This window comes from Arachis hypogaea, chromosome 8 (genome assembly GCF_003086295.3).
Source record: "Arachis hypogaea cultivar Tifrunner chromosome 8, arahy.Tifrunner.gnm2.J5K5, whole genome shotgun sequence".
Lineage (NCBI taxonomy): Eukaryota > Viridiplantae > Streptophyta > Magnoliopsida > Fabales > Fabaceae > Arachis > Arachis hypogaea.
The window spans coordinates 33,630,029-33,702,117 of record NC_092043.1 but is presented as its reverse complement, the minus strand read 5'-3'; the positions used below and the strand labels follow the sequence as shown (position 1 = coordinate 33,702,117).

Here is a 72,089-nt window from a genome sequence, read left to right as displayed (position 1 = left end):
CATTCTTCCGGCGGCTCATTCTCCAGCAGTGAGGCCCCTCCAGTAGGCGCAACGGCGGTCAAAATGGCGCAGGACGAGCCGGATAAGGTTGAAGAAGGCATAGTGAATGGGGGACGAAATAGTGGTTACTTGATGTCCAAGAAAGAGGCCAAGTTGAGCATGGTATTGCTAGGGCTCAGAATTGCTACATTTGTGTTCTGTTTGGTGTCATTTTCAGTGTTAGCTAATGATACCAATAAAGGGCCATTTTCTCGCTCATTCTATGCATATACGGAATTCAAGTATGTTGCTCTTCCCTCCTCCTTCCTTCCTATTGTGTCATGAACAAGTTTCAGTATTCTATTTTTCTAATTTTATTTTACTCAATTTGATATAAAATTTTGTACGGGGATGTTGTTACATTCTTTTGTTACTATTATGCGTGCATTGTTTAATTACTTTTTAATTATTATGCTAAATGAACACAAAAATTTAGTCACTCTTATAGAAATACTATAAGGAGAGGGGCGGGGCCGTCAATAATTTTAGTCAAATTCGTGGTTAAAAAAAATTGACGAACTCCCAAACTTTTTTTTTTTTAAATATTACTTCCCAACTCTTTCAAAAAAAATTTAGTCCTAAACTTCATGAGTTATTGGTATACCAATTATTTTAATTGAACAATTTAGTCATTTGTATTCGATAATTTTTGTTTATATCTAACTTAAATAATGTGATCATATGAATTTTGACTTGAATTTAATTTTGTTTTTATTTTTTCTTAATTCTTGTAACATATACTTTTTTATTTAACTAAACTCATATAAGCAATTATTTATTATTATTATTATTATTATTATTATTATTATTATTATTATTATTATTATTAAAAACTAAATAAACACATATACCACTTTAGTTTAAATTAAAAAGAGGTATTTAATAAAAAAATATAAACATGCATGTTAGTTTTTGTGATAGAAAGATATGAAAAAAGAGATATTTATTGAGAAAATAATGGGAGAGGAAAAATATATATTTATTAAAAATATAAAATTTATGGAAAGTAGAGAGATAATTAACAAAATATTGAACATAAGTTGTATGAATACAAAAAAAAATTATCATCATTTCAATAATTATGATAAAAAATATTAAAAAAATAAAATAAATAAATTTATACAAAAAGACTTGGATATAACATTACATTATGGAAAAGTATAGGATACTAATATATTATCTGTCAATTTATTGCCAACAATAATTAATTATTATATTTTAAACACATATATAAAGAGACACATGCAAAAAATATATCTATAAAGATACTTTTATTAAACACAACTATAAAAAAGATATTTTTATTAGACACATTTAAAAAGACACTTTTATTAAATATGGTTATAAATAAGAATTGGTAGAAGTTGGCAGAAATGCTATTGGTAACGTAACGGAATCGTTACATTATTCTTATCTTTAATAGTTACATACATATTTGTTTGCAAAAATTTTGGGACAAGGCCGTCTCTCTCCTCCTTTTTATTCTTCTGGATATATTTTTTCTAAATGACCACGTATTTATATTTATAATTAACTTTTAAATATGATAATCAAATTTTAAATTTATACTTAAAACTAAATTTTATAAATAATATAATTAAATTATTTTATATTTATAATTAAAATAAAAATAAGAATGTAAAAATAGTAATTTATTTTGTGTTTATAAACATTTTAATTTAATTATATGGTTATAAAAATTTAATTATTTTATCATTGAAATTTTGAGGAATACTTTTTTATGAATTTTGATTATTTTAATATGTAAATATATACAAATGTATCGTGATTAATTTAATAATTAATTTTTTATATTTATAAATAGTTTTTTGTTAACTCTATTATGAAAACTTCAATTTTATCCTTCAGTTAGCAAATATTGTCTATTGTCACTCCTAATTTTTGAATTATATATAAAATTTAGAATTAAAAGTTAAATTTTTTCTTATATAAAAACTATTTATACATATAATAACTAATTGTTGTATTATGTGGTAAAATTTGGTTCTGGTGTGATTATTATGCAGCTGTTGCCTGGCAGCAAATGTGATCGGGTGTGCGTATACTCTGGTGCAAATATGTGAACTCGTGAAGTATTTGATCACTAAAAAACACACTGGAAACACCAAACTGATTCGTAGCATCACTTTTGCTATTGATCAAGTAAGGTAGTGTATTTATTTGGGTGTTATTAAGTAGTTAATTTTTTTCAATAATTTTATTTTTATTTTTATTTTATTTAGTAAAATTTTAAAACAAAATTAAAATATTAAAAAAATATATATTTTTTAGAAACTATAATTTATATATTTTTGAAAAGATTTTTTATTTAAAAAATATTTTTAATATAATAAATAAACAAAAAAGTATTTTTATATTATTATATTTATATATAATTATAAAAAAATATTTTTATATAAAAAATATTTAAATATAAAATTATTTTTATTTTTTTAAATTTTATAAAAAAATATTACTTGAAAAAAATCTGATCGTAATAGTGCATTCAAATAAATCTAATGCACACTATTCCCTAATACTCTTATTAGATTCTATAATTATTGTTAACTAAAGAGAAAAAAAACGATCAACATATAGTTAAATTATATTTTTTATTTATTAAGAACAATAGGTTACATAAATTAATTATCGTTAGGGTTGAAAGTGAGTTAAACAAAATCATGAGTTTGTTTAAGTTTAACTTCTTAATAGTTCGATAAATTGAATTTATGAGTTTGTGAATTAAACTTCAATCTGAATTTGAACTCATTTATTAAATAAATCGAACTTAAACTTAAATAGACTTAGTTCGTTAATTAGCTCAATTATATATAATAGATAATATACATTATAATTATAATTAATAGAGACATAAATTTTTATTTGTATAAAATTATATATTATGTTTATGTTATTTGAGTTAGCTCATCATGTGTTCGAGTTAGCTTATGACTAGATGAATCGAATTAAAATTTTATAAATTAGCTCGATTATTAATAGATCGAATCGTCAGAAATCAAATTTAAATTTGACTTTGCTTGATTGAATGTTCACTTCCAATCCTAATTATGATAACATGCATGTCATGATAAATAGCATTTTTTGTCTTAACACGATAATACAACACATGGCATGTCATATGACATTTTTCATATCCCTAATTATTATCATGGACGTAATATGACGCGCATTAGACCTCTCAAATAGAGAATAAATGAATATTATAATTCTTATTTTTAATAATATTATTTTTTTATAAATTTATGTGTATAATATTAAAAAAAATGTGTAGAGTAATATTATTATTTTTTTAATGAATTAAATTTTTTAAATAATTATTCATATATAAATATTTTAATATAAAAATATTAATTAAAATAAAATCATTAAATAATTTATATTTTTACTTAAATAACATGTCTATATTTTAACTGTTATCTTTAAGTAAAAATATTTTTATTATATGAATAGGTGCTCACCCTATTTTAAAATATCATTATTAGATGCTGGCTGAGTAAAATTATATAAGGGACAAAACAAAAATGGTTTATTTTATTTAATCTTTATTAATTATTATAATATTAATGAATATTAAATAAAATAAATTTTAGTTGATTTTTATTATCAAATATTTTTAAATTATATAATGGCTGATCTGTCTAATGAGAAAACCGAATTATGCGGTGTATTCAATGTAAGTAGTGGGAGTTGGTAGAATTTAGAAAAGTCTAGGGGCTAGTAATTTTATTGAATTTTGGCCAGCATATAACTAACAGAGAAATGTGAGTCATTAGATGAAATCTTACACCAATCTCACACCATTAGATCATCATTGATGGCTATTTGATGGCTACCAATAACAAAAGTTACTGTCCCCTAGCATTGTTCGGTAGAATTTTTATTGGTTACGTAGCGAAATTGATGTAAGTATGAATACATGCATGATCAAGTAAATGATGAAGTATTGGTTGGTTGTTGCAGGTCTTGACATATTTGTTACTGGCAGCAGCAACCTCAGCTGCCGGTGTAATCTCAGCAATCAATACATCCCGAGAGCTGCAATATCTGTTTTCTGTAGTAATTCCATCTGAATTCGTTGACATGGCTACTGCATCTGTGGTTTTGTCCTTCCTTGCTTTTAAGTCATTTGCCATGGCCACTCTTCTCTCTGGTTACATCCTTTGCAAGTTCAACTACTAACTTGCTAGCTAGTTCAGTTCATGCAACACTACTACTTATTATTAGATTGCTCCACAAATGCAAAATGTATGGATATGAGGAATTATTACACAAACTCTATATCTCTGTATAGTTGTTCATGAACATGAAGTTTGATGGTTTTCATGTTGATTAATAATAAAATTATTAGCACCTGTCCTAGATTTTCAGAAGCTAGCTAGATTGGTTTCTGAAGAGGTGGTTTTTTCGTTTCCTGAACTCTCAAGATAATGTGGGAATGAAATCAATGATATTTGTTTGTTTTAATTTTATATGTTGTTAGTTTTGAAAACCTAATTGGTCATTAAATCAGTAGAATTAAAAATTAAAAAATTTGAAAGTCCAATCAAAATTTAATTAAAGTTAAATTAGATATAGTAAAATAATATATTTATGTGCAAAATATATTTTTTAAAAAAATAATTTTTGTATATATTTTATTATTTTAAATTATTTAATTATTCAAAAATTATAATGGTTTAACCAATTATTATGTTCTTTGACTTTTCTTTTTTAGTTTTTTGATCAATTCATTACCAACTAATTTTTTACTTAAATCGAATTGATTTAGTGATCGATTTTCGATTGATCTAATTGAATTGATAGAACTATTTAGAAATGCACTAATTATTTACAAATAAACAAGCTTTAATTTTTCCATTTTGATCAAGTAAGGTTTTAATATTTTCATTTTCACCAATCTTGATGAGGGCAGCGGCAACAAGGTTAATGAGCACTTGGTCTTATTTGAGTTGCGGTATTGCTACAGTTTGATCAAACTAATATTGCCATATTTCGAGTAGGTCCAAACTTTTATGTGAGATGTAATATTATCTATGCTTGCCATGTTCTTTGTGTAATATGATACGAAGAAAAAGAAATGATGAAAGCGCAAAAAACAGGTAACTTGTGTAAAATTCACAAAATTAAATTTTATAAATTTTAATAGAGCAATGTTAGGGCCAGCAATTTTTGTGATTGTTAGCCATCAATTAGTCATCAATGATGATTTGATGGTGTGAGATTTCATCCAATGGCTCACCTTCCTCTGCTGGTTACATGCTGACCAAAATTCAACAAAACTGCTGGTCCCTAGACTTTTCTATTTTAATATTAATTTTAAAGAATTTAATTTAAAATCAGACCATTGGATTGAACAAATTAGATCGGACACATGGCCTATTATATAAAAATCAAGGTTCGGAAAATCGGATCAGTCATCAAACCGCTTTAGCTACTAGTTTACTGGTTTACTAGTTCAATCGGTCTAACCGGTAGTTCAACCGGAAAAACTGTTTTAAAATAAAATAATAAATAAATTATAAATAAACATGCTAAAATATAATTATAGTATAACATAAATATTAAAATAGTTTTCAAATTTAAAAAACTACATTAAATGTCATCAATCAAATTCATATAATCTTATTAATATGTTGATGGTGGTGGTGTCTTCTGAGGCATCAATGTCTCCTCATCCAGCCCCTCTAATTTCTTCAGCTAAAACCAGCAATTAGAAAACAAAGCCAGTAATTACAAAACACTAAACCTTCACCCAACAATTACAAACAAAGCTAGCAAAACCAACACAACCAGCAACTACAAATCAAAGCAAAACCAGCAACTACAACACAATGAAAACAGAGTAGCATTCAGCAACAACCATTACAAAACAGCAGCATAACAACAATAGTGCCATAACAAAACAGCAGCATAACAACAACAGCACCTTAAAAAGTCACTAATCAGAAATTCCAAATTTAATTAGCAATCCTATTCTTGTTTCGTGCATTTAATTACTCATAAACAAAACTCAACTCCATCTGAATTGTTAATTTAACCTTGGTCTTATGGAATCATAAATAGGAATACATTACATTGCTCTTTCTCCTAAAATTCAAGCAACAACACATGATTTCACAGTTTAAAACCTTATTCACCGGCTTCTTTTTTGATGTTGTGACTGGGAAGCAACAAATTCAGCAACAAGCAACAAATTTAACAAATCCTAGTAAAATCCATATTTATAGCAAAAAGGCAAATTTATTGATTACCAATTCAGCAACATGCAGAAATACAAGAGAAGGAAAATCTGGAAAAGAGAGAACACCAAACCAAAAGATTAACCAATAATCACAAAACACTAAACTTTCACCCAGCAATTACAAACAAAGCCAGCAATTGAGCAACAAACAGAAATTGAGCTGCAAACCAACAAACAGAAATCTGCAAACTAGCCAGTTAATTTTCAGATTATTTATTTCTCATGCTAACCAACAAACAGAAATCTGCTAACCAACAAACAGATTATTTATTTCTCATGCTAACCAACAAACAGATTTTTTGATAGTCATGCTAACCAACAAACAGAGGAAGTTCACAATTAAACTGAAATTTGAGTTCACAGAGGAAGTCGAAGTTCACATAGTATCAATTTCACAAAGGAAGTTCACAGAGGTGAAGAACAAAGAAGATGAGTAGAGGATGAGTCACTCACCTGGGGTCGACTGAGGGCTACTGGTGTTGACTGTTGAGGACCGCGCGACGATGAAGACGATGAGACCGGCTACTGCCTGCTGGTGTTGAGAAGATGAAGACGACGCAGATGGAGGGCTACTGGGCAGGGAACCAGGCGAAGAAAGAGGGTTACTTGGGCTGACGACCAGGCGACGGCAGTCGCGCTGATGACCGGTGACCGCAGCGACGAAGGAGGGCGCGGTGGCAGGTTAGGATTTGGGCGGCTAGGGTTCACTCTTCTCTGTTCTCTCACTGTGAGATGAATATGATTCAGAATCAGCTGAATCATGAGTGAATGGGTTCGGGGGAAGAAAGGGGGGGTGGGGTGCAGGGTGCTCCACTGGTTGGGTCGGGTTTAGGGTTTTTTTTTTAAAAAAAAAAACAATAAAACGGCGTCGTTTATGCAGAACCAGCTGGTCACCGGTTCGCCGGTTCTTTGGCGGTTCTTCCCAGGACGGTTTCCACAGGAGGACCGGACCGTTTGCGTCGCCGGTTCGCGGTTAAACCGGTCGAACCGGCCGGTCCGGTCCGATTTTCAGAACCTTGATAAAAACTAAGATTTTCATCTTTTTTCCCAAATACTAAGTGAAACACGTTGAGGATGAGAGTTTCAGAGGAAAAACCTAACTCAAACTCTTGTCAAATTTCAAGTCGCCATAACTTTCATTCGAAGTTTCGATCGACACATCGCTTGCAGCCACGCTATTACCGTGTCGAGCTCTACAAAATTCACCGAACAATTTGGTAGGTAAATCTCAATTTTTTACCCAGCTGCTCATTCCTTCATTTTCGAAAATCTTGAGCAAATGTATTGAGATTTTGTTGAATTTTAGTGTTTAGAATCAAACTAGTTTTGTAGACTTGCTGGGTCTTGTCCCAAATTTTCATTAGTAAGGTGAGAAACCTCTAACTCTTGTGAATTATTAATAACTATGAACCCTAAGTTGATTTTGAGTAATATTGTTGGTATTAGATATTAAATTGTGAGTCTTTGGATTAAATTGGCGGTGTTGAAAAACTTGAGTTTGAATATGGTGGTTGGGAGTTCGTGTTTGGTGAGGAGTTGAAGCGTTGGAGCTTGAGAAACGGTGAAATTGTGGTGTCTGAGCATTAGGGAGGAATAGGCGAAGGTATGGTTTTGGTTTCTTGTAAGTAATATATAATGTTACGTGAAAATTTAGGCTAGTTGACTATAGATTAAGTTGAACTAATAAATAGAATTGCTAAGGTTTAGTAAATTTTGTGTGAATTATTGAATTTGTGATAAAGGTGTGTTGAGTATTGATATTGATGAGAATTGTTGATGATGGTGGTGGTTAATAATGATAGTAACTTATGATGATGAAATTGATGAATAATGTTTGTAATTTGGATTGAAAATTGTATTGTATATTGATGAGATTATAGGTATGGATGATGAGAAATAGTTGGAAAACAGATAAATTATGATTGCGTGGTTGTTTTGGTTATAAACTTATACTATAGGATTTAGAGTTTGGAAAGCATAGAAATTGTGGTGTTTTTGGTAAAAACTTGATTTTTAATCAATTTCGATGAGTCATAATTCGGCATTCGAACCTTTAAATTTTGTCAAATTTGTTTCTAACGAATATTGGGTCCGTAAATTTTATATTGTTTGAAGAACGGATGAAAATCATTTAAAACAAAAAAGTTATGCGCGTTTGGAGTTTGGTACAAAAATATGATTTAATTTTTCTGCAACTTAGCCATTTTGATGAAAATAGGGGACATGCGTACGCGAGAAAAGAGTGAACCTATAGGAGACGTTAAGTGGTAGTGGATGGGGTTATGGAGGATGGAGTTCTAATTGAGAAAATGTGAATGTGTTGGTTATGATATGAAAGAGGGAAAAGTCTAGGGGACCAGCAACTTTTTTAAATTTTGGCCAGCATGTAACCAACAAAGAAAAGTGAGTCATCGGATGAAATCTCACATTAATCTTACACCATTAAAATCATCATTGATGGCTATTTGATAGCTACAAATCTCAAAAGTTACTGGTCTCCTAACACTCCTTTATAAAAGAGAACTATAATAATAATGATTAATTGAAAATGATGAAGTATTGTTGATATATGATTAATGATTGAGTTAATGTGGATTGTTTTAAAAAGCGCAAACACATTTCTTTGTATTATTAATATGCATGTTGTATTAATTTCTTTACAAGCTAGTGGTTGACAAGTATAAATTTCTTGTAGTTCACTGGGCGAGAACATATATTTGTGAAAGTTTATCTAGCAAAAAATAGAAAGCCCACAATGAATAGAACATGCGAGACTTATCAAAATAGAGAAACAGATGAAGTTGTTGGGTATATGTCCGGGGGTTGTAATTCGAAAACTCTGAGTGGGTGTGAAGTTGCTGATGAATGGAAAATTGGGAATAATTTCAAGCATCTAATTGCTAATGAGGAATTTTTGTTTGATGCTTTGGTGAAGAAGGTGGCCTTAAGTGAATACTATGAGCAAATTATTTTAATGGTGTGTGTGAAGGACACTGGAATTGGGATTAAATTCAAAAATAAATGTGAAGAAGCTGAACATGGAAGATCTTCCTTCTAGTTTTAGAGGGCTTAAAGCTATAGTAGTTGATGGAAAACCTGTTAGAACTGCTGTCACATGATACTATTTGACGAGACTTGGTATTTAAGCTAAAGTTGCAAATCACATTAAAAAGGCTGTTTCGTTATGTGAGAAGAATGGTTCTTTAACTTCAGGTAAGCTTCAATTTTTTTTGGTTGTTTACTATCTTTTATGTTGTGTAATTGAGTATATTTATTGAAGTTTAAACAATTGGATGTAGCAGATTATTTCAGCCTGATATTGTTTTCGTTGAGAAGGATTCATGGTTTTCGAGAGAGTATGGAATTTTCAATATCTGGCAACTAGATTGGAAACAGAATAGTTATATGTTGAAGATACCCCAAATGATCCTTCTTGCAACCAATATTAGTAATGCTGAATTTAATAAGTTTAGTTATTTATCTTGTCTTGAGTTTTTATGTTTGAGGATTATTTATTATTTTGATAAGTTTGTAAATTTATTATCTGATATTTAATATAAATTATATTTAAAAGTTTATTTGTTTTATTATCTAATATTTTGTATAAATTTTATTTCTATATTTAAAAGTTTATTTGCATTAATTGTCTACTATTTTTCAAATAGAAAAAGTAATTAAAAAAATGTGGCTATTAAAATCGACGATAAAGTTGTCCTTTTTAAATTTAAAATTGACAAAAGAAAACAAAATATAGATAACGAACTTGTCGGTATTTTAATAATTAAATCGACGGCTCTTTTGTCGATTTTAATGAATCAAATATTTACAGAAACGTTGTCGATTTTGTATAATAATATTAACGATAAAACTGTCGATTTTATTAAGCAAGTAAAATTCTCAAACTCATATTATAGACGGAAAGATTGTCGATTTTAATGAATTATTATTGATGGCCTGATAAGTCGTCGATTTTATTAGAATTTTGAAAAAAATCGACAATTTTAATAGCAACCCCATCCACCGTCAATTTTACCGTCGATTTTTAATATTATCGACAGTCTAACCATCGATTATAACGGTATTTCTTGTAGTGGGGTCAATATATATAGTTGAATAATTTAAAGGGCTTATAATTCTATAGTTATTTTATTTATTTATGGGTGAATTATTAAAATAATATTTAAAAGTTTATACTATTAATATTAATAACCTTAAAAGATATAAATGAAAAATAAACCTCTAAATGAGTCTTAAAAATGACAAAGATAAAAAATATTATATTTTTTAAGTTTCAAATAAATTTTATATTTAACAAATAATTTGTGTATTTATTTAAATTTTTGTAAGAATATTTGGATAATTATTTATAAGGTGCATACAAAAAAAATCAAAACAAAAATTTATCTCTAGATTTTTTTATTTTTAAAAAAAATTGTTGGTATTTGACATAAAATTACCAAATATTAGGGATGAAAATACCTATACTTTCTAATAATACTTGTATAAAGAAGTACTAAAATTTGATCTTTAAAATTTTTTTAAAAAGATTTAATATTTGATTATTATTACTACGTTTGAAAAATTTTCAGGTAACATTTAGTAGTTCAATTTACCCTTTATTTTGTAAAATATCGAACGTTAAAAGAATTTAATTTATGAACCAAATTTTATGAATTGAGCCTACATATTGCGGCTAGTGTGCTCCAGTCATAACAGCTTTAATTTCCGTCTCAAGTTGTTTCAAAGCAAAAGTTTAAAGTAGCTAGCTTGGTCAAAGAAATGCGACATTATTCTAAGTTCTAACATCAACCAACATTGCCCTTTTAACTTGTTCAAAACAAATGTAAGGAGTGACATCATGATAACTGATAAGCGCATTGAATTGAATTATTTCCCATTGTGTAAGGTGTGACACTATTATTGTGGCCATGCTATATAAATAGCCATACTGCCATACCATCTTCATATCACAAACATACAAATATGTCCGACGCCATCATTCAGCCTTGACTTTACTGATTCAAACCAAGAAGAAGCAGCAACGTAGGAGGGGGCGGCAACGCAAGATGGAGAGAGGGCAAAAACTCCTGAAACCCCAAAACTGCTAGAACAATAAGGGGATCTGGTTGAAAAAATTGCAAGTGGTGGGGTGTCAACAAACAGAAAAAGTCCACAGATTCAAAAGGAGAGTGGCGGATAGAGTTTCGAGAAGTTTGAAACTCCTGCGAGGATGAATGAAGATACGGCTGACATGAAAGAGAAATGCTACATCTGGGCCACACGAGTGAAGACATACGGAAATGGACTAACTAATGAGTATGACACCGTGTGCACACTCAAAGCCCAAGATAGTTACATTTTGTCAAAAATTCACCTCGCATCACTCACAGCTGAAACGTATATAGAAGTTGAGGTAATATTACAATAACCTTAATATTTTTACCAAAATTAACTGCAATGTTGATTGATGTAAATTGATTTCGGCATCTTTTTTTAGATTGTCTCTGCCATGTGCCTCATCCTAAACCAGCAAAAGATTAAAAAGTTTCAAGAGGAAATATACTGTCTCCCCCCTGATATTGTGGTAAGGCTTGCTTCAACGAATTTTGGGTGTATTTTCTGCATTTTTTCGGGTGTATTTTCTATGTTAAATTGGTTGTATTTCATGTGTTCATTTGGGTGTATTTTTTGTGTTCAATTGGGTGTAAGTTGTGTATTCATTTGGATATATTTTCTGCATTCGTTTGGGTGTATTTTCTGTATTCATTTGGTGGTTCACAATTTTTACAGAACATGGCCATTGGAAATCATCCAGACGGGGTATTCTTACATCCTAAAAACAATAAGCCATTCAGGGTGGAAGACTACCCAATGTTTATACCCTTCTTGGACCTTAAAAAATTAGCATCGCGTCATTATGTAAGTTGTCATTTCTAAAACTTCTTATTACTATTATTTACTTATGTGCCAAATAAACTAAAACAGTGTTCAATCTGGACATACTTTAGATTTTTGCATCTGTTTGCCATTCACAACATTGGTGGTTATGGTTGGCTGATACAAGAAAGCGAAAATTTTATATACTCGACCCATATCACATGAAATCTCTGTCTGATGAGAGAACGGCCCTAAATACATTCATTGTAAGTTGGTTCTGTGTTCTATATTTTAATAGTTTGGTGTATTTCTGTTTAATATAAGGTGTAAGTTTGTGCTCCTTTGGGTGTATTCATTCATTAAATTTATTCATGTATTACTGATTTGTTTTGTGTTTTAAGGGATATGTAATTTCACGAATTAGAGTATATGCTGGGGGCACCTCTGAAGACAATGGACAAGGACAAGGAAATTGAATCGCCATACATTAACATCTCAGGCCAAAAGACAAGGTATAAATCTTTCACTCTGAAAATTAAACTTTCCTATATGTAATTTGTAATTTATTTTCTTGGTTTTCAACTATGACTGTGCTGTTTACGTAATGAAGTGGCTTGAGATATTTCAGCCCGAAAACATTAAAAGGTTGAAGTATGAGTGGGACAATTGGACCCAGGTAAATGTGTTTAAAACTAAATAACTCTGTATTACTTTACTCAATTAACATGGTTGATTAAACAGAATATTCTTTTTAACTGTAGGACGAGGTGGACCACTTTAGAGTAGAATATGCTTCCCGGATTCTATTCCATGAAATGAATCAAGACAAAGCTGAAGCCATTAGGGGAAATAATGCAATAAGACTGTCCAAGCCATCCTCATTGTTATTGAGTCCATATTGTCAGATAGATTCTAATGATATTGACACTGATTAATGTAACTGTTATATAATCTTGTAACAAATTGAACACATGCTGTAAATATTTGCCAATTATGAGTAAAACTCTCTGCTGTATTCAAAATGTCTTAATTACAGATACTAGAATATGAAGAAAAACATCAAACCAAATAAACACCTATAACCTGACATTTTTTATACCCAAAGAAAGTTGAATATACACCCAAACATCTATCCACTGATGCTTTATCCCTGAACCTTGAATTCTAAACCCTAAACCCTAAAACCCTAAAATCCTAAACCCTAAAATCCTAAACCCAAAACCCAAAATCCTAAAACCTAAATCCTAAACCCTAAAACCCTAAACCCTAAAACCCTAAAAAACCTAAAACCCTTAAACGGTAGTAAAAAAAACAAATAATATTTTATAACATAAATAGTAGATTGTGAAATATATATATATATATATATATATATATATATATATATGTAAAATGTGAAATATAAGAAACTTCAGAAATACACCCAAAAGAACAGTGCTTTTACACCCATATTCTGTAACTATACACCCAAAAAGTTATCCGCTGCTGCTGGTTCCCTGAACTGATAATTCATAACACGTCCTTGATATTGGTTGGAATTTGAACGCACCACTGATGCAGCATCAAAGAGGTTTAACTGGATATAATAAACTCACATATTAGCTAAACTATTAACGAGAAAATTAAACTTAATCACCACATATTTAAAGAACATCACTTTTACCTCGTTTAAAGCTTTCGTTTTCTTCTTCTTTGAGGCATTTGCAATCTGTTTGTCCAACTTTGAACCTAGCCTATTTTTGGGACGTCCTCTTGTTCGAATCCTTGGAGGGCTTTGAAGCTCGTTAACGGATTCCAAGTTGGCGTCTTCGTGAGATAAAGAAGATGTCCCCTTCCTTTTAGCTTTCAATGATTCTATCTCAACCATGACGTTATCGTACGCACGGTGCAGAATTGCAGTAAGCTCCTCCGATTCTGATGCAAATTCGCAAATATTTCGCGAACGAAAAACCAATTCGTCAAACCTCTTGCTTCTTGGCTCCAACAATGGCTCGTCGTGGCTGCTCTTGATGTGTGTATGTCGCCTCTTTACCTTCTTGCTCCATCGTTCCAGTATAATCTCGATGAACTTGGCTAACTCGTTCAAAGCTTAACGCGCTTAGTGCGTGACGGCACAATATCCCTCTTGACTCGAATAATAAGCATTGACATTTTACCTCGGCTGCTACTGAGTTGTAAGTAACCATAAACTTGTTGAAAATTGAGCTGAAAACTTGTTCTCCAACTTTGTATACTGAATAGCCTAGAGCAGAATTTGTTAATCTAGTGATGCAACTCACCTTTCCTCTAAATTGTGCTTGGACTTTCCTAAACTTTTGATGAGTGTACACATCTTGAAACTGAGCTTCAATGGAGGATTTGGTTGCACACGGTATGACCGTATGAAAATCTGCAGCATCTGATTCTCTCTCTGCTTGCTCCCTGCTTCCGAGGCAATTATCGTATTGTTTGACAAATTGAATAAGCGAGCTGTTTCGAGTAATAAACTTGTTAAAAAATGAATGCATGCTCTCGCTCCTTTGTGTGCTTTTCATCCTTGCCCAGAAGTGGTGATCCAAATAGATTGGAACCCATATATGACGATCTTCATAGAGATCTGCAGAATACACCCAAAAATAGACTATAAATACACCCGAAATAACATGCAATTTACACCTCTACTGCAGATTTTAAACAAACATTACCTAGAAGCCACTTGTTGTCCACAAGACCAAAATTCAGCAGAAAATCATTCTAATTCCTATCAAATGAATCTTTACTATGAGAGTTCCAAACAACTTGGCTCATTTCTTGTTCAATTTCTGCATGTCCCTTGTACCCGTTTAATTTGCTTGGAATCTTCTTCATGATGTGCCAAATACACCAACGGTGAATTGTTGTTGGCATACAAGCCTCTAAAACCCTTTTCATTGATGCACATTGATCGATGAGAAATCCTTTCGGAGCATTTTCTCCCATGCAACGAAGCCAACATTGAAATAACCATTTGAATGATTCAATTTCTTCGTTTTTCATCAAAGAGCATTCAAGAAGTGTTGACTGACCGTTGTAATTCACCCCGACAAAAGAACCACAAACCAAATTATATCTGAAACAAATTACCATAGTGCAGAATGAAAAATCATTATGTACACCCAAAAAATGATTTTATACACCCAAAAACACCCAATATAAACCTATGCGGCAGATTCATAAAATAACATTAATTTAGCATCATAAACATGGACAGTTTATTACCTGTTTGTATTGTAGGTGGTGTCAAATGAAATAACATCTCCGAAATACTCAAAGGCAGCTCTACTTCTTGCATCGGCCCAAAAAGCCAGCTTAATCGATTGATCATCCTCGAGTTCAAGCTCAAAAAAATAAATTCTGATTCTTCTCTTTCATTCTTAACAAATATTTCCCGAATTCCTTTGCATCTTTTTGTTCAGAAATATTCCACACTTCTCTCGTAATGTAATTCCTCACATCCTTTTCAATAAAATTTAACTCACAGTGACCCCCGGCTACCGCAACAAATGATTGGTAAGTTTTGCTTGGTCTAATACCAGCCTCCTTGTTATTATCTATTGTACGACAAATGGACATGCTTAATTCCCTGTGCTATTTGAGCATCTCTGCTTTACTTGGACAGAAAGGGTGTGAATGATGCAGCACAACCTTTGAAATGATCCAAGCACCAACATCCTTTAATGTGTGTATATAATTCTTGCAGGACAGTTTAAACCAGCTGTGGGATTTGTCTTCTCGGTCGGAGATATTTTAGATTTCCATTTTCTCTCTATGCTACATGTAATCAATTGATTCTTAATCTCGTTTTCCTTATTATTTGTGCTCCGAACTCTTGTAGAAAAATCTGCAGCCTTGGCGTAGTTCCTGTAAAATTTTTCAGCATCTTCAACGGTGGTAAAAGTCATTCCAACCTTCGGAACAAACTGGTCATCAACAACACAGAGAGGCTGCAGAATACACCATGTCAAAAACTAAAAATAGAACCAATAATTTCTGATCTACACCCGAACGACAACAACTCAACTAAAATAACAAAAAAGCTATAAACTGTAAATACACCCACACTTCCCCCTAAAATACACCCAAAAAATTCTGATGTCTGCTATAAATTGCAGATAATTAATCAAAACTAATACATTAGATTTAATCCTCATATTTATGTTCACGCATTAATTTCACAGTCAATGTTCACGAATTATTTAGCTAGACAATGATAGACGAATAACTGCATCAAAATTCAGAGTAATCGTAATTAGCTGAATGTAAATCAAACCTCAAAAACTTCGTTAGATTCAAATTCAAAATCCACTTCACCTTGATTCAGCTGATAATCTGAGGTTGAATCATCCATTATCTTCAAAACGAGTTCAAACTTTGATTTCAGAAACCAGAAAATCAAAAAAAAAATGAAGCTAGAGTTACAGAGAGAGAAACTCACGTCAATGACGAAGAACAAACCAGTGATAAATGCAAGGAAAAGAATGATCGAAAAGGCAAGGGAAGACGCACGAGAAGGAGAACGAAGAAATTTGGCAAGAAGGAGAATGAAGAAGGAAATGAAATCTTTTGAAAATTGGAAGTTATATATTCGCGCGTTTTGTTATATAGCGCGTGAAAGGTACGTAACACTAGGAGCACGTTTTGGGGGTTAGTTGTTAATTGGACTTGTAAGGCTTGTAAGTCTTAATCGCATGTATGCGAAGATTTTCTCTAATTTAAATATAGAAAATTATTCAATAACTTTAAAATTAAGTAAAATTTCTAATTTAATTGTCAAAATTTGATTTAATTACTTTTAATAAAATAATTTCCAAAAATAAAATATTTAATAAATAAATAAATTGAAATTAACTCATAATAAAATTTTTTCGAAAATTATGGGTCTTACAATCATCGATACAAACACTAGGAATAATGTTAGACTCACAAAATGTGACATACATAGTCTCCTCAACAATCTTAGAATTCTTGTTTTATACTTTATATGCCTTGCTATTAGTGGAATAACCAATAAAAATAGCTTCATGTGTTTTAGGATCAATTTTTTTTTAATTTTCTTTGATATTCAATATAAAATACTTGTAACCAAACACACGAAAATAATTGAGAATAGGAGGATGTCCTTTCCAAAGTTCATAAGGTTTTTTCTTCAAAAACTTTTTTATGAGTGTTCGATTTAAAACATAATAAGCTGTATTTACAGCTTCAACCTATAAGAATTTGGAAACTTCATATTCACACAACATAGCTCTAGTTATTTCTTGTAAACTTCTATTTCTTCTTTTCACAACACTATTTTGTTGTGGTATTCTAGGACATGAGAAGTTGTGTGATATGCCATGTTCATCACAAAAAGATTCAAAATGTTGGTTTTTAAATTTTTTACCATGATCACTTTGAATTAAAACAATTTTTAGATCCTTTTCATTTTGAATATTTTTACTGAATTTTTCAAAAGCAGAAAATACTTCATGCTTATGAGCTAGAAAGAACACCCAACCAAACCTAGTGTAGTCATCCACAATAACCATTCCATAGCTTTTTTCTCCAAGATTTTGAGTTCTAGTTGGTCTAAATAGGTCAATATGCAACAATTCCAATGGTTTTTTAGTAGAGACATCTTTCTTAGGTTTGAAAAAGTTTTTGTTTGTTTACCCATTTGACAAGTATCACAAGTAATGTCTTTGTCAAATTTAATATTACTAAGCCTCTTTTAACAAATTTAGAGATTTAGAACATGTTAGTATGTCCTAGTCTCTTATGCCACATCTATTTTTCAGATTCCATTGAAGGGAAACAAGTTACATTTTGAACCTTAAGATCATCTAGAGTGAGATCATTAACATTGTCACATCTTTTTGCAATAAACAAAACAGCTCCTGATTTTTCATTTATGACTTTACAATTTAATTTTTTAAAGGTTACTGCATATCCAATGTCACACAATTGACTTATGCTCAATAGATTATGCTTTAACCCATCTACTAGAAAAATACTATCTATGCAAGTAAAAAAATCTTTGTCAACTTTATCAATGGCAATTATTTTACCTATACCATCATCTTCGAAAGTGACAAACCCTCAATCATACTTGTTGAATTTGATGAAGAAGGTAACATTTTCGGTCATATGCCTTGAACATCCACTATCAAGATACCACATGTTCGATTTCTTCTTGGATGTAAGGCAAACCTGCATGTTCTTCAACTAACTTTAGGTATCCAAATCCATTTGAATTCTCTTATGTGAAATTTTTTTAGTTATCCAAGAGCATTATAATCATGAACAACTTTATACAATTTGTTATCATTACCAAAAGATTTTAGAAAAATGAAGTATTGTTGAGGAACATGACCATTCCTATTGCATTTATAGCAATATTTCTTATTTGCTTAATTTTGAAGCTTGCTTGAAATTTTTGGCTTAACAATCTTGGAAGAGGAAGCTTTAGATTTTTTAAATATTTGTTTGAAAACAGATTTGCCTTCCTCTTTGAATCCAAGTCCAGATTTTTCAAAACTAGTTCTTTGACAAGCAAGTAATTTGTGAAGATTTTGTGAATCTTGAACAAATTTTGCTAAGTCTTTATTAAGATTGTTAATTTTCTCATTCAACTTTTCATTTTCAACAATTAAATTAGTAGAGACAAAGACCGAATTCTTGAGTTTGAATTTGTTTAATTCAGCTCTCAAAGCATTGTTTTCTTCTTTCAAAGATTTTTCATCACAAGCTTTGATTGCCTTGACCTTTTCTAATAAAAATTTATTTTTAGCTCTCAATGCCTCATTATCTTTCTTGCACTTAACATATTTATCAAAAAGTTCTTTGAGTTCACAGTGAAATCTTTGATATTATAGTGCAATTCATCAATGGATAAGCCAGAAAGATCTACCTCATCCATGTCTGTGTGATCAGCCATCAAGCACATTTGAGCCTCTTGATCAGAATCTTCGTCGTCTTCAGAATCAGCATCATTTTTCAAGTCTTTCCATGTTGTCATCAGTACCATTTTTTTTTGTCCTTCTTTGATTTTTCGCTTTTCTTCAATTGGGGACAATCGGACTTGAAGTGATATGGTTTCTTGCAGTGGTGACAAGTAAACTTGGATTGATCTTTCTTGAAATCTTTGGATGAAGTAGTTCCTTTGCTTTTGCTGTATCACTCTCTTTTCCTCGACTTTAATTGATGTTGTGAGGCCAGCTTTATAGGATGAAACTTGCCCTTCAAAGTTCAACACTGTCTCTTTCAATTTCTTTCTTGATTCTGCCGTTAAAACTGTCTCCATTAGCATGCAATACTTTTTTCATTCTGCTCCACTAATTCTGTTTGTTTGAGGAGTGTTTCACTACTTCTGTTGTCCTTGGATCTGTTGTCCTCCTTGGCATTTTATTTCTCTGCATTTTATTTTGCTCTACCAACTTTGTGAATATTACTTTACTGATGTCCTTTATCTAATGCTATTGTCCTTGTGTCTTTGTTGCTTTCCTAGAGCCCCAGCTATCCTTTAATAGTGCCAAATGTCCTTCTTGCTTTTTTCTCTTTTGTTCCAACCATGATCATTTGAAACTCTCTCTTTCCTGGCTCATAGGAACTGATTTGTTGTTCATTAAAATATAATGGGCTGAAATTTTGGAGTTGTGACATTTGAAGTTGTTGAAGCAACATGAACTTAGGTTGAGAAGTGAATAAATGGGCATGCATCACTTAGCACACACATTAAATAAATTTGGGCTTTTAACCTAAAGAATGTTTGTCATCATCTATTCTTAATATATAAAAGTAGGTACATAAGGTTTACCCACATTCCTTTGAAGCTATTTCTCTTCTTCTACTAACGTCATGTCAGCAATATTGCTTACTTGGCAAAATGTTATAATCAACCATTCAAATCAACTATTATTTCCAAATCAATAAAAAATAAAATATACAAAAAAGAAAACTAAAAAATACAATACAATAAATTTGTAACGTACAAATATATTGAATTCATATTCCTATATTTATTATATCTTACCGTTATAAACAATTATAATCCCAACAATTAATTTATTAATTTTTATAAATAAGTTATTAAAGGTAATAAATATTCATATTACAAATGTCATAATAATATTATTAATTATAATAAATTCTATACTATTTGAACTACTTATATAAGTCTCTTACCTCTATTCTTTCAAATAACATCAAATTTAAACAAAAAATTTATTTCTGAATTAGACATCTCAAACTTATTCAATTGAGCATCATTCTTTCAAGGCAAAATGATTAAAAATCGAATAACTATCCAAGATCTAATAGCCATGCAACGAGAATCTGATGATCAGGTATGAAAAAAAAAACTGACAACATGCATCATACATTCATACTTACTCAAATACCGTATACCTAATGAATACATAAATTGAATATTGGAATAGGAAAATATCTTCACAATTTTAGCAACTATAAACGAAATTGATGACAAATTTGTATGAAACTATATTGAATGTGAAAAGTGTCCGAAAAAAGCATATAAAAAAACAACTACATTTGTGCACATGTAATCAAACACCACAATATCCAATGACGGATCCAGAAAATTTTGATAGTGGGGCAAAATTGATATAACATGAAAATAATTTCTATAATTAAAATAATATGTGTATATAAAAAATTAAATATTAAATTATCTATTAACCACTATATATCTATGTATAAATACATATATTGTTTAACTTATTTTCAATGTGTATTTTATATTTTAATATTTATTATATACAGATAATTATTTTTTATGTACATATAACATGATTATTGTTATGATTATATTTTGTTATTGTAAAATATGATTAATCTTCAAAATGTCTAATATACAAATTAAAACACTAAAATAGTAATTTAAATAATAATATATAATTTAAAATTCTATTATTTTAGGTTTTATATTTTTAAAAAATCAAGTAATTTTTCTCTTAACACTCCTATCAAACTTTCTCTCTTTCTATATATATTACTAAACAATTATTTAAAAATTCACTTTCCAACACAATTAGAAGCCGATTCTTATTGATATTCATAATTAAAAAAGTTCTTTCAATTAATATAATTGCTACGCAAAAATTAAAGCTAATTTGAAAAGAAGATAAATAATATTCTTTTGAGTTGATTTTTAAAAAAGAACACTAATTTCGTTTAAATCTGAGAATTGATCATTCTAACGAATATCTAATATAAAATTTTTAAATTGACGATTAAGTACCAAAAGTTGAGTAAAAAATTATTGTGGGGTCAAATTTATAATATAATGGGGGCAAATAAATATTATTATCATATACTACTCAAAAGAATTCCAAATTTTAGTGGGGGTGCTTGCCCCCACACCAATATACTTGGAATCGTCCCTGACAATATCCAACAATTAAGTAACTCTATATACTTTTCATAATTCTATCTATCAAATTATTAGTTACTAATCCAATACTTATTTTAGATTCAGAATTCAATTAAATGTTTCAGATTAAAGTGCTACAATAACTTTTGTACTATTTGATGGCGAAGTAAAAAAATTATTGGACACAATTGCTTCAAATCTAATGACACTCTAGAAAAGTAATGACATTGAAGTACAACTCCATCAAGAGATTAAGAAGAAAGAAAACCACACAAATTCAAGACATATCTTCGGAAGAAGAACATATATGCAAAGATGGAACAAACAACACAATAGAAAAGTGCATCCAACTCAACAATTCATAAAGAACATGCCTTCACAAGAATCTACGACAGAAAGAAGAAAGTAACAACTCTAACAACAACCAATAAAGAAAAAGGAAGATGAGCGCTACATAAGAAGACTAAGTCCATCAACTAAAATAAATGTAAAAATCAAACCACCAAATAAAAATGTCACTTTGTACAACTCCTAACATTCAAATCTTTTGTACTATAAATTATTTTAAATAAAACACCTTTTAAATTTAACTTTAATTTACACATATTTAATTTATTTTTACAAAATATAATAATTTTTAATATTTATTATATACTATCATTAATTTACCGTTCCGCGCAATGCGCGGATCTCATTCTAGTTTATATAAAACTCAAAATCAAACATAACTCAACAATTAACTTAACTTTGTGCATGTGGCACTAGCATATTAATACATTCTTTTCATTAGAAACAAGTAAGGTAAATAATGATAGTTTGAAATCTAAATTAAAATATTTTCTTTTAACACAAATATATTTTTTAAAATAGGACATCTTTTTATTATATTAAATACAAAAATATCAAATAATTTTAACTTTAAATTTCTTGTAGAATAATTTCTAATAATTTTATTGAACATTATTATTATTGTTATTATTATCATTATTATTATTATTATTATTATTGTTGTTGTTGTTGTTGTTGTTGTTGTTGTTGTTGTTGTTGTTGTTGTTGTTGAGTGAACATATATATATATATATATATATATATATATATATATATATATATATATATATATATATATATATATAAGAATTTAATGAATACATTTATTATTATTTTTGTCCAAAAAATAAAAAAATTATGGTACAATATTATTGTATAAATAAAAATAATAATAATTTTATTTTACTTTTTTTTAGACGAAGACTGTTATATCTGACGAAAAAAATTTTGGGAATTGATTTGTATATTATTTTTTTTGGGGATTAAAATGTCTATTTTCAAAATTTTTGGAAATTGATCTGGATAATTATTTTGCTAAAAAATGAACTGAAAACTTATTTGTTTACCGGATAAAATATCAAAGATGTTTTTGTGTACGAATTTTTTTTACGGACTAAAATGTCCACTTTTAAAATCTTTGAAACTTATTCGAGTAATTACTCAAATTTAAATATATGATATGTTAAACTATTTACTTATTTAGTGATTTTTAACTCCTATTTTCACATGAAAAAGTGTTAAGTTTCTAACCGTTTTGTTAAGGACAGCAGTTAAAGTTACATAAAATTATTTGTGCAATTTTTATATATTTTTATGCAATGAATATATTAAAATTTTAAAATTTTAATTTATTAATACAAATTTTCTACTATAAATATTAATGTACTCTAAGAAAAAATAAAGTGTGCGGCACTTTTTTAACCGCAAAGCCTAAATCATAAATTATAACTTCTAATATTGAGTCCTAAATCTTGAACTATAAATTTCAAACTCTAAATTATAAACTATAAATTTGACAAATCATTGATATAAAATATAATATAGGATAAAATATTATTTTGGTCCTCAAAGTTTTAACAGATCTGTTATATATTTAAGTCTTATTTTCATCCAAGTCCAACCAAGCAGATTCAACACCAACAAAAACCATTTTCATTAAAGAGCATGTACACGCGTCCGAAATTCCAAAAAACGTTACCTGTCTCTTCGTGCTCTAATATGAAAAACGGTTTCATTGCCGTCGCTCTTCTTCTTCTTCTTCTTCTTTCGAATTCGCGCACGCAGGTTCTTCTTCTTCTTTCCTGATGTTGTGTCTTCTTCTTCTTCTTCTTCTTCTTCTTCTTCTTCTTCTTCTTCTTTTTCATTATCTTTCTCTTTCATTATCGTCATTACCAACAACACCAACATTTTACTATCATTTTTATTGGTTCTGATTTTTTCTGGTGTCATCATTAAATAATTTTGGTTCATTAGTTTATTTGAGATTTATTTGGATCCAAAAAATGAATTCGATGTTTTTTTTGTTGATGATTGAGTCTTTTTGATTGCTTGTTCAAATCTGAACTAATTTTAGTTCATTTGTGAATTAATTGGGTTCACTTGATACTGCTGATAAATATTGACAAAATTTTTTAATCCCTAAATAATTTCGGTTCATTTCTTAGTTTAATTGAGGTTTTTTTGGATCCAGAAATGAATTCAATGTGTTTTTGTTGATGATTGAGTCTTTTTGACTGCTTGTTCAAATCTGAACTAATTTCGGTTCATTTGCGTGTTAATTAATGTTCACTTTATGCTGTTAATAAGTATTGACCAAATTTTTTAGCAAAGAAGAATGAAATTATTCATTATCACTTTATTCAATTCCATTAGATTCCATTCCATTCAATTTGTCTTGAAAGTCATCCTAACCTTTAGGACAAATTGTTCATCGACAATGCACCTGGATTGCAAATGAACCGAAATATTATTATAACAACACCATTGTATAATAATAAATGAACCGAAAATTGTGCATTCTATAAACTCAGAAACTCCTGCATTCTATCCAAATTTAAATTCATAAACAACACTAATTTTAGCAAAAAAAGATGAAATTATTCATTATTACTTTATTCAATTGCATTAGATTCCATTCAATTCAAAATTGTTAAAGAATGAACCGAAATTTTATCAAAATAACACCATTGTGTAATAACAAATGATCCGAAAATTGTGTTCATAAACAACACTGATTTTAGCAAAAAAAAAATAAAATTATTTATTATTATTTTATTCAATTGTATTAGATTTTATTCCATTCCATTCAATTCAAAATTGTTGAAAAATGAAATTAGATAAAATTAAGAACGATCCAAATCTCGTCCACTTAATTCGATTCAGGAGAATAATCCAAATTGCCATCATTCAACTAATTTGAACTTGAATCATTCATTGTTTTGGAACACGCAAAGCTTAAACGATTTTAATTTTACTGTTCGATTTCAAAAAAAAAAAAAAACCAAATGCAGATTGAAATCTGAAAAGAAAGAGAATAAAATCAGAAGAAAACATAACGAAATCGAAGAAGAAAACAAAAATCTAAAGAGAAAGAGACAATAATCAAACAAAAAAAACAGAAAAATCAAAGAAGAAGGGAAGGTTTACGTTGAAGAAGAACGAAAGGGAATTTTATGTTTAGTCTATTATAAGTAGCGCGGTGCGACTCGTAACTCTAAATCACTTGGTTAGACTTGATTAGTGAAATCACTTTGATGCAATTATTGAAGTTTTAAACGTCCTATTTCAATTTCAAAATACATAATGTTTCAGTGTTAAAAAATTGATTGATAGAATTTAGAGAAAACTTTTGGGGTCAATAATTTTTAATATATTTAGCTATTATTTGAGTAGTACAAATACTAAAATTATCTTTAACAAATAAATTGTACTAATTTATATATGTAACCTCTAAAAAATGTAAGTGTAAATTATATTAATTCATATGTACAAATTCTGATAAATATATGCATAAATATATAATATATATTTCTTATGTATAAAATTTTTATAAATATAAATATAAATTATTACTAACCAAATACTGATAAAAATAATAATGAGTGTTAGAGACAGCAGGTTTTATGATTTGTAGTCATCATTAATATTTTTAATGATGTAAAATTATACTTAATAATATAAAATTATTCTCTTTTCTTTTACTAGTTATGTATTAGCTAAATTTTAATAAAAATACTGATTTCTAGACTTTTTCGTATATTAATCATATAACATTGCTCTGAGTTTCTTTTACAAGAAGTTGTTGACTAATTTATGACGTGGAACTGTGGAAACGATCTAATTCAAATATTTAAGAGTTTACAAGGGGCATGGTACTGGTCTAAAACTACTCTAATTAAGGGAAGAATTGAAAAGAAACACAAGTAATGATGACGTGCACTTAAAACAAATTGGGATGTGCTGAACCTTTTAATTGTATAATGAGCTGTTGGGCACGTTTTCCAGGGGATATCTACTCACCATATTCCTCACATATTCACAACCACTTGGTGGTTGAGTTTTTATTCAAGATTAAGGATTTGGTGTAGCGGAACTGGTGCATTAGGCTCCGGCTTGTTCTAAGATCAGCAAATTACTGTGAATACCTTATTACCAAGAGGGGTGCCAGCTTAGGGGTTTCTCACATGGTGTTGATCCACCGATGTGAAGAACGTGAGGCTATTCTTGCTGCAAATTACTGTGCATACCTTATTGGTCTAGTTTGCTTTATCTTGGTTTTCCTTCTTTCTCCATTACCAAACAAAACAAACACACAACTAAGAGCTACATTCAAATCTTCTGCAACTTTTTTTGGTTGAATAAACATTCACTTTAGAAGACCAGACTAATATATCAAATAGAATAAAAAAGAACTATCGACACAACCACTACCTTGTGTTAGTAGAACAAAATGCAAAACAAATCAAAACAAAAGTCAACTGGGATTAAAATAAAATAAATAAAAGGTTGCCACTAAAGATCTGCAATACTAATAAAAACAAGTAAGATTTCTGAAGCCTGATGATCCTACATTCCTACTGCTATTATGAGTTTTCATCACATTCAGCGCAAGCATATCCATGCGTATCAGTTTGGCCTCGCTTGCAAATTACTGGGGACATAAACTTTGAATTTCCACTCATCTGGATACGTGACTAGAGTCTATCAAACAAGATCTGTATAAGCTTCACAAGAAAGAAAGTGGGATTTTCCTGCATCCTGCAACAAATAAAGTAGTATAGATTCACATTTATACTACATGTACATAGGGATTGATCCAAAACCTGACTAATACATGGAAGGTTCAACAAAATCACATGATTCATGGCAAAAAATTAAAAACAAGGATGTCTAGTAAACTTGATATTAAAGCATAGTGCGTGTTGACATCATCACATTTGTGACGAGCATAGAATTATATTGAACAACTAATGTTGCATTGGATCAGAGGATACAAAAGCTAGGAATACAATATGTTCCTCGCAATGGAAAAATTGAAATTTGTGAAGATATGAAAAGTTTAATTGTTCTACCTGGAAAAGGATTTTTATCAGTTCTATGAATTGGAAGGCTGTGTTTGACTTTGACACAACTCAGAGCTCAACATATGATGAAGAAGAGCATCAACTCTCTGGCTTCGTGATTTTGTGCTGCAGGAAACCATATTGTTAAGAGGTGTAAAAAACATTCATATACTTTGAAGTTTGAACTAACAGCTCAAGCTTTCAGCTGAAGTACGTCTTTGCCATGATAACAAAGCATGATCAGTCATGAGTTTAATCTCGTTTCATTTCTCCTGATTAATTTAAAGAAAAAGGTTATCCAAACTTAAGCCCAAAAAGCTCTGGCATGGAGCACCATGGAAAGATATAATCGTACAAAACAATTCATTTGCATTCGCCTAAAAAGTAAAGCTTTTTGGATTACTTGCCTACAAGAAGTACCTCATCATCTGGCCAAACAGAAAAAGAAAAAGTAAATGAGGGCATTCACAGAAACAGTGGCCACTATACATACCCAACTGACCGTCTTCGATATTTATCTCCTTCAACTTCCTATATTGAGAAGCCAAATACCGAGTTAGATTTGAACATTATGTTAAAGCTATATATGTAGGCTAAAAAAAAAAAACTTGCAGTAATAGCATTCAGAAAAATAAAGTGTTGCAAGACTATCTTTGAAGCACTGGAACTTTTCCATCTGGATAGTTTATTATAGAACCAAGCAATAAATGGTTTCCAAGTTAGGAGAAATATATTCCAGGTCTATATGTGAATTTATAAGATAACAACTACATATCAGTTAATTAATGATAAAAATGGCAACTCCTTATTGATAAGATTCAACATTAAATACAAACCTTGTCCTGTTCATCACAGGTGTCCGGTGACTCAAGCTCCATTTCAGCAAAGAATGCCTCCAAGACAAAAGCAACAACCTGAAATACAGAAAAGATAATCATTTCTTACTTGTTAAATACAAACAAGCAATTTGTTAAGAACATTTTGTGCATAGCATTGAAATTAAGTTTATTTCATTCCATTCTACAAGTCATAAGAAAGTATTAATTTAAGACAATTTCATTTAGCTATGTTTTGTCTGAGTGAAATTTGTAATTGTAACTACAAGGTAAGTTGTAAAAAGAATTAAGTGCAAGTCAGTTTAGGAAAAACATAAGTCCTATTCTTGAGAGACATTATGCATTCCATATTAATGCCCATGGAATTCTTAGGTATCAAACAAGCACAAAGTAAATCGTACCAAGTTCAAAAGTAGCAAAACCGTGACTAAGTAGAAACTTATGAAGTATACGTAGGTCCAAGAAGTACCCGTTAACTCCTTGTAGCTCTGAAATAGAAAACCAAAAATTCTGTGCAGTAAGTACAAATTGAATCATAAGTTATTTTTTATAGAAATTTTTGAGTCATAACTTAACCACAAACATAAAGAAAGTTAAGACAACAGCTAATTGCTTTTACTAACTGATGCCAATAAGCATGTTAAAAATCACATTAATTGCATTGAGCAAGAAATTTATGCACATTTTAGATACATTATTTGTTCGTTTTTATAACATTACTTCACTAATCACTACCAACCTAGCAAAATAAAAGGCTTTATTCATAACTTTATGTGTGATGCTGTTAGTGTTGCAAGTGTGAGGAGTGTTGAAGTTAGTCCCACATCAAAGAAAACAAGGAAGAGTGAGGAGTTTATAAGATGAGAGACCCATTAACTTGACACCTTAAGGTTTTGAGTTGGATGTGGTGTCTTCTCATTTTATGTTCTCTCACTTGATTCCTCCCCGAAGTCTCCCCGGTTTTCGAGAGCTCTCTCACTTGATTTTTTTGCGGCAGTGTGATGGACGAATACTCATATGTGGTGGAGGAGCTAGAGGAGAGTTGATGCTCACACTTGAGGGAGAGATTGTTAGTGTTGCAAGTGTGAGGAGTGTTGAAGTTAGTCCCACATCAAAGAAAGCAAGGAAGAGTGAAGAGTTTATAAGATGAGAGACCCATTAACTTGACACCTTAAGGTTTTATGTTGGATGTGGTGTCTTCTCATCTTATGTTCTCTCACTTGATTCCTCCCCAAAGTCTCCCCGATTTTCGAGAGCTCTCCACGGTTGGCCCAACACGGACCTGGGAAAATCTTATCTTTCTAACCAGGAAACTTCTTTTGTTATCCTAGAGCATTGCACGCCAAGTCTAGGTCAAGACATGCCCTTAGCAAACCAAGGCAAGCCACTGGCATGCCAGGGCAAGCCCATGGCACACCAAAGTATAATCTTAGCTCTCTAACATGAAGTTTCCAATTGTCAGCTGTTTTACAAATAACCCATTAAGAACTTTTGTTAGCGGATATAAATTATTGATCACACAATGTTACTGACTTAGGGATAGCTTGTGAATGATTTCTATCTGTTAAAAGCATAAGTAAGCATTTGCCATAGAGCAAAACAAGTTATCTTCTTGGGTAAATATAATCCCTTAGAATACAATCTTTGAAGAATTTTTGGTGATTTAAGAAGCATGTTTGACAGATACATTCACTTGTTCTGTTTTTATTTTCAATTAACAACATATAGCCAAACTTTTCCACATTTACCATTAGGACATGATAAAAAAAAAAGGAATCTATTTGTCAGAAAAATAAGATCATACAAATATATCTCACATAGAAATGGGGCAAGCCTGAAACAAATATGTGACTGGTTAAACTATTATGAAGCAAAAGATGAAACTGAAACTGGAATGGTGACAGGACTCATACCTGCATCCATACTTGCCAGTTCCCCATGACTACCAAATTGAAAAGTGTCACCATTCCATTAGGATAATCATTGAAATTAAATAGCAAATAGCTATTTTCTGTCAAGAAAAATACTCCAAGAACAACCTTTACCACAGAAATAATTCCATTTCCAAAGAAACAAATAAGGCAGTATTAAAATTTCTGTTTGGTTGTTAAACCAAACACCATCCCCGCTCTCTAGAAAAAATTTTTTTTTTCCAGTAAAACATGATGAAAATAATAGAGATGGAATTTGTGGCGATCCTTTGAAGGTAAAGGTCTGGCTATCACATGATCAAAGCAACTACTACAGGCTTAAGGGACACATTTATTAGGGATAAAAAGGATACTCATTATCAGCAAGATCTGATGCTAGCAATTTAGGGTTTCCAGCATTAACAAGTCCACCAAAAATCTGCAAGGTCAAAGAGGAATGGAACGTTACCGCATTGAAATTAGCAAAAAATATTAAGAGAATAGCATTGTTGCTATAGGAAAGGGGGTATGAATACACAGTTCAACTTATCAATCTGGATAGAAATCAGAAACTAATCAAGGAAAACAACCATTTTATTCACCTGTACACCAACCGAGCAATAAATACATAAGACACAAAATATGATCCCAAAGTATGGCGTCAAACTTGGCAACAGCGTTAAGAAAGTTGCAACAAAGCCTCGGAATTGCTTGACATGCATTAGGAGCCTTATCAACCTCAACATTCTTGCCAGAAGAAGGTAACGGATCCTGTATAAGTGACATCAGAGGAAATATTTGGTTGCATCCTCAATGATGTTACAGTGCCAACACTACACAAACTTCATTCTATAAATGAACATAATATAATCCGGTACCACAATATATATTTTTTAATGTTGACAAACTGTAGTTCTCATATTGTTGCATCTTGTTTTGGAAATAGGGAAACTAGATGCAGCATGCAACAAACAGAAGAAATCAAAGCACAACTTAGCTCCTATCGACGAGGGCCTTTAAAATAGTTGCTTTAAGCGATTCACCACTGATATGCCATGTATTAGAAAAGATACACGTGTTACACAAAACTCTTTTCCTTGAACTCGCATTGTTTGAGTCTTCAAGTCTACATGACTCCAACCATCGATAACAAAATGTATTTGCAGTTTTGCACAAATTTTCTATGCAAGAACTTAGACGAGTATTATGCTACACAATATAATAAAAATAGTTCATACTTCCTTTTAAACTGCACAACTGCTATAGGAAACAATATGCGAAATTTCTTGTTGCAGTGATTTGGTCTTATGAACCAATAATCAGCAATATAGAATACATTAACATTCAGAAAAAGAGAGTTCATATTTCTTACCATTCTCCATTCGAGAAGAAAGTCTGATCATCAGGCGAAGCAAAAGTTATAGTTTCTCCAATGACTGAAAAAGTGTAAATCATTAATCAGAGCAACATTATACAGCCTTGAAAGGTGGTCCTGCTTAATATTAAAATTCCAGGCAATAGGGCATTGAGTAATACAAATGAATTATGAGCACAAAACAGATTATTACATAGACCTACAATCATCATTAATATTTAGTGATAGAATGTTAAAGCATTTGTTAACCTAGATATTGTTTAAAATAAAATATAGAAAATACAGGAGGTAAAAAGTAGTTACCAATTATCCAAGTGATAACAAAATCAAAGCGATTTTGACCATCCCGCCAATAGTTCTCAAATCCATATGCATAAACCTTCAGAGCCATTTCTATTACATATATCCACCCTGTGAAACATCAAGGAACCATCAGAAGTGAGCATCCAATTATTATTAAAATTATAACTGTGTGCTTAACAATGAAATAAAAAGCAGAGAAGCAAAATAATGAACCACCAATTATTCAGCAGTATTGAAGAACGCATAAGTAGTTGAGTACATTAATTTTCATAATTCTTTTTAATGTGCTGTGAGATAGTGATACTAAATTTTTTAGCTGCAATTATTTTGTGCATGCTGGCTACATCCCTAGGTATTACGTTACTTTCCTAACTTAGCACAGATCTTTTTTTCTAAATCAATAGTAGTATTACATTAATTAGCGCGTATCTTTTTTCTCAATCAATAGTAGTATTACATTAAAGAAACCATCACTCTTTATCGAAAAGCACAATTATTTGGTATATCAAACTAAGAGGAAAGGAGTTCTTAACTATCCAACACCAAAATCATTATTTTTCCTCCCATCTGTCTTAAGTTCTTGATTTCATTGATATGCTCTCTTAAATCACTTCCATTTCAATCAAAGCACACTGAAAACTTTGAATTAGCTGTATATCTCAACCCTAAAATAGAACTCTTAATGTAACTTTAAATAAGAAGTGCACACACAGAGCTATAAGAATAATAAACCAGAGGAACCACCCAGAGAGTTTAGTTGCTTATTTCTGCTACCGGCAAAGTAGCTTACAGACTCCAAATAAAACAACAAATTTTATAGTACTAAAACAAAGAAACTTCACAGACTATATACAGTTTCGATGTCCATACCAAAAATGAACTCAACCACTTGCCACACCTTTTGACCAGAATTATTTTGTATATCAAGCTGCAATTGTGAATTAATTACAAGAAAATATCAACACATGGTTACAACTTTTAACCCACACAAAAAAACAGCAACACCATAAATGCCAAATCTAATCATACGAGGCCTTGATAAAAAGAATCTAGTAACTGTCCATTTTTAATATCAATTAAGAGTGTCACTATTTTGATAAATACACAGACAATATTTTCTAAGGTTGTTTAACCCGCTAAGTAAATAATATGGAGCAAAAATAATGAGATTCTTTATTTGCCTTTTGCCCAAGTCTACAATAGCTGCCAGTAAATATGTCAAACAGCAAAGCTGGAAAAAGTAGGACTGAAATCAGGATGTACATGGAAGTGTAAAATAATTAACCTCTTTGAACTGGGTGTAGATTTAACGAAGCAATACGTAATGAATTTATAAGCAATATCCTAATTATTTTTACAATAAATGGCACTTTAGACCACAAAATATTGAAAAATGCAAGTATATCCCACTTATGGTTCCATCAAATAGTGATGAAGTTAAAAATAATTAAAATATATATATATTTTAGTATGAAAATAATATTTGAAACTATATCTTCAAAACGCCATACCGTTGTCTCAATAATAACTGCAACTAGATTGAGTACGAGAAGAAAAGAGACTAGGTATCCAAAGATGGGTCTCTTCACAAATTCTTTCAATTGCTTTGAGGTGGGTGAATTGTAGAATGGTAAATACTCAAAGTAAGAGATCTGCAACAGATTAAACAGAATTAGAGATGCTGCAAATCTTTACCTGATTTATTTCAGTTCAATTCAAACAAACTTCCCAACGTTTCAAATTTGGAGTAATTGAACTTACAGAATCCTCCTTCTGGAATTTTAAAGCAATGGCATGGCAAATATCAGCAAATTCATCCTTATTGAGCTGAACAAGAAAAAAAAAAGGTTACATGAAGGATTAATTAAAGGCACAAACAATCTATATATGCACACATTACGAGCAACCTCAGCATGTACATGTAAGATAATCACAATACATATTAACAAATATTACCTTTACGTCACGACTATCATCAAGCTCATCAAATATTAACTCAAATTCTTCCTTGGTGATCTTGGGTAAAGTCCTGAACAATACACAAAATTGGAGCTCCATCATTCACATAATGTGGTAGGAAAGAATATTATACAAAGATAGGATGTCAGGAGACTAAAGTGAAAGATCAACTCATAGTGCTAGTTTCATAAGATATGCAATAGCAATTTACCAGTCACAAATAAAGAAAGATATCCCATTTCACTAAAACAGAAGTTGCAATGGTGAACTATCAGCAGCACTGAAAGCAAAAGTGCAAGACAAACATCTGGTTTACAGGGACACCATAATTTGAAGCTCCAGCTAGTTACAGTATGTCATCGTTTAGGCATAGGAGCCTGTTTCCCTAAACTAAATAACTCATCTAGCCTCAAATGGGGGAAGACTTTCATAAAAGAATTAACCCATGATAGTTCAGGAGTCTTTTGCATGTAATGGAAAGATAGCCCACTAGTACTAATTGTTATTTGATTAACCTGAATAGAAGCCAGCATAACTATTCAACGTTCCTAACTCCACTTTATTGAAGCGTTGAAGATTTGTCTCCCCATCATGGAAAGCTTGGATAAGCAACTTATATGTTTTAATTTCTAAACAAACATATTTCAAGTAAAAGCATGTCATTATAGAAAACTCACCCTTCAAAGTTTATGAAGGAAATGATCAGATACTATAAAAAGGCAAACCATGAAAAACTGGAAAAGATTTGCATAAAATAATTCATTGTTCTTGTGTAAAATTATATGAAATTTCACAAATGCCAAAGCATTTCACCTTTCTAAAATCATTATGACGCAACAAATAACTATAAGATAATTTTGAAACTACAATGAACATAAGAGAATAAGGTTCTACCTGTATTTGTTCAACTCCTCAAAGAGCCTAATGCATTGATCTTTGTTAAGATATCCAGTACTCTGGGAAATGGAAACTCAAACAGATTTAGAATTAATGCTTTTTGTATTTACTTTTCTAAAGTATTTTTACATGTTTGACAGTGGATCAATAAACTAAAACATAGAAAATCACACTTACATGAGTATCTAAGAGATTAAAAGCTTTCTCCAACATTGCTCTTCTCATACGATCCATCTCGAAAACTTGTTTCACAAGCTATAAATAAAAACAAAAAGAAAAAATACATATGTTCAGGCACTGTTATCAAATTATTATTTGTTTTAATATCTATTCTAGAGTTAAAAAATTTTGATTTATTCACGATTATATAGGTTAAAGAGTAAAAAAAATTGAGGGGAAATGGCATGGAAAAATTTACCTCACTCTTGAAACTATCATAAACAACGGCAAGGACCAAGTTTGTAACGAAGTAAACCCCCAAAAGAACAAATATAATGAAGTACAGGCAATACCAACGTGAAGCCCTTCAAAACCAACAAATATTGCTGATGATTGATGATCATATAAATTGAAAGAATAAAATCATCTACCCAGGGAGATTCAAACTATAAAGCTCGTACTTGTATGCAGGCACCCAAACATCTGGATTATTCGATGTAGTAAATAAAACAAATATCTGATACAATGTAGCACCATAAGAAGTGAATACTGTTTTTCCTTGTATCGTATCCTCAAACATCACATAAGCCACCCAACTTGCAAAAAGAAGAAACAGAAGCCCCAGAGCCTGAAATTCACGAGAATTAGACAAGACACAATATCAGGTAACACGTTGTCGATAAATGTGGAGTGAATTGAAATAATCCAAATCTGTCATTCAAATCGGACCCAATAGTGTTGAATATAAAAATATCTACACTTTAAAAAGTTGAAAACAGAAGCAACAAGTTGCAGGGAGCAACAGTATGTAAGTGAACCAACCAAGACATTCAAGTATGTGCCAACCATGCCACTCAAGATAGTGATGGTTTCACGTAACTCCCTGGAATATATAAATATGCAGTGTTAGGCTATCAGAAAATCAGGATAAAGTAGCTGTTGAAGTCATTCCCTGAACTATGAAAAATAACATCAACAAATAATTATTAGTTAGATAGTGTTAAGTAAGAAAACTAAAACAACAAAATCTTATCCCACTGGATGGTAGTGGGACCAGCTACATGTGCTCGGCCCATTTATGCTTAAATCTTTTTTAATAATTTCAGTAAAAAATGTTCCTAAAATATTCAACCACTGGTTTACGAGCTACAAAAAGGTACAGTACTCTGTGGTAAAAGTGAAAATAGAAATTGATCAATAAATACCTAATATTCAGAATGAAAAGAATAACCCTGATATAAGGAGCAACTCTGAAAGGTAGAAAATCAAAAGCCGCTGGAGACAAGTAAATAGCATAAACCAGCATATCAGCAATGAGAACTAACAGACAGAAGACCTGGAAATACCAGTAAATCAACTTATTAGCAGACAAAAGTACATATGTAATTATATCCCGAAAAAATAAAAAAGAACAAAAAACATGTAATAATGGACTTTAGAAAGCAAGGGAAAACGAAATTGATATGATTCTGTCCTCCTATATGTCAAGCAATCCCATCTATCCAGCACATGCACCCCATGCAGATGTTAATTCATTAAATGAAATTTCAATATAACATCAGATTTTGATGTAAATGAGTTTCACATTGACAATGCATCAAATTTAAACTCTATTAAAAGTAAGGATCTAGCTCAACAAGGTCTTCACGAGTTTTGAAGGGTTTATACTTTATACTTCTAATCATAGCAGAATTAACATTAGAAACCAGGGTCTTCTCCGAAGACCACTATTACTGAGCACCTGTCCACACTCCAGCTCACTTTGAATTCCCAACTGTCATTTTTCTCTCTATTTTCAGTTTTCCTCATCTCTTCTTTCTACTTCCACCTCTAAAAATATGAGTCAGAGAGATGTGCTTTCTTCTTTTTTCAATTTCTAACATTACCCCGTCACTCAATGACATAAACACTTGACTATAGTCTGCTGCATTTATAGCCTTTCCAGAAACAAGTGAAGTCATAAATTATACTCAATAGTCTTGACAAGCATACCTTCAACAGATTAATTGCGTTTCTCCAATATATACGGGACCCTTCATATGATATTGGGAAGAAAGTATGTATGATTAGCACCACAACAGTTAATCCCTGTATTATACAAAAAGGTTAAGAAAATACCAGAGACAGTTGAGAGATGAATGCTAGGTAGTAGTAAATGAGATTTAACATAGACTGGAAATGTAAGCTATTTCATGTAAGTTCCAATACAGGTGAAGATAGAACTAGAGTACAAAGTGAACATGACAATTATATAATCAAAGAGTTACCGTTTGTTTTCAACATTAAAACAACTAAAAAGGATCTTCAGTAATTTCCCAATAAATATAGTGTCTGACTCTGAATTACCGGCACTTACCTCATAAATAAGACATTCTGCATTAGTTAGATATGGCAACTGTCCCAGAAAGAAATACTCTCTATCGCTGCAAGATGGTTTGGTATAATTTTCACACCACAGAGGTCTCTGTAAACAAGTAAACCAAGACACGAACTTCTTTTAGTTTCATTTGCATTTGTCTTTGGCCTAAAAGCCTCACACACAATTAAAAGGACCTAAAGTTCAACAAGCTTCTACTTACCTCCAAGAAATTTAGGACTATCAAAGCAAAATAAGCAAGAGACCACATGATATTGCATTTAATGAAAATGAAATAATATCTTGAAGAACTTTGAAAGCTTGAAGAATCAAGAATTTGCTCAGGGAGTCCAACACCATCTTCAGCCTGCATTATGGATTTCCAACCAAAAAGACGAGATTAACAGATCAGAAAGAAAGAAATACATGCATACATACATAAGCATATAAGGGGGAGGAATATAAAATGATATGTGAAATAATCTAATAAACCATTTCCAACAGAAAACATTCTTACCCCGAGAATAATTGGTTTTCCTTTATGAAAAACAAAAATGCTTTATCTACCTTTTCCTAGACATACCTCATTATGGATACCAAAATGTGCAGAATTATCCAATAAGAATAATAATGGAATTAAAATTACATATAATAGCAAGTTTAACGGTAAGAGAGGTTCCTTTTGAACGTCGTCAGTACTTGGCTAAATGAAGGAGCAAGAAGATCAGCTCATATAAACAAGAAAATAGTTTTTTTTTTCTTCCTTTATTTACAAAAAGAAAATTAATGCTATGCTTCACAGTTTAACTCTTTAGGTTGTTTTTTGTTCTTGTATAGAGGAACTCTTGTCCTCTTTATTCTTCTATTCATCTTAACAAGATTATTCTTTTATAAACCTAAAGAAAGCATCCACATTTTGCATCTCTTGCTTTACAAGCGAACAATATAACAACAACGATGCTGACTTCGTCGTACAGAAGTACAGGACCACTTAAGATTACTTTGGCATTTTTATTCGGTGGCAGTCGAACATCAACGAACAACAATAAATAAAGCACAGTGGATTTCATCGTTGACTAATAATCCGTAGCTCAATACACATCTGATAATGTGTTTATTTGAATAGTAAAGCACAGTACCAAAAACCATCGATGCTAAGATCTACCTATCATTAAACTCAAACAATAATCCAAACTTACAATGTCTAATGCGAATTAAAGCATAAAACCGTGAAACAGAACCAAAAGAAAATGAAGGAACGAACCAGATCGACGAGTGCAGCAGCTTTCTCATAGTTGGAGCCGTAGGTGATGGCGTCGGAGCGGCGGAATATCCCCCGCGCGTGGTCCCTCCGGCCACCACTCCCTTCGCCTCTCAGCAGCGGCTCCATCTCACAGATCGAGTAACCAACCGTCAAGAGAGAGAGAGAGAGAGAGAGTAGTAATAAGTGTCAGAGCTCTAGTGTTATAGTAGTACTGAATCACAATGGCGCGTAACTTAAGTGGCAACGATGGCCCAACGAATTAACGACACTTGAAGGAAGACGGTTGCGTTAGTTCTTCGTTTTCGAGGTGTTCCGTCAGGGTGATGACGTGTACACTCCCGTGATTCGTAACCGAGGGATATTATAGTCTTTCTTCTTTGATTATGGATTGGATCTGATCCCCGCCCCGTGGCTTTGTTCAAGTGTTCATTATTGTTCAGCACTTCAGCTTGGACCTCATGATTCGAATTGTACGTTTTTTTTTTTTTCGTACTAAAATTTCAAATACGGTTAATTTTTTTTGGTGTCTCAAGTACGGTTAATTTAATATAAGGTTGATAATTAAAAATTATTAAATAATAATTTAACTAAATTTATTAAATTCTTTAACAAATTTTAATATCAATGTCGTATAAAATTAAATGTATCCGAATTTCTACCTTTTCTCTTGTTTCTATCTTTTAATTTTTTTTTTTTCAATGCGTCATTTCGTGGATTCAATTTTCGTACCGTCATGATCATTACAATAGGGACCCTCGCGTACCACGTGCCCGCATGAACATTGAAGCAGGACAGAGAAAAAGTCAAGAAGTAGCATCTGTCAACTACCACTGTTTCTTAAATCTTATCCTTCATTGTTCATTCTCATTTTCGTTAGGATAAGCATGCACTGTTACTAAGCCCAACGAACCAATGCATCTCTCTCACGTTAATTTTTTCGGCTTTAGTTGCTGTTTATGATATTTAAAATTTATTTAAAAAATATAAAAAAGGAGAATGACATGTGTTTTATGTGTCTCTAATGTTTGTTATTAATCTAACCTAATCTATTATATTATGGGGAGTGGCATCTTCGAAGTGGTTGGCTATCCAACGCGGAAAGTATTAATGGGATCTTTTATTGTATTTTATATTTATATTGATATTATTAACAAGATGATATTTCAATTTAGATAAATTTTAGGCAAAACATCTAATTGTTTCTGGTTCTTACATTAGTTCAATATTTGCAGTATCATCTTAGGTTTATCTTTTTATTATGTACCTAATTTTAGCACCAAATGGTAACTTATACTTTTTCAAATTAAAGGAAACTGCAATGGTCCATATTTATATCAGATTAAACTATACCATCACTACATCAACAAATTCACGCTCAATACACTAGAATGTTGAACTCTTTGGTTTTGACAATAATCAAGAAGCAACTTTTTGAGGATCACAGTATTGATAACAGTGTAGTAGTGGCAGCAATCAAATTCGGACATGCATGAGTCAAACCCTTCATCCAGCACAATATTTTCTTCTTGTTTAACTGTTTTTTCTAGATTAGTCAACTGAACAGTTGTTCATGTTAGAGGTCCTTAAAATTGAACTATAATCAGGAATAATGAACATGGGTAAACAACATAGATTGCCAAGTTTCATTTCTTGATTCCCTGAGCTGCTCATGATGATGACAAGAATTCAAGCATCTCCACACCTGAAATTTCAGATCCATGTCACATTTTTAAGAACAAGTTCATATGTCAACGTCACAATGCAGGATCATACATTCTAAATTTTTATCTTTTTTTCCTCTGTGTTTTGGATAGACAACATCATATTCTTATCTATTTTTATTTATCTATTTCATCTTCAATAATCTAGAGTTATAAAGAAAGTTAATCATGTCTTTATTTTACACAAGTACTACCAAGATGAACTTAGAAATAAATATTGTCAGCATGATCATAATTTATTACCTATCAAGCCATTAAAGTGAAAAAAAGTAAATAAATAAAGCTTGTAAAAATGTGAATTGTAGAAGTATTTGTCTAGCCTTCATTCCACACCAGGAAAAACAATGGTTTATGCCTCTCTTGGTAAATATGTTTGTAAGTAAAAGATTAACATTTACAATCAAGAACAAGTATACACAAAAAAGCCCTCTAGAACTGCATGAAAATTACCTTGAATGACAATCAAGTCTGAGTTCTTTTCCCTGTAACAATCTGGAATATCTGGAGGCCGCGACTGAATGCTTCATTGAAGAGAATTCTGGTTTGCATAGACTGACAGCCAGGCAACCATGAGAATAATGCCACAGGAGCCATTACAATGACTCCAAATAAGATATCATATAAGCGAGCCAAGGAAACAATACCCTTCCAAATTCTAGTCCGGCGCAATTGCGGCCGGAATACTTGGGCGATCAAGATAATGCCCCAGCCTGTAGGAATGAAGGCCAGTAGACTTGTAAAAATGTCTCCAAATCTAAACTTAGTGAAGTTTAGCAAACCCACTATGACAATTATGGTAAGAGTTATAATAACAGATTGGACAAACCGAAAGTATATATGGTTTTTTGCTTCATATTTGTTCCTGGCAAATGATAACACCACATAAATTCCAAATATGACAGCAACACAAATCCAAGAAAGCAAGTAAACTGAAATGCTGGTGCTTCCATCTGTTATACGTAGCTTATAGACTGTTCCATATTGGAAGGTGAAGAACCTAAGGTCTAAGACTATCTCAAAAACCTTGCCCCAAAAGCCTGTTACCTTTAGATGATCCTGTTCTTCATACCACCATATTTCCCAGCTCTCTTCTGCTTTGGCAAACACCCTTCCCCTGTACCAAATCCAATCCATGAAGTCATCAAAATCATTGACAGTTTTTAACCAATCAAAGCCAGAAGGATTGAACAAGAATGGTGCAATAATCCATGATGAAACTAAGAACCAACTTGATATGGTCATAATCACATAAACTACTGTGTTACGCGCGACAGGACTATGTTGCGCGTAAATTATGAGTATTAAACCTAACTCAATTGCTTTCACAAAATGGCTGCGAGCATAGAGTCTATAGTTTTCTGCAAAGCTCTTGTGCTCCACAACAAAACCACGGCCGGTAGCTCGGTATTTCGCCCCACCATGCAGTATAGTCCGGCCAAAGAAATGGCAGCGGGTTCCCATGGAGAATGTGAAGAAAACTGATGAAAGCTGGAGCTGCATTGTGAGGAAATCCCACATAGATTGAAGGAAACCATGCTCAAGGGAATTCTCCACAATCATTGGAAGTGCAGTGAAAAGTCCAAGTTGAATAATGAACTGCTGATTCAATATGGCACCAAATGCTTTGTTGTTGGTAGATTTTTTCTGCATAGCAGCTTCAAAGCCACTAAGAGCAAGAAATAGCCTACCCCATAAAAATGCATAAACAGTAAGAACAACCATCATTGTGTTGAAAAAGAATCCAACTGTAGTGTAGTAGAAAGAAAGCATCCTGAAAAAATCAAGCCTATGTCCCAATCTATACACGTCTCTGCTCAGAACTTGCTCACCATTTCCACTTGCAACCTTTGCTTCAAACAATGATATTTGATTCAATCCAACATCCCTTCCCTTCCCCACTTGAATGTACTCATGGTGTGTGACATTACCTCCACGAAGAGTGCAATTGAAGCCTGCAAAAATGTCCTCGCTTATGTTGATCACTCTAGAAGCTTTGCTCAAGCCACCTCGAGTCAAGAACCAAAACCTGTCAAACACATCAGGATGGCCATAATGCATTCTGATTTTCAAAGGATTTGCCAAGACTCTCTGTCCCAAGGTGACGAAACTCGTTTCCTGAGCCGACATGAACCAAGCAAGAGAGGAAACAGAACCAGTGAAAATGTGTTCCCTCACTCCCAAAATGTTTGGTTTCCGAATACCATAGTAACAGTTGAACTCTTCCAAGAGATTCCTTATTTTAAGTGCCTCCTCAAAGTAGTTGTCCTGGTTCATATCAATAGTCTGAACAGCATCACCTCGGGTGAAGATCACTGCATGGTTTTGATTCTCAGGCTTTCCTTCTCCTAGTTTCAATGGACCTGGCAACTTCACACGGTAAATTTCCACCTCCCTCTCCCATTCCTGATCATACTTGACAAGAACAGAATAATAATCCTTCTCATCTCTGCTAGTCGAAACCTCATCAACATAAGCGACTCGAAGCGCTTCATTGTTCTTCATTAAGGCTAATATTTCATCAGCACGAGGGTCCTTTTTTGCCTTCTGTGCTCCATATATCTGGCAAGCAACCACATATGTGAATTTCATCGAAGCAGTTCCATAGTCATGGCCTTTGAATGGCAAATCTTCTGAAGTGTATGCATTACTTAAACAATGAGAAAAAGGTGACCTTACTCGGTCTGAACCATCTTTATTTTCTTTCACCATTGAAGAAAGGTTGAGTGATCCATCCCAAACATTTATGTCTGGTGCAGAATCAAGAAAAGCCAAAAGCTTGAGGGCCTTGTAGTAGTACATCATTCCTCTAACTGTTCGGGACAGTGTCTGGCCTCTGTATGAAGCCCATAGCCTCAATTCCATAAGCTTCTCTGTCCATATATCATCATCATTCTCCATACCCTCGCGTCGCATCCTTTCTATGAAATTCTTCCACTCATCATCAAAAATGGTCTGCAAATAGTACAAGATTGAAATCCCATCTTCATTCTCAATTCTGAGTTGCTCTTTGCTGTACAATACTTCTTCACTATAGTAAGGTGTTAGAACACTGAAAGCCTTCATTTTCTCAACTTGGGGAGCATGGGGCATGTTCATAAAAAGTGAGTTAGTAAAGAAAGCCAACCTTGTTTTAGCCATTATGTTAACTGGGACTTTTTGCATTGAATCCCTGGAGGTAAGAATGGTGTGCAAGCGTCGAAGCTGCCGATAAAAGTTCTCATTAGTAGTTTCAGGCAGCCGAACAGCATTCTCAAAAAGAAGATTAGCAGAAGATTGATGCTTTGGAGCCAAACCATCACTGATTAGCTTCTCAGCAGTCCTTTTCTCCTTTAAAAACTCTCGAATCGTGATCTCATAGAGGGCCTGGAGGATATTCACCATTTGAGTAGAATCTTTCAGTGTCCTCTTGCTCAATACCTCAATAAGTTTGATCAACTTGCTGTGAAGCTGGGGAAGTGCTGTAGTCTTGAATGATTTGGTGAATTTCCCAATTTCAATGGACTTTTCAATGTGCTGAAACAAAGACTCTAAAATGGAATGCTCCTCAGTACCAGGCTTGATAACAATCTCAAGAAGCAAGTGTTTTATGCAATCATAAGACTCAAGGACAGCACATCTTCTAAACTCATCCTTGCATATCTTCCTCCAAAGCCTCTTATCAGAAGAATTAGCCAGTTCTTTGGCCTGACTTAATGCCAATAGTAACTCGTTGCTGAGTAGAACACACGGCCAGCGAATCACTCTGACATTCCATAAGTTCTTTGGCAGCTCCAGAAGCTCGACCTCTCGGTCGGAGATGATATCCTCCTCCCTAAAGGATAAGATTATCTCGTTCCATATCAAAGCAAACTTGTTGGCCTCAGTATGGTTAGACTCAAGCTTCCTATATGGTTGCCCAAACCCATACCTGAGCTTCATCCTTCTCATAGCATCCTTAATTTTGCTCATAAAAGTTCCCCTTTCATTCAGGGACTGCTCTTCTGGCATGAGATTAAAAAGAGCAGCGCTAGCAAAGAATTGAAACCTTAACTTCACCTGCTGCATGCTTCTAATCTCACCCAAATGCGCAAACAAACCCACAGCAGCACCAACAAAAGACGAATATATCGAATACCATATCTGAATATCCATTAGATAAATCAAAATAACAGGAAGCCATAGAAGACCAAGAGCAAATTTGTCGTCCGTTTTCCCATGATCAAAAAAATCATGCCACTCAATGTCCACATGAAGTTTCAATATCTTCTTTGTGAGAGGAATCATGGGCTTAATCTGCAGGAAGTAACTGAAAGTAAACTTGGTGGTCAGAACCAAGATCCAGAACAATGTATACCTAATGTTATCAATTAGTCCTTCTCTCAAACCGCGGCCGACATAAATAGTGCGGTGAAACCACCACGAGAGTAAGCGAAGAATGCTCCAATCACGCTTCTCAAAGAAGTTTGAAACCCAAGGAAAAAGGAGGAATAAGAAACCCAAAATCTCAGGAAGCAAGAAAACAAAAGCAACCATGTAGAAATCCATCACCACCTTATTTGTCTTTTTAGACCACTTCCTTTCTTCTTTGTCCCACTCATTCCAAATCAAATTGTAAAACCTGAAAAACACGAGGATCCATGCCGCGGCAACGAAGAATTTCAGGAACATCCTCAGTCCAAGTCTCTTGGTGTCCTTGGAAATAACCTTCCCCTGCATCATAAAATCAAGCAGGGCCTGCAGAAGCCTCAAACCACTCCAGGTGATGAACACGGTCAAGATCCGAACCTGCACCCTGCGACGCTTCAAAGCTTTCCAAGGATATTTGTACCCTGGCCAAGAAACGATGATAGAAGCTTGCAGGAACAGAATCAGCATCACCCAAAGCCTATCAAAGCTTCTGAAAAGGTTCCAAAACGATCTTCTCTCCACGAAACCTGTCTTCCCAGTGCGGTACAAGAAGAACCGGCTTGTTCCAACATCAATAGGCCACTTGAGCTTCTGGAAACAGCTCTTGTTCCAGAAGATCTCGTTCACATCATCATAGTTCATCCAATCACAATGAGGCGCAGTTCCATTCCTGCTAGACTCCGCTTCCAGCTTCACTATATCGTAAATCGGCTTCACTACAAGCCTCAAGAACGCATTCTCCCCTGAAACTTCAGGCAATTTACCATCGTGATCCTCCAGAATCCTGTCATGAAGAGAGATATAAGTAACTAACTAACTTTAGTAACAAACAAACAAAGATTGATTTGATTGGTATGAACCTGTTGAGGTCCTTGACCATGTGGTGGAAAATGAAGCAGATGCATTCAGGGATGAAGCGGAGATTGGCTGCTTCGCCCCAAATGAGGAGGTAGAGGGAGACATAGAGGAGCTCGAGGCGGAGGTCGTTATCGGTTTTCTTTTTGTGGTTGTTGATGAGCTTGAGATGGTGTTTTTTGCCGTGGAAGGAGCACCAGGTTTTGTAGTTTTTGAGGAGCTTTTTGCGGAAGGAGCGGAGGACGGAGGGGTGGAGGTGGTGGACTGTGTCGGGGGCAGGGGAGAAGCGCATCTGAGCGTTGGCGAGTTGGAGGAGGAGGTGCTCGCGCTGGTTGCGGACGTTGTCGTTTTGGAAGCCGAAGAAGAGGGAGAGCCAGTCGAGGAGGTCCATGTCGGGGTGCCATCGGGGAGGGAGGCGAAGGTCGCCAATGGAGCGTAGGGCTGAGCTTGCGGCGATGACCTCCGGGTATCGGAGGGAAGGGTGTTGGTCGGGGTGGCTGTTGTTGCTGTTGGGGATGGGGATGATGTTGTAGGTTTCGTAGCTTTGAGTCATGTTACTATGACAGCATGCTAATTAAGCATTATTGAGAATCAAGAATGGGATCTGAATTCAGAGAGAGAGAGAGAGAGCGCTACGTTGATTTTCTTGTTAGTTACAGTTTTTGCATCTTAGATCTTGCATGCTTTGGTCTTGTTACGTTGTTTTCTGTTTGTGTTGTTGTTACGGATGTATAACGGTCACACAGGAACTGTTAGTTAAGACAAGGAAATAAGAAGAAAGGGCGCGAGTTCGTTACTTCGTTATTATTATTATTATTTTTCGGGTTATGTTTTCTTATCCGTTCTTTTGGTTTCGTTACCCTTGCATGTTTTTTAAGTAGAATCTACACTCTGTTATATGATAATAGAATAAGAAATGTAGAATAAATATTAAAAAATATTTAACATTAAGATATATAGTAGTTATAGTCATTTTTATTTCATACATTAAATTCACACATACTTCCCATATAAAAAATAGTGTATAATAACATGAATGTAATTTAAAATTATTTTATAAATACAAAGAATTAACCGCTTCATATTTATATATATTTATACATGTTATTTCTTATATTTTTTTAACAAAATAATTAACAAATAGAATAATTAATTTATTTTTTATAAAATAACATTCGAATTTGTAATAGTAAAATAATCAAACATTTTTATAATAATATAATCAAAATTTTTCTTCGACACTAAATATGTAATTCATTAAAGGCTAACTTTTTATGTTCATGTAATTCAATTCAAATTAATTCAACACCTTACTACTAATGAGAAAAAAGTACAAACAACATGACAGCATAAAAAGACATTTCTATTTACCAAATTATAACCGAGTTCTTATGATTACCCAAGACAGTCAACAGTTGACAGGGTTAGAGTTACATGGTTTTGTATTATAAAAGTGGAAGAAGTTAAACGATGATATACACAAGTACATTAGAATTTAGGATTTGTCTATCCATCGCTCTATTTTCTCATGTCAAACTATTTTGCATAGATGTCAACATGTACTTCCCTTCACTAAATTGAAATTTTATCTTATACAACAAATTTCTCATATCTGAACAAAATATATGCAATAACACCGTGCATAATATAATAGTGCATTAAAGGTTTATTCATGCATAATAAAACACGACATGATTGTATAGGGCATGCCATGTTTGGAGGAGGTAAGGGTCAACTTTGACATCATCGTTGCATTGATGAAACAAGACATGGTATACAAAGTTCTTTACCCTGACCATGCCCTCTGGGGGCCAACAGAACTATGCACATTCAACCGGTCAAGTACCGAGTTAAAATCTACAGGCTGCCCACTTTCCTCCATCCTCTGGATCACCCCTGCCACATGATCACCTCTAAATCCCATGTTCACCAACTTCTCGATCAAGTCGCTGTAGGGATGGCCACGAATATACTGTGTCTGGCTAGGATTCCGGACCATGAGGTTATGTGGTGCAGGGTTCTGAAGCGAAGCACTCGATGGAGGGTATCCAGCTTGAGCAAAATGAGGTGGTTGTGGGGGAGGATGTGTTCTTCCTCCCTCACTATCATAGATCATGTATGCACTAGTAGGAGGGGGCGCGGCATGAGTAGCACTTGTTCCATATGGATCACCTGGTTGTCCTGGAAAAGAGCTCTTGATTTGCGGCGGAAGTGGTTGCTGCGGACCTGTTCTACCAGATCCGCTGTATCCATACGGCATGGCATCGCTATGGCCGGAAGCTGCAGGTGGAATTCTGGAATATGGCATTTGCATTGGCATGCTGTTTGGTAGTGTTTCCGAGGGAGAGGGATTTGTAGCATGGTTTGGCAGGTAAGGAGCGTAAACATTGGTTGAAGGGGGTCTCATCTGTGACTGCATTGGAGGTGGTTGCGGAGGTTGCACCTGCTGAGGCCACTGCTGCTGCGGCTGTGGCAGTTGTGGTTGCTGATACTGAGAATATTGTTGCATAGACAGAGATTGCGTTGCTTGTGATGATGTTGGTTGCGGAGTTCTATACTGCTGATCAGAGGGCAAATATTGATTCTGGGGAACTTGGGCCACAGATGGCGGATTGTGCAAAGGAGTGGGTGGCATGTAATAAGATGATTGTTGAGTGGCTGGTGCTACATTTGGGGCCGGAGCTGGAGCTGGAGCTGGAGCTGGAGCTGGAGCTGGAACTGGAGCTGGGGCTGGGGAAGGTGCCACAGGCTGTTGCTGTGGGGCAACTTGATGAAGCAGGGCAAGAGCTAACTGCTGGTTATGTGCGTCAGATGCCTTATCAGTTCTTTTTGGATCAGTGGCAGAAGGTGAAGACCTCTCCTCGTTGGAATGTGAATGGCTTGTGGAGGATGATTCTTTCTGAACTAACTGAAGCTTGGCTAACTCCTTCTGAGTATCAGCTAGCTCTTGCTTGTCTCTCAAAATCTGTACAGATCTGTGTACCTGCACAAGCAACATAAGATAAATTAGCACAAGCCAAATTGATGTCTCCTCGTCAAAGTATATTTGACCACCCTAAAGGCAAATAGAAAAAACTGCATGCAGCAAGTAAATAAAGGACACACTGCTAAATTACATTGGTTGGAAGAGTAGCAAGGAATAATATTATTCTTGCAATAATCATAATTAATTTGGCAACAAAAATGAATCCAATTTTTGTTTGCAACTGAAGTATGCATCTTGGAAAAATTTGCAAATCAAGATGATGATTAGGTCAACAGATTAAAGTGGATATCTACCAGCCATTTGTCAATCAGAAAGAATTTGTGTTTAAAGCCAAAGCAGGAAATGAAAAGTAGCTTGAATTTTAACCAACAGGTCCTATCCATTAAAGGTGAAACTTACTTCCTGAATGTGTTTCTCAAGAGAATTGAGCTTTAACTCTGCCTCCCCGTGGTCAGTGTTTAAATCAGATCGCATTTCTCCAATTGATTTGTCAATATTGTAACAATATAATTCCAACTGTGATAGCCTTGAACTAATTCCTTCAAGAAACCGCATAAGGTTGTCAGCATTTTTTTTCATGCTCTTCTCAACAGCTGCAATCACATCTTGGCTTATAGAATCTTCAGGCGAATTATAAGCAGTATCAGGAAATATTGATGTCCTTGCCATCCTTGATTTGTGAAAATCCTGCAGAAAGTATATTTCATCAATGCGAGGGTCAGAACAACTTGATAGGATTATAAAGTACACCTGATCAACAAATTGCTAGAATATAACCATGCCCCAAAAATATTAAGCTCGAGAAGAGAGAATAAAGCAAATACAACAGTTTGACATCTCTGGAAAGTTAGAAACCTTAATAACCACTTAAACATGGTGTGTAAGGTTGGTTTCCGGCTGAGCAATATCCCATAGGTTCAACCACAAAAGAATGTTGATTACTGGTATAACACAAAAGCAACATAAATAATGTGAAAACACATTCACTATTGATCCACCATGTTTTCGTCCCACAAATGCAACCCTTCCCTAGGCCCATATATCAATTGGTAACTAACCAACTCTACAGAACCAGGCTTCCCTATTCACATTTGGACACATTTCCTCTTCCATCCTTCTAACTATCACCAAACTTGCCTCGTTACTCTTGCATCAATGCACATATAAAGTTAGAGAGAAACTTCATCATATGTATACAAAAACAACAAAGCCTCATCCCACTAAATGAGATCGGCTACATGGATCAAACAACGTTACGTTATTGAGCCCTATCATATATCATATCTACAGCGAGACTGATTACGCGTAGATCTTCCTAAACCCTAAACTTCATCAAGGAAATTCCAGCACCTTCAAACTCGCACTCCAAATGCAATAGTACAAATTCTTATCTTTATTCTCATCCCAACAAATAGATATATTTCTTTTATTTGCAGTGTAACCAGATCATGCAACCCACCCAGCAAGCTAATTGACTATGAAAACTATTTAACAAAAATAACACCTTTCGATCATTAACACACTACAAAATAGAACTTAATCATAATTTCCTTGCACCTGTCAGAGTTAATCCATTCTAAAAAGATAAAAACCCAAAACTAAGAAAATTATTTATTATTGGGGGGAAGAAAAGAAAGCTTTCATGTAATGCTGTAACACTTAAACACACAAATAAGAATATAAGTGCTTAAGTCTAATAATCGTTCAAGCCTACGACATCAATTTTAGGAAACATATAGTTTGTTCACCCGTGATCAGAATAATCCACGTGGCTAAAAATGATATTTTTCTAAAACCCTAAGAAAATTTTAATTCGGAAGACGAGACCCATTTGGGGAAATTTCCCAAAGAGTGTGAAAAACAAGAAGTCAACTGCGAAGAAGTAATGGGTACCTTGGCGGGGTCATCGTGAGTGCCGTTAGAAGAGTCCTGGTTAGGAAAGTCTTCGTAGGAGCAGAGGATGTCGTCGGAAGCGAAATCGAAGCCCTTGGAGCCGCGACCGGATGATGCAGACGCCATGATTGGAAGCTTGAGGCGGAGGAAGAATTTGCAGAGAGAAAAAAAGAGTTTGAGTGGAAGATACAAGAAGCTGTGGAGTGAAATGGAAATAAGCGATGTTACTTGGCTTCTGTGCAAAAACGAAGTTTCGTTTTTATTTTGCAAAAGTAAAAATTAAAGAAGAAACTCAAGTGTAGTTGATTCTTTTGAGATTTTTTTAGGTTTTTTTAGATTTTTGTAGGATTTTTTAGGATTGTCTAAAATTTTTTAAAGAATTTTTTAAATTTTTTTAAGATTTTCTAGATTTTATAGAATTTTTGAAAAATTTTTTCACATGATAAATGAGATTTTGAGAATCATTAAATAATTTGATTAATTTAACTAAATTTTCATTTAACTGCATCTAAATTTTTACCAAAACTTAAATAAATACAGTTAACTCTACACAAAATTAATAATTAAAAATTATTAAATAATTTAACTAATTTTATATTTAATAACTATAAATTATCAACTTCTCATAAAATTGAATACACATTCATTTAAAACAAAGTGCCTCTCTCTACTCACATCAAATGTCTTTGTCGATGATGATAGATATTTGTTTATTTAATGATAATAATTAAGATACATTAACATATTATATTAAATAGTATAATTACATATTTTAAAATATTCAATAATTTTTATGTAAATATTCACTTTAAAATAATTGCATCTATATAATTAATCTCTTTATAAAATTTCAGTCAAAATAAATTAAATTAATCTAATATTTTATAATAGAATCCAAATATAATCATTAAATTAAAAAAAAATAGTATATACTCTAAAAATAGGTACACTTAAAAGAGGAAAATAAACCATTGTTCCCCAAAAATTTTGTTTTCTGTTAGATTTGGAGTGGAAGATAAGAATGAGATCAACCGACCATGTTTTAATTAATTAAAAAAATATACTTCTTAATTAATTAATAATTTCTACAAAAAGCTTGAATTAACGAAAGAGCTGCTGCCATACACTTCATTTCAACTATTAATGCGTCAATAAAAAATTGATATAACAATAATAATAATTGTATTTGAGCTACAACCACAAGTCTAACTTGTATAAAATATAGTTCAATGATATGAAAGAGAATGTGAGAGGAGAATAGAAAACATTGTTTATGTAATTGGTATTTCACTATTTCTATAAGACACGAGTGGTATGGTAGCGTGAACATAAAGATGAGCTAAAAATGTATTTTTTAATTGTATATGGGATTAAAAAAAATTGATGTCTCTAATTTTTTGTTTAGTTGTACAGTGATATCTAAAAATCAGATTTATTAATTTATGTTGTTTAACTTCTTTTTTTTTTTTTTAAGAATCACAGATCAAATTTTACGATTTTATGTTTTTAAAAATTAAAAAAATTAATATTAAAATTAGACTCTTTGATTTTTATTTTTAAAAATAAAAAAATTTCAATTCAATTTGTACCCTTATTTTTTTTTTCAAAACAAATCGGACCACCTGGGACCGTCTGATTTTATTATCAATTAAAAAAAATAACTTTATATCAAATAAAAATATCCAAACTTTCAACAACAACGTATTACACTCATATTTAATTAATATAAAAAAAATTAGCCACGAGAAGATATGGTTAGTTTTTTAGTTCTATACTTTTATATGTAATGTGATCCCACATACATGTGCTACGTGTGTGATGGTTCTTGCTTCATTTCTTCTTTACAAAACAGGCAAAAACCAAGAGGCACTAATAGTCAAGAGAAATTGATTGCGTTTGCATCCTCTGATACTATTGATCACCACCTGTTTCATGTGTTTGTTTCTGTCCATACAGTACCCTACTAACAAATTCATTTTGTTGAGTGTGAATGTGATGTGCAATTATTAGCACTTAATTACCGGCTACACGCATTCAATGCTTAAAAATTTAGATATTGGCCTTATGTTATTATGTAAGTGTGAATGATCAAATGAATTGAGAAAAAAGTGCAACCATTGTGTACACCACATACTTTGTTGTTCTAAGGATTTTTTTTTTTTTTTTTTTGGGGGTTATCTAATAGGTTATTTGTTAAAATGTTAAATGTAAAAAGAATGTTAAAAGATTTAAAATTCTAAGTTTTCAAAACATATAAGTCATAAAAAATAAAATAAAAAAGACAAAAAAATTATCATAAGTAATATTCACAAATGTCTTTTTTCAACTTTTAAAAAATATCTCTAGAATATTTATTATCCATAAGAAATGAAAATGAGATACCGAAAAATAAGAAATGAAAATGACTCATTTGTTTTTGGTATTGAAAAGGACTCATGAAAGCCAATTGAAGCAAAGGCCCAGAACCTTCGGAGAGTGTCTTAGATCCTCCTAGGTTTTTTTATTCAATCTTTCTTTTTAGAGAAAAGGATTTCGAAATAAACGAAGTAGGCCTACATCTAGGCCCAAATAGAGCAAAGCATAACATGGTATCGTCACATAAGAACTCCTTGGCCCATTTTATTGTCAGTACCTGCCCTTCTATTTACAGTAGTAATCTGTAGTATGGCCCAAAAAGCATACCAATGAATTGCAGTAAACTAGAGTTCAAGTGTGATATATACCGAAAAAAGGGAAAAAAAAAAGAAAAAAGAGTTTAAGTGTGATGTATACCATTTATTGCTTGTTCTAATTTTAATGGGTTTGATCCTTTTACTTATGATTATTTAAATTCATTTCATCCATCTCATGTAAATACTGATTCTTTCCATGAGCCTAAAGACCCTATCTCACTACTAATTCACATGTAGTTTCTACTAGCCCACCAAATAGTACATTATCAAATTTTCATTCAAATGATGACATGCATCATTAAGATTATCTTTAAGATTATCATTATATGTTACTTAGAACAGAAAGCTCTATTAAATCAATCATGTCCTAAGCGGTACGGTCTATCTCATATGATGGATTATAGGAAGTTGTCCCCTATCCATAGAACCTTTTTCCTAATAATAATCACACATTTGAACCGAAGACTTATAAACAAGTTGTGAGACACGAATGCTGGATAAATACAACTAGTGCAAAATTGCTCGCTCTTGAGAAGAATAAGACTTGGTCTATCACTTCTTTGTCTCTTTGAAAGCGCCTCATTTGATGCAAGTGAGTTTTTAAGGTGAAATTTCATTCAAAGGTTAGTATTGAATGCCACAAAGCACATCTTGTGACTCAAGATTTTCGTCAATAAATTGGCTATGATTATTTCGATACATTCAGTTTGATTGTGAAAATCACCACTTTACGACTTATTTTTACTCTTGCTGCTATCCGTGGCTGAAAACTTCACCAACTAGACATTAGTACAGCATTCTTGCATGGTGAGTTGCAAGAATCGGTTTATATGAAATTTCCAAGGTCTCGATGTTTTAAATGGTACTGTTTGTAAGTTGAATCATTCTTTATATGACTTGAAACAGGCAAGCCATCAATGAAATTTAAGATTAAGTGATTTTTTTCAGCAACATGGTTTTATCAAGTCTCCTCATGATCACTCTTTGTTCACCAAGCACACTAATCTTGGCTTGGCTATTATTATTATTTATGTTCATGATCTTGTTTTATCTGGAGATAATCTATTTGAAATTGAAGCTATTAAAAGGGCTCTTGATGCTGAATTTAGTATTAAGGACTTAGGCTGATTGAACTTTTATCTTGGAATAGAAGTTGCTTGTAGTTTCGAAGGGATTGCTTTGTATCAACGTAAGTACACTCTTGATTTGTTTGAGGAATATCGTATGTTGGAAGCTAAACTTGCTTTGGTTCCTATGTTGTATGATGAAAAATTTTCTAAAGAGAGTGGAATAAGATTATCGGATCCATTACAATAAAAGAAGATTACCTAGACGACTCTTATATCTCACCAATACTCGTTCGGATATTACTTTTACAGTTGGAAAGCTCAACCAATTTTTGAATTGTGCAACTGATAACCATTACAAGGCAGTACTACATGTTTTTCGATACATCAAGAAATTTCCTTCTAAGGGTTTTATCTTCTCTTCAAATAATGATTTCAAATTGACCGGTTATATTGACTTGGATTGGGCAACTTGTTCCGATACTCGTTGATTAATAACTGTGGCATTTTCTTACTTAGAAGCTAAATATTCTGTCATGGTACAAGCAACTCGAGAAGGTCAATTGCTTCTTTATCTACTTAATGACTGTCATGTATCTCATCCTCAGTAGATCAATCTCTACTATGACAATTTATCCACGGTGTACGTTGCAGCTAATTTAAATTTTCAAAAAATAACCAAGCACATTAAAGTAGATTGTCAGATTATTCAAAAGAAAATCTCAAACAGGGCTGCTGAAATTGTCACCTATTAAATCAGCTCATCAAATGACTGATTTACTTACTAAAGCGTTATCACCAGATGTGTTTGAATCTTTATTTATCAAGTTGGGCATGCTTGACTTACACACTCCACTTGAGAGAGGATATTATGTGGATGGTAAGAGGTTAGAAGTTTCAACAAGTCTGGATTTAAGGGAGAATGATAGTAATATTCCTGAACTTGCAACTAATTTAATCAATTTCAACTTGATGGAGGATATTGGAGATGATATTAAACTGGCATCTAATGGCTCACAAAAAAAGCTGTAACTAATTATGGTTGAATAATTTTTTGATAGTGTTCCTTTTTGTAACTTTAGCTAGAATGATAGGAAAGTCTATTTTGGTTAGAGGTCAAAGCTAGCAATATTAATTACCTCATAACCATAGTTAATTTATTTACCATATTGAGTTACATTTTAGTAAGGTTAATTTTCTAATAACTATAAATAGTGAATAACAACTATAGGTACTTTAGTGTACTCAGTTGTTTTATTTCAATTTTAGGTTTCATATTTGTTCATATGACAAATTCTCTTTCTCTTAGTCTTTTTTTCACCCTTAATTTTATTTTTCTCACTAAAATCATATCTAGACTATGATTTCTTCATGGACTAAGTACAAATGTAAAAATGATATCTTACAAGAGATTATTAGGAGAAATTCTAACTCCAATCTTTCGAAGGGCATTTACTCCACATGAGAGGAGGTCAAGAAGAACACTGTTTGGTGCATTGGTAATGGCAGCCACATCAAGTTCTGAGAGCATAATTGGGTACCGAAGATTAGCACCCTATCTCGTTAGTCTATTCAAGTGATTACCAACCAAACTTAGGGGCACTTCTAATGGATTTTCTTTCTGTTTTAGGAGCTCGAAACGAGGTGAAATTGAGAGAGTAGTGGCTATTAGAGAACATTGTCGATAACATAATCTTCATGTTCCATTCTTTTTGTGGAAAGGCAATAACCACATAGTTTGGATGAGATTCTTTGATGGGTCGTTCAACCTCAACTCAGCTTATCAGTTCATCTGTGACGTGCTACTAATCCTTACGAATCTTTTTCTTTGTTAGGAATTAGTGATGGTTCGAACGAGTTAAATCATTTATGTGGCTCATAACTTGTGAGGCTATCATAAAAAATTATAAGAGAAAAAAAAAGACATTTTACTGATTTAACTAAGAATGTTAAATATGATTTAAATAAGGATGATTTTTTGCATATTATAATATTCTAAATTTTTAAAAATTAAATAATAAATTAATTATGATTTATTTTATTTAAAAAAATTATTTTTTTAAATATAATTAAATTAAATTTTATAATACTCTAAATTTAAATTTTATTAAAATTTTTAAATAATTTTTATTATAATAAGATATTTCAAAAAGAATATAATATAAAAAAATTATTATTATTATTATTATTATTATTATTATTATTATTATTATTATTATTATTATTATTATTATTATTATTATTATTATCTTTGTTCTATTTAATTTATTTGGCCAAAGCCACTAAAAGAATGAAAAGAAAGAAATGAAAGACGTAGCGCATATATATATATATATATATATGAATGATTAGTAAACTTATATATATATATATATATATATATATATATATATATATATATATATATATATATATATATATATATATATATAACATTTACTTATTAAATATATAAGCTTACTAATCATTCATCATTATCACTACCGAATCATACAAAACCAAAGTGAAAAAAAAGTGTTAACGTTGCTTGCTATACATATATACACACATCTAATAGTTACAAATGTTCCCTTCATTAATAATCATGACACCTAATTATTTTCTATCATACTTATCATTACCATCTAATCTTCATTTTCCTTTCTTGGAACCGAACCAAAATTGAAAGGAAAAAAAGCAAGAGTGACCGAGGGTGAGAGAGAACCATGGAATCTCCGAGGTTTCGATTTCGATTTATTGCGTTTCGTAATTTTAATAAAAAATTTAATTTAATAAAAGTGTTCATATTTTTTTTTTATGTGTTAGTATTATTTTTGTTCGATAAAAGTTGACGATGACGTAATTTTCCTTCCTTTTAAATTAGGTCAACTTGAGTCCTAAAAGACACAAACGATTTTTAACGTTTTTCAGCAGCTCGGTCAGAAAGCATCTTTAAAATCTTTGTTGACTTTGATTTTATACGGAAGTAGGAGTTCGGTTTTAAAATTATAAGTTTTTAATTCATAAATGCTCAAAAGCTTAATGAACAATTGCAAATAATTTATGACTGTCTAGACTGATTGAACGACGAATTTGTGTTAGATTTGTGACTGTAAAAATAATTTAAATTTGATAAATATGTATTTGAATTTCTGAATGTTTGAAAATGCTAAAGATTCTGATTTATAATTGGTTCTGATGAGAATTGTTAAAAATGTAGCCGTGAATAAATTATGCGTATATTTTGATAAAATGATGTATGAATTGAGAATAGTGTATGGATTGAGATAAGTTAAGAAATGATGAAAGAAAGGGAGCCCGTGAGAGTGGTGAAGTCTATTTTAAGGAGATGTTCTGCCAAATTCTTGTAAAAATATACGAAAAAGTGATTTTATTTTGGAAACCTGATTTACAAGCTTATTTTGAGAAATGACTCTATATTAAAAAAGATTTGATTTACATATTTACTCATATTGAGAAAATTGTCTTTGTATTAAAAATTTGATTTATTAGTAATGAATAGAGAGTTGAAAAAGATTTTGATATTGGAACTAGTTAGATTTCAGATTTGTAAATGTTTTGAATACTGGACTTAGGTTGTTTGATTTATTGAAAGAGAAAATAAATTTATAGTATTGAATTTGATTTGTTTGAATGATCAAAAAGGCTTTTGAAAATTGAAAATGGTTTGGTAGGGACTTTTGAAAGACGGCAAATCCCAGATTTTAAAGGAAATACTGAAAAAATTTTATAAAACTCTGAGACTTGTTTAAAGCGTTATCTAAGAAAAAGTTGAATTTAAAAACTATATTATTTATTTTTTATTAATTAAGAAAAGAATAAATTATGCTATGATTTTAAATGGTAAAGAAAAGCATTTTGTTTTGAGGTCTTTTATTAAGAAAATAATTTTTTCTTTAATTAAATGTTAAAGAAGTTTGAATATATGGAAATTAAAGGTTTTAACGCTAAGGATGAAAGTATACCTATATGGTGATGTGGAGGTATCACGTAAGAGTGATTGATTATTTGGTGAGCGGAGGTATGTGCAATTAAGCGGTGATGCGGAGGTATGTTTAATAATGTAGGTGATGCGAAGGTGTGTGAATGTAATTGGTGATGTGGAGACATAATAAAGAGAAAGAGAATGAAAAGTGTATGATTGAATGGGCTTTATGCCAAAGTGCTAATGTGGAAGTGCCCGCCTGAATGATAGTCTAAGATTGCTAATGCGGGAATATCCGCCTAACTGATAGCATATTATATGTTGAATGAGCCTTTGTGCCAAATTGCTAATGTGAAAGTACCCGCCTAACTAATAACCTCAGATTGCTAATGCGAGAATATTCGCCTAACTGATAGCCTGTTTCTTACCCGTGATGCCAAGATATCCTAACTGACATGGTTTGTTCATGATGATAATTGTGCCTGATTGACACGGTAAAGAAATCATATTTGGGGTTCGCCCCGAGTAACATTGAGTTGCGGGTAAACAACCGATGCGTGAGCTCACGGTCTGTTTAGGACAGGTATGCATCATATTGTTTGCGCATTTGTATTTGGTTGTGTTTTACTTGTTGTATTTTCTCTATGATGTGCTGATTGTTGTATTCTGTCTTGCTTGTGTGTTCAATTGGGTCTCTGGTACTATTAGTTTATGTATTAAAGTGAATAAGAATTAATGTTGTGAATGAGTTTTATTTTAACTTTAGAAATTTTAAAGAAAGAAATTAATTGTCTAAAGTAAAATTAAAAAAGAATTTTCAAAGGCTTGATAAAGAATAGTTTTATTGAGTAAAGTCAATTATTCGCATTTCGTTCATTACTTTTACAGCATTCACTTTCCCAACTGAGAACATGCAAGGATAACGTTTTAACTTCCCTACAGATTTCTGTTTCAGCAACAGGTTCAGGAATCCTTGGCGCGGAGCCGCTACTAAACATCGAAGCTATATGTAAATATGTATCTGTATTTTCTGTAGTTGGTTTAGCTTTAAATTTTTTCCTCGCCATTTATTGTCTTTGATTTTTAGAGTGGTAGGACTTGTATTTGAGAATTTTGAAATAAGTCTATGTATATATTGCTATGTGAGTATATATATTTTTGTGATTAAGAGTTTTAAAGTAAAGATCTTTGGTTTTCTTGATTAAAATTTCAATTCGTATTCGCAAAGGCTCAATATTAAATAAAGATAGTATAAAATAAAAAGGGTTAGAGATAAATAACACCTAAACTTTTGGTACGATCACGAGGTACTAAAAGTTAGAGTGTTATACATGTGCTGCAAGACTATCCGTATGCAAGGTTGGTGTAAAACTGTCTTCAGATACCAATTTCGTGCCACGACTTTTTCAACCTAAGCAGACGTGAGTGGATGGTGGAGAACCTTAAAGCTAGAAACGACTGGCCTATTCTTTTTGGCGTTGGTATATTTCTTTTTTGTGGTACTACCAGAAGAGGTTAATTTTTGAGGACCTCATGATGCACCCTGTTGCCACTGTGTCCTCCATTCATGTCCGTGCCTACGAGATTATGAATACCCTCAAAAATAGTCCAGCTCCTCGAAGACGGATTCGAAACCATGAGCAACTCATTAGATGGGAGCTTCCAGATGAAGAAAACATTAAGCTCAATGCTGATACATTATTTTTCTGAAACTCGAGCAATGCCGTGTGTAGGGGTGCCTTTCGGGACCATTTGGGGAGGTTTTTGATTGAATTCTCTTGCAACCTAGGAAGTTGCTCCATTATGCATGCAAAGCTTTGGATATTGGCGAAATGATTACAAATCACTTTAGCTAATCATTACCACCGCATTACTATTGAATCAAATTCAGTAATGACGATCTCCTTCATTAAAAATGAGTGCCTGTCTTTCCATCCGTGCAATGCTATTTTGGAAGATATCTCTGTCTTTGCTCGTTGGCTCCATAATGTTGACTGGACGCATACCTTGCTAGAAGTCAATGCGGTGGCCGATGCCTTGTCCAAGAAAGGACAATAATTATCAAATAGTCTTCATGTTTTTGATAACCCCCTCTTGATGTTAAACTCTCTCTGTACTCTGATTGCTATAAATTCTATAGGCTACGGAGAGTTGGTTAAGCTTTAGTTTTTTGTTCCTATTTTTGAGTCTTTATCTTTCCTGTTTCACCAAAAAAAAAAAAAAAGAAATCATATGTGATTCCGAGCACTTTTTTTGTTATCCAAGGTATAACTAAATTGAACTTAAAAAGGATCAAAAATTAATTTTATAATAAAAAATATTAAAATTTAAAATTTTAGAAGATTAAACTAAAATTAATATATAATTTATAAAAAAAATTTAGAAGTTTGAAAGGTAATTGTATCCCTCTTCTTTTGAATGAGATTTTGCCTTTACTATGTCTTTTGAATTGTTTTTGCCTTACAACAACAATATATAGTTGATGAATTGATTGCATGAATCAAATAATATTACCAAAGCCTTGATATAGATTATCTCCTAAATTTGTAATTAGTCATACCTTAGTTTGATTGTTTCATTATCTGTTAATTCCATGCAGTTATGTAATTTTAATTGATAATACATATATATGTGTCAAATTGTAAACTCAAACTTAATTTAAATTATCTATTGATATATATTTGTTTTGTTTGATTTTGGTTTAATTTAACATAGGTGTGGATTAAATTTATATCAAATATTTTAATTTAGATAATCGATACAATTCTTCTAAAAAAGTAAGCTCAACCCAAAACTTATTGATTGTAGTGTCGAAATTAATTTTGTAAGTAATAAAATTAAATTTTGAATAAATAATAATGAAACTCTCTAAAAAAATATTACACTAAAAGAAACTTAAAGAATGTTATCAAAATATTCTTAAATAAGGATGTAAATTAATGAACAAAGTTGGATAAAAGAATATTAAACAAAGAAACAAACTAAAAACAATAAAACACTAAAGGTAAACAAATAAAAAAAGACAATACTTGAAAGAAATAACAAAAATAAATTAATTTCATATGCACTCACATGCGCTGATACTCTATAATCTTTTTTTGCATCAGTGTGACTAGAAATTTATAGAAATTTAGTGTAATCTGAAGTGTTGAATGAAAAGTCTCTTTAAAAATTTGAGTTAAACTATAGTTAAATGATAAGTATTTTAAGTTGATATATGCTTACAACATTTAACCAATAATAGTTGATATGTTAATGTTAAAATTTGTAAGAATTTCATGCATGGGGATCAATGTACGAGGAGAAATTTGAGTATGTTTTTGTGACATTTGTTGCTTGTAAGACCTCTGAAAACATACTTGCTGAATTAAAGGTTAGAAATAAATTTCTAGCATAGAAAGTGAATCACAGAGATACGGTATGCTTTAACAAAAAGACCATGAACTGGTTAATTTTATTATGATACAGACGCACTTTAGAAACACGCATGTTGTTGAGTTGGATATTGCTTCAAAAGAGGAACTAAAGTATATAGAACATTCTATTACATAACTTCTTTCCAAAAAAATCTGTCCAAACTACTAACGAAAGAGATGGTAATTGTTAATTTTGTTTTGTTTAGGTTTAAAGTCCTCTTACCATTTTAATGCAATTTTTTTTCTTAACTACTAGCTAATGACCTAGGAGTTATCATTTTATTTTAAGTAGACTTAGGTTGTTGTTTGCATGTTCATATTTTCAGTGTCAACTGAATATTCAGGCGAAATAGTTGATGATACTCTAGATGGGATAGACACCGATTCAGAAGATAATTTAGATGCTATCTCCTCCGGTGGATATGACAACTTCAAACATGTTGAGCTCAATAAGGTTCCGGAAGAAGACAATGAAATTTTATACACCCAACATAAAGAAGATGATGTACATGCTGCAAAAAGGGGGTTTTGATCTGAACAAAAAGTCATGGTTCGGATATGACTTATCAGATCCTTTATCACGTGACTGTAGTAGATTTATGATAAAATATTTTTGGCCAGGTGAATATGATATTGAAGAGAAATTTTGACTCAATACTTGTTTGTCTATTTCAAGAATTCTAATTGTTAAGCTCTATTGAACTTTGTTTTCACTTTATGAATTCAGACGTTGGCTTGATTTTTTTTAATTTATACTTGAATACAAACTCAAAATGCGCTGATAGTACACGAGAAAACTCCAATCGTAAATTTGTGCACATTATTATGTAATAAATATTTTTTAATTCATGAATTATTTTTTACGTAATACAAAATCGAAATTGTATCTAGTGCATTAACTTACAGTGTTTGAAACATATTTTTCAAAAAAAAACTATTAGCGAGAACTTGAGTAGACTTAACAAGGTAATATTTAAACAAAAAATTTTAAATTAAAAATATATTGCAGCAGTCGAGAAAAAATCGCTGCAAAAAGCTCATCAAACATATTTGTCCCATTCGACATTTTGCAACAGTTAAAATAAAATCGCTGTCAAATGTGACGCCTTTAATAATCTCTTTCAAATTCGTCGCACTAACCGCTGTCAGGTTCTATTTAGCGGTAGTTTTTAGAAACCGCCGCTAAATATCTGCCGCTAACTGTCGATTTTTTTGTAGTGTTTTTTTCAATGTCGACTATATACTAGTCAATGACCCCTGTGTTGTCAACCATATTCTATAGTCAAAATAATTATATTGTGTTGAATTTTTGTGCTAAAAGCATAGTTCTGAAAACCGGACCGGACCGGCCGGTTCAATCGGAAAAACCGGGAACCGGTCAGTTAACCGGTCCGGATAAGCTCAAAAACCGGCTAGTAAAAAACCGGTAAAAAACCGGTCGAACCGGCCGGTTAACCGGTAAACCGATCGAACCGACCGGTTTTTTAACGGTTTTTTTAACGGTTTTTTATTAAATTAATATATTTAAAATTATTTTTAGCTTTTTTAATAATTTTATTTAATATTTAATTAAACCGGTTGAATCCCGGTTGAACCCCGGTCGAACCATTGAACCATTGAACCAGTAACCTCACCGGTTCATTGACCGGTCCGGTTCTCGCAACCTTGGCTAAAAGTACTTAATAATTCACTTATTATCTAACATAAAAAAAATTACTAAATTTCCAAATAGCTTATTTATTGATTAAACTTAACGGTCCATAAATTAGCAGATGAATGAATTGCGCCTGGCAATTCAGCTTAGCAAGACGTGGTACCAACTGGATTTTGGATTATTATTGATTGATAAAGAATCACGATTCATGAATGGGTGGTCATGCTAATTTGCCTTATTAAATCTTTGCCTCTTGTGCACCGCAAATTATTGGATCCATGAGTTATATATTTAAATAATTTTTTAAATAACAAATTTAAAATGAGTTATTTTTGTTAATGAATAATAACTGTATAAAAATTAAATTTATATAATAATCTAACTATAACAAAAGTTTTACTAATTTATGTCCTAAAAACATAAATTAAATATATCATAAAAAAATATTTTAAAAAAATTATTGTCATTTTTTTTATATTTTTAATGTATTAAATATATCAAAAATAATAAAAAAATTATTATTATATTTTTAAAACATTTTCTTAAAACACAAATTAGTTAAATAATCTTAATAACTGATGGTTTCAGTGGCTAAGAGAAGGGGGGTTGAATCTTAGCCCCTTTTTGCTTGCTTAAAACTGGCTGGACTTAGAAGAGACTTTTCTGTTTTATCTCGTCCCTAGCCACGAGACATTTTCATTTTGTCTCGTCACTTGACACGAGACATTTTTGATTCTTCATCTGAACAGTAAAAAAAAGAATTGAAGTAGGAAGAAAGAAAGAGGATTACACCCAGATATATCCTGGTTCAGCTGCTAAGTGCAGTGCAGCCTACATCCAGTCTCCATCACAACAATGATGGAATTTCACTATAATCATCCAGATTACAACTTGTAAAGTGCTAACCCAACTTACAAGGGGATTCCCACAGAATCATGATACACAACAAAGATGTACAAAGGAACTCTAAGACATCTATGGCTTTTCTTTTAATTTTGCACTCTCTGCCTTTTTCCGCTCTATGGCTTTTTCTTACAAACCTCACTGTTTGCCTTTTTCCATGAGACTCAAGACATGACAAAATTAAACAGAAAAATACAAAACAGAAAACTTTGAAGGAGAAGAAGAACTGTTAGCTTAGGTAGCTCTGAGAACTCTATGCCTTGCACTCTCAAATCTTACTCCTTGTTTTTAAACCATGACTGTTCACCACTTTTATAGAGAAGTGAAGTCTTCACAGCTTGAAAACCAGACCCGAGCTCAGCTTCTTTTCCTTCAACAAAAACCGGTTCGGCCATATAGAGAGAAGAGGTAACTCATGCAAAAACCAACATGCAAATACCTCTGTTCCTTCCTTGGTCACCACTCTTCATCAATCCGAGCGCTCCATCCTTGGCTTCCTCTCCAAGATGGATTTCTGGCCCTTGATGCTTCATGATGATGATGACTTCATCTGCTTCAATCTCTGCCTTCAACCATCACTTCGCCACTCTAGCTACTTCCTGTGGTGGTTGATCAGAAACGAAGACAAGTCACGCCTCCAAGATCTTTCTGCTTGTCGAATCTTCTTCTTCTTTTTGGGTATGGAGAAGCCAGGATCTCATCACAAAATCTTACCATAAGTGATGCAAATCTTAGCCACAGCATACTTTTCTTTTTCTTTTTCGTGCCATCAACTCGATGGTCTTCAACCTTGCTTTTCTTTCCTTTAGGTAGCACCAAATAGCTTCCATGGCTTCCTGTGTATTAACCGAAGGAAGAAGAAAAGAAGTGAGAGAGAAGAGAGAAGTTTGAACTCAAACTAATGGACAATAATGAAATGAAGTTAAAAGTCCCACTTCCCTAGCTTAGAGTGGCGTGTATCATTATAGTTGCCATCAAATCAATCTTCTCTCTCTTTCTTATGTTTCCAATGCATTAATTACATTTGAAATCCTTCAAAATAATGAAGTGGAATCCGTTGGAAGCATTTAGTTATTTCCTTTGCTTCATGGATTCGAATAGTGCATGGAAACATTCATCAATATTGGGCTTGGTAGCTATATGTTTCAATTTGGCCCAACATCATTTTCTTTTTGGATAATAGCATGTATAGAACACATTGGGCTATTGAAATTTTGGCCCACTAAAAGCATTTGCTTTCCTGGTAATTATGGATCAAGCTTTAATCACATAAGAAAGCATTCACTTGGGCCTACATCAATAATATTCATTCTGGCCCAAATAAAACCTGCATTACAAAATTAATTTAATTAATATTAAATCCAAAATTAATTTTGCAATTAATTATATTAATAATGTTTAGTCATCACAAAAATTAGTTTAGAGTTTTCCAAACTCATCAATCTCCCCCTTGATGACAAACATTATTAAAATTGAAATGGAGAGAAATTAAAAGATTAGAGTACAAGTACTCCCTTTGAAGATTGAATTTCTTCCCTTTCAAAGTGTCACATGGCTCCCCCTAAGTATATGCTACTTTTACCAAGGAAGCATAAACCTGTAACATTTTAATCAAGCTCCAAAAATAACAATGTTATTCAACATATTTATTTGAGAATGTTGAATGCTTGATTTATGAGCAGAGTTTGGTGATAATCAAAACTCATTTGTTATCATAACTGATTTTCTGCTCAAACTTTAAAAAATTTACAAACTTCAACAAAAATCCAAACATTTTCCTGTTCAACATATCAGAGCAAAATAACATGAAGAAAAATATTTGTAGATCAAAATAAGGCAGTTTTGAATATTTTAAACAATTTACAGGAACTGCCAAAAATATATTTTCAAAGCAATAAGTCTATCAATAATTAATCAACATCCAGGCATAAAAAAAATCAAGCATAATTATGAACCAGATGCCAAATCAGAATTAACAAGACATGATAAACCTAATGCAATTGGAACAATGCAGATCTTATCAGCAACTAATATGCATTTTCGAACAAGGGAGATCATGAATTTTCAAAATTTGAAAATTTCATCCCTGTTCTTATCCTTCTTCTCATCCCCTGTTTTTCTTTGTTCCCAATTTCAATTTTGGAAACATATTTTCCTCCCCCTTTTGTCATCATGGGGGGCACCTGCACAAAATATGAAGCATACCACAAAATAATGATAACAACAAACTATAACAGAAGTATATCCAAATATCACAGAGCAGGGAGTTTGAAGTTTCGCTCATACAACAACAAACAAAACAACAAAAAAAAGATTGAGCCTACTTGAGCCAATATCAAGTAAAATAAAAGAGTTACTAATCATCAGACAGATGGTAATCAGAATCTGCAGCATTCTCTTCACTGGCAGCGCCCAGATCCTTTTCCAAATTTTCCAGCATCATTCCCACTCGCTCTTTGCATCTGCTCCAGGCACGTTCATTTTCAGAGGCTAGCTTTCGAGCAGCTCTATGAAATTGAATCATGATAGTGGACATGTTGGAGAATTCTGTGAGAATTTCCCGTGATGACTCAATTGCTTTAGAAGATTCAAACTGGCTTTCTAGGTCACTGTCCATTGGCATCGGTTTCTTGCTCTTTGTTCCTTTTACCGCACCACCACCTTTGATCATGGAAGTTTTGTTCTCCACAGACTCATTGGTTAAATCTACCTTATAGTACTCAAAAATACACGTGAGAAACATTCCATAAGGTAAATTAGCCTTTTTAGTACTTCTTACACAGTCCCACATATGTCTGATCATAAGATAAGCAAATGAAATAGGAGTAGAAGTAACAAGGGCAAAAATTATTATGGAATCAGATACAGTTACCCTATTGTGAGAACCACTCTGAGGAGTTAAAATGAGAGTAATGATGCGATGCAACAGTGAATTGGTTGGTCCAAGAGCTTTATGAGTAGGGACCGTGCCATCTAAGCCAGACATGTTTGCACAAATATGGAAGAGAATCTGCTTGTAAGTTATCCCAACATGATCATCCCATTTGTCATTCATGTATACCCTTGGTCCCTCGTCCGTGTACCCAAGGGCAGCACTGATGGTTTCTGAGTTCAGAACCATATGCACACGTTTCACATAAGAGTGAAGAGCACCATCAATCATTCTGAGGTTCGCATAAAATTGCCTAACCAGTTTTGGGTATACCATTTTGTGAATGTGTAGCAGAGGGGTCCACTTGAGGTTATCGAACAGGGGATGCAAAAGATTCCTTTAGTTGCCAGATAATCAAGGTTCACCAGATAGGAAAGACAGATATGCCTCTTTTCCAGAATTTCTTGATGAAATTCATAACATGCACATGTTAGAAATCTGGATGGATCAAAGTGAGAATGTGGTTTGTTAAACCTGTTCTTGAAGTCCAGTGACTCAAGGTTTGCTGGTTCCCTAGTTTCATGCAACACGAAACCTTTGGGCTTCTGAGAGCTTTTTCCTGATGTGTGTGGTGTTGCCTTCTTTGGTGATCGCGGCGGTGGAGATGGAACGGGTGAGGTCTGAGACGACTCTTCATCAACACTTGGCTCCTTGTTTTTGCCACAGCCAGAACTCTTGTGAGCAATCTTCTTTCTCATGGTGGGTGGTTGCTTGACCGATTGAGAGGGAGAGGAAGAAGATGTAGAGTGAATGTGAATATGAGTGTGTGTTTGTGGAGTGAACGGTTTTTGAGAGAGATTGATCCTTCCACTTTTTCTTGAAGCGGTTTTCTTTTTCATTATGGAGAGAGACAATGAGGGTGGAAGAAGAAAGGTTGGCTGAAGGTGAGAATTGGAGGGAGGTTAAGGGATCATTAAATGTTGATTTGAGAGAGAGATGATGGGAGTGGTTAATGGTCATTATGTGCGGTTATTAACCAAGGCGGTTTCCCAAGAATTTGAAAAGGAAGATTCCTTGAATCAAGGGATTAGTTGGGAAGAAAGAGATTTGATTTGACATTAACTACTTCCAATGAGATTTGAAATGACACTCAAAAGATTTCATCATCATAAAATGAGGAACCATTAAAAATTCAATGAGGGGTCAAACTTGATTATGTGGGGCCCATTAAAAAGCTAAGTCTGCGTAGCCTCCCCCTTAATCATAGCTCCTCCATCACGCCTTATTTTTATCTCGTCCATTCCTACGAGATAAAACCGGACAGAATCAGAAATTCACAAGTTTTCAACATGTTTCAAATCAAACATTCCCAAACTTGTTCTCAACAAACAGAATCTATCTTCACAGAGAGGCTTTGTAAAAATATCAGCAAGTTGTTCTTCAGATTTTACAAATTGAATATCAATAGTACCCTTTTGCACATGTTCTCTAATAAAATGATATTTAATTTCAATGTGCTTTGTTCTTGAGTGCAGAACAGGATTCTTAGAAATATTTATTGCACTCATGCTATCACAAAATAAGGGTATACTATTGATTTTTAATTTGTAATCTTCCAATTGAGTTTTTAACCAAATTAATTGTGAACAACAAGCAGATGCGGATATATATTCAGCTTCAGCCGTGGATAGAGCCACTGTGGCTTGTTTCTTGCTTGACCACATGTTGAGTGAGCTTCCAAGGAAGCAACACATGCCCGAGGTGCTTCTTCTATCCACTTGATCTCCCGCATAATCTGCATCACAAAAACCTACTGCACAGAAATCATCAGATTTTTGATACCACAAGCCATAATCACATGTTCCCTTAATATACCTAATGATGCGCTTAACAGCCGTTAAATGGGATTCTTTTGGGTGAGATTGAAATCTTGAACATACACCCACACTTTGAACAATATCCGGTCTAGAGGATGTAAGGTACATTAATGAGCCAATCATTCCTCTATACCGTGTCTCATCCACATCTAGGCCATCATCATCTTTTTCAAGTTTATTGTTAGGATGCATTGGAGTTCCCATTGGTTTGGAATTTTCTAAGCCAAATTTCTTTATCAATTCTTTTGCATACTTGCCTTGGTGAATAAAGGTACCACTAGGAGTTTGTTTAATTTGGAGGCCAAGAAAGAAAGTTAGCTCTCCCATTAAACTCATTTCAAACTCACTAGTCATGAGTTTTTCAAACTCTTCACACAAGGTCTCATTGGCCGATCCAAACACAATATCATCCACATAAACTTGAACAAGAAGAATGTCATCATTAGAAACTTTAATGAACAAAGTAGTGTCGGTGGTTCCCCTTTGAAAATGATTTTCTAATAGGAAGGCACTAAGCCTTTCATACCAAGCTCTAGGGGCTTGTCTAAGGCCATAAAGAGCCTTTGATAGTTTAAAAACATAATTAGGAAAATCTTTATGTTCAAAACCGGGGGGTTGAGCCACATACACTTCTCTATCAATAAAGCCATTAAGGAAAGCACATTTAACATCCATTTGAAACATTTTAAAACCTTTATGGGCAGCATAGGCAAGAAGCAACCTAATTGCTTCCATTCTAGCTACCGGAGCAAAAGACTCATCAAAATCAATTCCCTCTTCTTGATCGTAACCTTGGGCCACTAATCTAGCCTTGTTACGAACAACTTGTCCATCCTCACCAAGCTTATTTTTAAATACCCATTTAGTACCCGTTACCTTCTTACCATCCGGATGAGGTACTAATGTCCAAACCTCATTCTTGTCAAATTGAGCGAGCTCCTCTTGCATGGCCTTAACCCAAGATGGATCTTCAAGGGCTTGCTTGACATTGTTTGGCTCCATTTGTGACAAGAGAGCAAAGTTGCTAGGTTCGGTTGGCCTTTTGGTAGAGGATCTTGTGATTATGCCTTGAGAGGGATCACCAATGATGAAGTCATGAGGATAACCCCTCATGGATTTCCATTCTCTAGGTTTTCGGACAGGTGTTGGGCTTTGATGATCTTCTGGTGGTCTCACTGTTTCAGTTGCTCGTGTCTGCTCAGGAGACAAAATGGAAGTTTCTCCTTCGATCTGACGAGACAAAACTGGGCTGACAGATTCTTCATTTTGCACAGATTTGGGATTTTCTTTATTTGTTCCATCTTCTTCTCCATCTGATTCATTATCCTTTACAGTACTAGGAATTAAATTAGAGTCACAGAAAGTAACGTGTATGGATTCCTCTATGGTTCTATGTTCTTTGAGATAAACTCTATAGGCCTTACTTGTGGTAGAATATCCAACAAACATTCCTTCATAGGATTTTGGATCAAATTTTCCAAGATTTTCTTTATTGTTAAGTACAAAGCATTTGCATCCAAAGACATGAAAGTACTTAAGATTTGGAGGGGTTCCTTTCCATAGCTCATAAGGAGTTTTCTTTAACCTTTTTCTAATGATAGTTCTATTCAAAATATAACATGCTGTGTTCACAGCTTCAGCCCATAAAAATTTAGGAATTTCATTCTCACATAGCATCGCCCTAGTCATTTCTTGAAGGCTTCGATTCCTTCTTTCAACCACCCCATTTTGTTGGGGGGTTCTAGGGCATGAAAAATTATGAGAGATTCCTAAGTCATCACAGAATTTTTCAAAATCTTGATTTTCAAATTCTCTTCCATGATCACTTCTTAAATGGGCAATTTTCAAATCCTTTTCATTTTGAATTTTCTTACAAAGGGTGGAAAAAGCATAGAATGCATCATTCTTATGAGCAAGGAAAAGTACCCAACCAAATCTAGAATAATCATCCACCACCACAAGACCATAGTGTTTACCTCCTAAACTTTGAGTTCTAGTAGGACCAAAGAGATCAATATGTAACATTTCTAATGGCCTTTTGGTTGAAATTCCATCTTTTGATTTGAAAGATGATTTTACTTGCTTGCCTAATTGACATGCATCACAAGTAAGATCCTTATCAAACTTGATGTTTGGAATTCCTCTAACCAAATTCTTTTTAACTAGCTTAGAAATTTGATACATGCTAGCATGCCCCAACTTTCTATGCCAAAGCCATTTTTCAGATTCAAATGAAGTAAAACATGTTACATTTTGTTCCTTTAAATCCTCAAGAGTTAATCCATACACATTATTGCATCTTTTAGCTTCAAATAAAACATCCACAGTTTTCTCACAAACAACCAAACAAACAAACTTCTTAAAGATAACATCAAAACCTAAGTCACACAATTGACTCACACTAAGCAAATTATGTTTCAAGCCATGTACAAGAAGGACATCATTTATACAAGATGAGAAATTTTTACCCACTTTCCCAACAGCCACTATTTTTCCTTTTGCATCATCACCAAATGTGACAAATCCTCCATCATACTCATCCAGCTTTATGAAGAAGGTTGTCTTCCCGGTCATGTGCCTAGAGCATCCACTATCCATGTACCACATATTTTCTTTCTTCTTGGATGCTAGGCATACCTGCAAAATAAACTTAAGTGACCTTAGGTATCCAAATTTTCTTGGATCCTTTCACGTTAAACCATCTCTTATGTCCCAAATCATTGTAATCAAAAACAACTTTGTAGACTTTGTCACCAATCATTCTTTCACCAAAAAAGCATTGAACTGGAAAATGACCACTTCGGTTGCACATTCTACAAAATCTTGGAGTTGCAGCTTTGTTAAAGTGAGTTGGGTCTTGATATGTTGCATCATTTGAAGATGAGGCAATATTTTCAAAATGTGATTTTTCAGATTTATAAAATCCCAACCCAGCTTTATCATAAAGAGGTTTTTGACTAGCTAAGATTTGGTTCAAATTTTCAGAACTTTGGGTGAACTTGGCTAAGTCATCTTTAAGTCTTTTAACCTCTTTGAGCAACTCTTCATTTTGCTTAAAACAGTTCACATATGCAAGAACAGAATGATCACTTTCACAGCTTCTAACTTGGGCTTTTAACTGCTTGTTTTCTTCCACAAGATCACAAGCAGTCTCGGCCTCTCTCAGTTTTTCTTTGAGGAAATCATTTTCAGCTTTAAGAATGAAATTTTGTTGTTCAAGATATTGATTCTCAGTTAGAAAATATCTTATTTTTTCAGAAAGGTGATCTATCATGAGATGAAGGTCTTCGGTGTTAGAGTTTTGAAATGATACCTGATCTATCTCATTTGCCATGAGACAGTGTTGTGATTTAGTCTCAGATTCTTCATCATCATCATCTGAGTCATTCTCCAAATCTTCCCATGTGGCCATCAGTCCCTTCTTCTTTACTCTTTTCGGCTTTTCTTCCTTTTTTAATTTTGGACAATCAGATTTGAAATGACCAACTTCCTTGCAATTGTAACAAGTTACTTTGCTAAGGTCTTTCTTCGTCCTCCTTGAGCTGCTGCCTTTGCCTTTGAGCTTTGCCATTTTCCTGAATTTTTTTGCAAACAACACAAACTCATTTTCAGAAGAATTATCACTGGATTCATCATCCAGAGGGTTAGTCACAGAAGAAAAGGCAATTCCTTTCTTTTTTGAATCTTTTTTCAAATAGAAATTTTCAAAAGCAAGTAGATTTCCTCTCAAATCATCAAGTGTCATGGAATCTAAGTTACTACTTTCAGAAATAATTAAAGCTTTTGTTTCCCACTCTTTTGTGAGACATCTCAACACTCTTCTCACTAGCACAGATTCTGAATGTGT

At 32.7% G+C, this 72,089-nt stretch overlaps 4 protein-coding genes and 1 non-coding gene across 7 annotated transcripts in view; 1 reads left to right on the top strand and 4 right to left on the bottom strand.

Moving 5' to 3' along the window:
- Positions 1-4,529, top strand: part of LOC112707121 (CASP-like protein N24) — a 4,869-nt gene extending 340 nt beyond the window's left edge. The window contains exons 1-3 of one of the 2 annotated variants that reach the window (XM_025758707.3): positions 1-281; positions 2,067-2,207; positions 4,021-4,529. The exon at positions 1-281 is cut by the window's left edge and continues 340 nt beyond it. In XM_025758707.3, the coding sequence (XP_025614492.1) occupies positions 1-281; positions 2,067-2,207; positions 4,021-4,027 (429 nt within the window). In that variant the 3' untranslated portion in view covers positions 4,028-4,529. The remainder of the gene's footprint in view (positions 282-2,066; positions 2,208-4,020) is intronic. The other variant, XM_025758706.3, reaches the window with a different exon arrangement.
- Positions 4,530-26,217: 21,688 nt separating this feature from the next.
- On the bottom strand, positions 26,218-38,533 carry LOC112707120 (two pore calcium channel protein 1). Its single transcript, XM_025758705.3, has 24 exons — positions 38,016-38,533; positions 36,975-37,118; positions 36,752-36,859; positions 36,388-36,483; positions 35,601-35,731; positions 35,218-35,278; positions 34,857-35,023; positions 34,655-34,760; positions 34,414-34,491; positions 34,234-34,295; positions 33,337-33,409; positions 33,142-33,207; positions 32,892-33,032; positions 32,251-32,308; positions 31,381-31,488; positions 31,075-31,138; positions 30,305-30,473; positions 30,077-30,141; positions 29,706-29,796; positions 28,194-28,280; positions 27,793-27,870; positions 27,450-27,487; positions 26,966-27,082; positions 26,218-26,651 (listed from the first exon to the last, which is right to left on the bottom strand). Exons 1-23 carry the CDS (start codon positions 38,139-38,141, stop codon positions 26,989-26,991), a joined length of 2,211 nt encoding a protein of 736 aa, XP_025614490.1. The 5' UTR covers positions 38,142-38,533; the 3' UTR covers positions 26,218-26,651; positions 26,966-26,988.
- Positions 38,534-39,320: 787 nt separating this feature from the next.
- Positions 39,321-45,655, bottom strand: LOC112707119 (callose synthase 12). The gene is made up of 3 exons (XM_025758704.3): positions 44,983-45,655; positions 40,187-44,906; positions 39,321-39,717 (listed from the first exon to the last, which is right to left on the bottom strand). The coding sequence occupies exons 1-2, from the start codon at positions 45,528-45,530 to the stop codon at positions 40,199-40,201; spliced, it is 5,256 nt and encodes a 1,751-aa protein (XP_025614489.1). The 5' UTR covers positions 45,531-45,655; the 3' UTR covers positions 39,321-39,717; positions 40,187-40,198.
- Positions 42,475-42,549, bottom strand: LOC112708604 (small nucleolar RNA J33). Its single transcript, XR_003156454.1, has one exon. It is a non-coding gene; the product is annotated as a small nucleolar RNA J33 (small nucleolar RNA).
- A 965-nt stretch (positions 45,656-46,620) lies between the features above and the next one.
- On the bottom strand, positions 46,621-50,479 carry LOC112707118 (uncharacterized). 2 transcript variants are annotated; one of them, XM_025758702.2, is made up of 3 exons: positions 49,857-50,479; positions 48,363-48,650; positions 46,621-47,960 (listed from the first exon to the last, which is right to left on the bottom strand). In XM_025758702.2, exons 1-3 carry the CDS (start codon positions 49,980-49,982, stop codon positions 46,764-46,766), a joined length of 1,611 nt encoding a protein of 536 aa, XP_025614487.1. In that variant the 5' UTR covers positions 49,983-50,479; the 3' UTR covers positions 46,621-46,763. The 2 variants fall into 2 exon arrangements, with proteins under 2 accessions (XP_025614487.1, XP_025614488.1); XM_025758703.3 differs by having other exon boundaries at positions 48,819-50,137.
- Between the last annotated feature and the right edge of the window lie 21,610 nt (positions 50,480-72,089).

What these genes read in the sequence shown, in the direction of transcription:
- LOC112707120 (XM_025758705.3), bottom strand. Translation starts at nt 38,141, where the DNA reads ATGGAGCCGCTGCTGAGAGGCGAAGGGAGTGGTGGCCGGAGGGACCAC. An exon ending in AGTGGTTGAGTTCATTTTTG is followed by an intron (nt 31,489 to 32,250) that starts GTATGGACATCG and finishes GATGTTTCACAG; the next exon opens with GGTGGATATATGTAATAGAA. An exon ending in TTCTTCTCGAATGGAGAATG is followed by an intron (nt 30,474 to 31,074) that starts GTAAGAAATATG and finishes TCACTTATACAG; the next exon opens with GATCCGTTACCTTCTTCTGG.
- LOC112707118 (XM_025758702.2), bottom strand. Translation starts at nt 49,982, where the DNA reads ATGGCGTCTGCATCATCCGGTCGCGGCTCCAAGGGCTTCGATTTCGCT. An exon ending in CTCACGATGACCCCGCCAAG is followed by an intron (nt 48,651 to 49,856) that starts GTACCCATTACT and finishes TACTTTCTGCAG; the next exon opens with GATTTTCACAAATCAAGGAT. An exon ending in TTGAGAAACACATTCAGGAA is followed by an intron (nt 47,961 to 48,362) that starts GTAAGTTTCACC and finishes TTGCTTGTGCAG; the next exon opens with GTACACAGATCTGTACAGAT.
- LOC112707119 (XM_025758704.3), bottom strand. Translation starts at nt 45,530, where the DNA reads ATGACTCAAAGCTACGAAACCTACAACATCATCCCCATCCCCAACAGC. An exon ending in ATGGTCAAGGACCTCAACAG is followed by an intron (nt 44,907 to 44,982) that starts GTTCATACCAAT and finishes TCTTCATGACAG; the next exon opens with GATTCTGGAGGATCACGATG.